We start from the raw sequence: 70,705 nt of genomic DNA on the forward strand, positions 1-70,705 counted from the left end.
CAGTTTCAACAACATTTCATAGAGATTTTATTGATTTTAGCCTCAGTGACAGAAAACATCCACAGGGAAGTTAACGTTTCAGGTTCTGAACGACATGGGGCTAATGAGGAGCAATAATATTTTATTAGAAATGTTCGAAAGACTTCCTGTGACCTCAGATGAACAAATGATTAATTATAAATGAGCCAAACTCTGCAAACAAATCAGTATGTAAATAGTACAATGAGCACAAATAAAGGCGGTGTGGCTTTTCCCAATCAGCTAGCTACATACCTATTTTTTTATTTTTGACTAAATGGTTTAAATATTGTAATTAAGACCCTAGAGGTATGCACATGTTTTCACCTTAAACGACCATTGCTGCACGACCACTTCATTTTATTATTCCAGTGTGCAGCTCATCCTGTACCATCTTCTGCACAAGTTCCACTCATTCTCTTCCCACAAAGGACCCTCACGCTGTTTCTTTATTTTTCTGTTCTTTATGTTTCTTTCTATCTCTGTTCCAGAGATATTTGTAAAGCACTCTTTGTTAAATTTAACCTCGGAGGCTGTGGTAAATTCCAGTTCTTCTACACATCAAGCCCGTTGACAGTTGTGTTCTGCGGGATTCTTTTTAACCTCTTCATCATACGGTACATTCTGTGAGCCCCATATATTACACGTTTCACTCTGTGGCTCTGCGTTTCACTTATTGGTGCTGTCCAACAACATGATGCATCTCCAAAATACTGTGTAGTAGCAACGCTGTTGTTCAAAGAACCATTGGACGAAATGACAAAGAAGAATACAAGACTGTTTTCATAATGCATAAAAATAGGAAAGCCATTGCCTGAAGAAATACATGTCCCTGATGGTATACTCAACATAACCATTGGTTGTATTGTATGTACACAGCTCTGGAAAACTGTGTGAACGTGAATCAGACAAAATAAAGCTCTGAATTACGTTCTGACCCACTTCAGACTTATTCCATCAGGAGTCAATCGGAGAAAAGAAATGAACACACTGAAATTTAGTTTCTTTATGAAGCTGCAAGGCCTGTCTCACCTTAGTAATGCCTCTGGTGTTCAGAAAAACAAAACAAAAAAACATTTCAACTTTGCTGAAATTGGAAGGACAGCGTCTGTTCAGTGGAGATTCGAAACACCAGCTCCACCAGTGTGTGTGTGTGTGATCTTATTCACAACTTTTTGAGGGTTAAAACCTATTTAGACTTAAGGTAAAATTGACGATTAGGTTATGTTTAGGGTTAGGGGCTGGAGGAATGTAAAAAAATAATGAGTAGAGCTAAGTTTGTATGGAAGGGCCTCACAAACACGAGTTTGCGTGTGTTTGTGTGTTTCTCTTCCTGTTCGACAGACAGGTGAGTGAGGTGACACATTCAAAGCTGACATCTATGTCCTCTCTCTCTCTTTCTCTCTCTCTCAGAGTCTCAGAGTGAGTGTGATCATTTGTGTGTTTTCAGCATGTGTGCATGTCCGCGTCTTCGGTTGCGTCAGTGCTGTCAGTTTCTGCGCCAGCAACAGGCTCCTCCCACTGCCACAGGCCCCTCCCCTCCCCTCCAGTGTCAGTATAAAATATGGCATCCCCTCTCTCTCTTTCTCACTCACTCACAGCCTCAACACTGGAGCAAAGCTCAGCATCTTCAGATCATCATCTGGTCGACAACAACAGCTACAGGTAAGAATTAAAAAGAAAAAGTATATACATATGTATTGTAAAGTTTGTGTCCTAATAGTTTTTATTTTTTCAGCCATCTGAATTTTTTTTGAATATGTCTACTCTAGTGAGGTCATTTTTAATTTTCTGTTATTTGTTTGACTTTTTTCCTTTAATATTTTTACAGTATAAATCCATTTTCAATTTTATCTGAAAAGTTTTTGTTTTTTTCTAAAAAAAAAAAGTGTTTTTCAATTGATTTTTTTTTTTGTTCAGTTTTAGTTCAGTGAGTTGTAGATTTAAAGAAAGAAACAAAAGATTTAAAAAAAAAGAAAAAAAGGAGTAGCTCAGTTCACACAATATATTTTACTGTACGGCATGGAAAATATCACATTGTGACAAAAGAGTGTAGTTTTAGCTCTTAACATCCATCTGGACACAAAATCCAAATGTTTTACAAGTTTTTGTTCTGAATATATTACGAAGGTCTGTACTCATAGACAAAAGTAGGACGGGAAATCACAATGAGTGTCTCATAGAGTGGAGCATAGAGGAGTTTAAAAGCATGTCTTGCTCTTATTTTATCATTTAGTTCTCAAGCAGAGAGAAGCTTTCACACACATTACAGTACCACATCATTACCAGCGCGCTGAATAATGAATGAGAGACAATGACCAGCTGCTAACAGGAATTATATTAGCATCAACAGAATGGCTATTTACACCGGCACCGTGTCAGTCTGAACAGATTCATTCAGTTGAACTGATGTGACGAGTTACGGCGATTAAAATGACACTGATGTGAATTCTGCGTTTCATTTGGTTTGTTAAAACGATATCATCCTGATCAATCATCCTGATATATTCTCTACTGTACATTCATATTGATGAAATGATAATGTCATCAAAAGCAGCAATATTGTTCAGACGATTGTTGAAGGATGAACACAATGAGAGAAAGGGAAATTTGTTTAAATACTCACTTCATCAAAGCTTTTCAAAGGAAGCTATTTGAGAAGAAGCAAAAAAGAAGCAGAGGGTAAAAGTGAACAAGTGGATTGACCAAGAGAGGGACTAAGAGACTGAGACAGTGGGGATTTTGAGTTATTGGAGATTGAATGCCTCCGAGCAACTGGCGTTATTGGTTTTATCTAATTGGTTGTTTTCCTCTGGAAGAATGTTCTGGCGTAAAGCTTAATTCGTCACAACTAATGTGCTGCTTTTTTTTTTTTTTCAGACACCAGGACTAATACGGTGTTAGGAAATGAGCAAATCAGTCTGACACATGTAACAGTGCACCAGAAACAACGGCTCTTACATAGAGAAAAAACGTGATGTCAAATCCACAAACGATGTGCTAAGAAGACAAATATACAGTGTTAGAGGATGAAACGAAGTGTTTTTACATATTAGCTTTGAGCAACTTAAAAAAAAATAGAAGAGAAAAGGAAAAATTTGTGTAATTTACTCACTTGGTGCAATAATACTGGCTCCCCTGGGGAATCCTGTTAGAAAAAATTCAGATTCTGAGATAATTGGTGCGTTTCCTCTGGGCTTCTGCTAATGTCAGCGTTCATCACAGCTACGCCACAGTGTGTGTGTGTGTGTGTGTGTAGGAGAGACAAAATGATGTTTGCTGTAGGTTCCAACTAAAACCATCAGAGGTTAATCTCCTCCTTCACCGCTGTGCCTCAGCGAGCGTAAAATGATTTACTGCTGCTTTCTGTAAAACAGTCATTATCTGTGAGATTCTCCCCCTCGACAAGCTGAAAGGAGGCAGTGAAATAGGACAGGGGGAGAAACAGTGAAGAGCAACAGATCTGGGAAATTGCCACAGAAGAGATAAAGTGGATTTAATGTTGTGCTATTTTGTCCTCTTCTCTTTCCAGTCATGAATGTAGGTATCTGTGTGTGTGTTCTCCTGGCTGCTTTGTCCAGCGGTTCCCTGAGTCTGCCTTCACCATCCATGGTAAGACACAGCTTAAAATTGTAAATATTTTTGCATAAAAAGTTACACAAATGTATGATTTAAATAGTGTCTTAAGTTGTAGTAAATAGCTTTTCTAAATCATTCTTCGTTTGCTGCTGTCACAGAAAGCTGAGAGTAAGGCTCTTGTGACAGACAGCCTACCTCCCCCATCACCCATCCGCACACGCCTGGCCCGCTCAGCTCCGGCGTCCCTCTCGGGACAGCTTTCTAACTACAACCAGCCCCTAGAGGACGCTCCAAACAGCCTGAGTCAGCTACTGGCCCGACTCATCTCTAGGAAAGGTAAGTGTTCAGGCTGCCGATGCAGGAGGAAGAAGCGAGATGCATCGAAAGAGAAACTGGACCGAATGTCCACCTTACATCCCTCCCTGGTCTCATTCTGCTCCCCATCTCGTTCTTTCCCTCTTCCCGATGTCCTTCCTTCTGTAGTCTGCTGTCATTCACGCTGTGCTCGAGTCCCACCATCTGGCATTCCCCACCTCCCTCTAGGTTCCTCTCTCCGTCTTTTTCCTCCATCTCTCGTCTCCCTGCCTCCCGACCTCTCTCTCTCTGCTCCCTCTGTCACTGTGTATCTCTGTTTCTAAATCAACACTGTGTGACTGGGAGACGTGCTGAGCTCACTGGTCCCGAAGAACACACAAAGATGGAAATAGAAACAAAACAAGTCATCATGAGTTACTTCAGCACTCTCAGTTGGAAGTTATATAGTATTATTAACAGCGTAGGTAAAAGAGAAAGTGCAGCGCCAAGCTGTCCTCACCACATCCTCTGTGCCGTGACGAATGTTTGTTTTTCTATCACTGTCTCCTTCAGGCTCTCCCTACCAGACCAGATCCTCCCTCACGAGCAGAGCCAGCGGCGTCGCCCCCGGCCACAGGATAAAGGACAGAGATTACCTCGGCTGGATGGACTTTGGAAGACGCAGCGCAGAGGAGTATGAATACTCTTCCTAAAGGCTTGGCTCGACTGCCAAACCCCTGCACCCCCAAAAATCTTAAGCCCTTTTCACACTGCACTTACCGTAACCCAGGGCAAGGTCCTAAAATGATTTTTAGCATCACATCGTAAGCAGGGAGTATAATCCTTTGCCAGAGCACAGATCTGCACATACTGTGAACCCCGAACATCCACGCAGAACTTAAAAGCACTTTCCAAAAAAGTTCCTCACAATATGTCACTAATAATTTTTAAAAACTTGAAAGGAAAAGGGAGACAAGGTCATATTTGTGTATGACTAAACACTGCGCATCTCCAGATATTTCTCTCTTCCCCGGCCAGTCTGTGTCTGTTGGGTTTAAAGATATAAATCATTTAAAAATGGATCATAAAAATATAAAGGCTTTGTGTTTTTCCAAAACACCTGGGCACTGCAGTTTTTGTTTAACTAAATCACCAGAGACTTAAAACCCATATACCCCCATTAGTGCAGGGGGTATGTGGGTTTTATTCAAAATATATATAGATATACAATGAATGGATATAAGTTCAACAGAGTCTTATCATTGGGAGGAGAAGGAACTGACTATAATACGAGACATCGAGCTAGAGAAACTAGACTTAGGCTTCATATTTATGTGATTTAAAGCCTTAAAATTGCTCCCACAGAATTTATTTGGAGTATTTTGTTGAATCTTAACAACCCACTAGAGGTTTGTTTGGCAACGTTGGGAAAAAGCGGAATTTAATCTTGTATCTTTGCTTGGTAGCCCAGAGCCTCAGCTCACTTCAGCAACAAGTGCACCATAAATTCAGTACTTTCACATCACACACACACCTGCATCTAAAGAAATCAATCTTTTTTCTTTTTAATTTCAGTCACAGTATGGAGTCAGAACCACAGAACTTCCCTTAACTCTGGGGCTGAAAAGGCAGCAGCTCTTTCAACCTCAGACTTGTCTGATAAAACGTAACCCTGGGCTAAAACTGTGCAGTGTGAAAAGCACAAAAAAAGAAAATAAAAAATGTCCTGGAGAGCACAAGGTGTCGTCTATATGAGATGCTTGGGAGTCATAATGAAGTTGTGAATGTTAAATCTAAAAGTTAAGACGGCAGAAGATGTTATCTGGGAGGTTATTATATATGTATGTATGTATGTGCTCTGAAAGGTTAAGTTATAAATAAGGATATGTTTTCACCGACTTTCTGTTTTAATAAAAGTCAAAGTAAAACTCTGCTCAGCAGGAAATGCAAATGCATTGTTTTTGGGGATGTTGGGTGATGTTATTAAGTTCTGATGGCGCGGTTGGGGGGCTGATCCCATGCATTTCATGTAGCTACTGCCTGAGTCCAGGACGCAGGAGCGTTATTCAGCTCTGAAGCAGAGAAACTCTGGGCGTCTGTTGTTCCATGAGCATTTGGTGTAATTCACCAGGGCCTCCTTCTGTGAGCAAAACTCTCTCCCCCGGATTAGCAGTGAAACTAATGAGCTGGTTTACTTTAATCCTCATTTATGAAACATATCCTTGCTCATGATTATGGAATTATTAAACAGGATTAATGTGCAACCTCTGTGCTCGGCTTGACTGATTGAAACTAGGAAGCATGCTTGTTTAGTGGACTTGGTATCGACATTTATGGATCTTATCTTGTGCTTATACCGAATGTCTCCTGATGAATTAAATGCTAATGAGAAGTAAAGCGTTCTCTGCCACACTGCTGAACATAAACCTGAATGCTCCCGCTTGTAAATAAGTTATAATAAAATCATGCTTTTACTTTGGAAACGGCCTCTAAATAGATTCTGATTTGATGTAAATTTGTCTGTAAAACTGATATGAAGCAATATAAATGTACCTGTATATGGCTTTTGATGAAAATAACGTGGCGAAAGATCTGAGGCAGGTTTTGATTCGTCAATCTCTCCAGCTGGGAATGAATAAAATACAACATTGACTCACGAATAAAACTCAACTGCCTGCATACACACGCTGAACTAACTGACCACCTGCTGGTATAATCAGACAGGCTTAAAGACAGTGTTTCCACTGCTTTCTCATGCTCCATTACTGTCACATAAACATACGTTGCATGTGCAGATCTGAGAACAGATATTAGTCCGACTACACTGTCGGTTACGTATGGAAATAGGCCACAGGACACAAACCAAGGACATCCCTTTCTCTCATTCTCTCTCCCGCACACAAAAGACTCAATGCACAGCCGACAGAATAAACTCTGTTCAGTTTGCTCCTGTCTGACATAAACAATACTCAGGCAGTACTTGCTGTTCTAGTGCTGTCTGACAGAAAGTAAAGAGGGACCAATCACACGAGACAAATGGGACAAATCAATAAAACACAAATGCAGCAATTTGGTCCAAATGCACATTTACATTGTGTACAGAACATGATGAATAAATAGACGACTCGGTGGCTATAATGAAGAACAGTGAAATATATAGCCGTTAGGTCTTGTTTACATCTTTGCATTTCAATTAACTTGTTTAATCCATTGTCTCGATACATGAAGACTGACTGTCCATGACACAGGACTACTGTGAAATGAAATTAATGACATACTTACTGGTTGGTAGATGATGTAGTGCATAGAGAATATTTTTTCTGTTAATAACCAGAAGGGGTCTTGGGTTAAAAGATACAGTATTAAAGCATGTAGTGGTTTATTGATTTCTATACTTGGCTTTTTACTGCGCCCGTGTGGTCACAGAGAGACATACACGTTCATTGGATGTAAAGTTTTGCAGATGCGTGAAAACAAATTGTTTCTTTAAACACATCCAAGGATGTCATGTATGTGCACAGAGTATATAAAAGCATAGGTAAGACCCTTTAGAACAACTCATGGGTGCAGACAGGTGAAGAATGTGTTTTCAGGTGTTTTCTGAGGGACTCTGAATCAAATATAAAACAATTTTTCAAGAGTTTCAAGAGCAAAAATAATTAAGCTATGTAATATTCTACTATAATTTTAAACATAAAATAAATACTCATAACTAGCAGAGTGACAGTAGAAATGATTTAACACAAATCATAGATCATAAATAAAGATTAAAAACCAACTCTCTGTTTTAACGGATGTTTATTTATTTTATTTTAAATACAGTGATTGCCATAATGCACACTCTCTCGTCTGGTCTGAAAAGTGACATGCACACAATCACAAATCAACACATTCACACGTTTAACTAGCTGAAATAGCCATACCTCCATATGACACACGCACACACACACTGACATGTTAAAAACAAAACAGGAAGACGTGAAAAATCATATCAGTCGTATGAAGTAACAACCTTTAAAATCGAGAACACCCAGATCATAGTGTTAGAAAGTGCTTGAAGCCACAAGTCCTTGCTTGTAGAGCTGTTAAGACAAATATTACTATTCATGTGAGGTTTTTCTGCACTAGAAATAAAAACCTGCCTTGTTACACCTGGAAACCATCACTGCAACAAGCTTTTCTCGTGTACTTGAGTGCAGAACAAAGACAAAGAACACGAGTCTCACTATGAAGGGAATCGGGGAAGGTTTTCCGGTCAGCTCTCAGACCAGGACTGTATGGCAAAGCCCAAAAAGTGCAACAGAAATACCGGGTTGTTTTCATCTCATTGTCTATTGAACGTTTTTGCCACCGAACGAATTCAAACATTGGATTACTCTCCATCCCTCCTTGTTGGCCTTGGAATGGTTTAAAATAGAGACATAATGTTACGTGTACAGACATTCTTACATAATACCCCCCCAAAACACATATTTACACAAAGAGGCCCATAAACCCACAGCAGTACCGTATAAAACCAGACATTAAGTGCATTCAAAGTGAGACAAAAAAAACAACTCATAAACAGAATCCATATGGTGCTATTCTAGTGATGATCAATGAACATTTGGCACTGGTTTCAGCATGGTTACGCTGGACTGTTCTACCTAGCAACACTGATAAATTGTGGATTGATTGGCTGGAACTGGCTAGTTTAGAAAGAGTAATCAATCTCATTTCAGCCTCGCTAACCCGGCTAAAAACAGGACCACTACATATTGTTCATTCCTCCCGTTTGGCTGGCGTGTTTATGAAGGCTAACACCAAAGTTTGGACAATGTTCTTCTGGCAACTAACGTTGATCACTGGAAACTGTAGTGCAGTGTCCAGGTTGGCTATTTAGCTGTAGCAGTGGCAGTGATGTGTAAACATTAATGATGGAAGGAGAGCTTGGCACTGATGTATGAGCAGATTTCAAAAGCGACGGTGAGACTCTCTCTTTACCCTGTTCCGAACAAGCAGGTTCACATGGTAGCTACAGGAGGATTATTATTATTCGTTATCGCCAGTCCTGCTGCTAGAGACTGGTTGTTAAAGTAAAAATGGTTATTGTCTGGTTATTGCTTGCTGACATAATCAACGGCTAAATGATATGGACCACTTAAGACAGCAATGAGACAACAACCATCCTGTTTTCTGTTACTTACATCCTCCATAACTACACTGACTGGATTCTACTCTAGCTCTTGTGCATTTATTCTTATTGGACGTTTCACTTTTTAGTCTTCAACACGGCTCCTTACGTCTAATCATGAGTCTACACGTACGGGATGAAGCCTGGAGCTGACTGAAGTATCCTCGAGTACTATAAAGCGGATTATACTGTAACTATCTTATCTGAAATTCAACTACATTAGCACAAAATGCTGGTATGACCACACAAACATACTGTAGCCAGACACATGAAGTTGTGGTAAAATGTGCAGTACACCCATTTGCACATTTAATATTTGAAGAAACTATATTTATTCTATTTAAAAAAAAAAAAAACTCCTACTTAAGTTCAGTTTTGTTTAACCTCTGCCATTAAAAACGCATGACATATTTCACGGCTAGAGCACAGTATACTTCTGGTATCGTCACACTGACAGAACTCTAAATGCTACAGTCCTCGGTCTCTAAAATATAGTTAAGATTTTACACTTGCTTCAAGTACCATAGTGTTGAAAAGCTAAACAGAGCTAACAGCTAAATATACATGTGCATGAGTGTGAATGTGTATTTTCAGGGTTCATTATTATTGTTTTTAACATTGGTAAATAAACCATTTGGTTTGTCTATGCTTTTTTCCTGTTTTGGTCCCCGTTTTTGGTTTTTAATGAATGTGACAGTGGTGTTATTTGGATAATTATTAAACGGGTGCACATTATCACACACTGTGCTGTATATAATATATTTTCTTTTTCAATTAAAACTCATTAATTTGAGTTTTGCTATTTTTCACCTACTACCACCACTGAATATGGGAAACACTGATATTTGTATGCAGGTCTTTGTGTGTGTGTCAGTGGAAGTGTCCCATGGCCTCTGCAGCCTTCACTCTCACCACAGGGTCTGGGTCTTGGAGCAGCATCACTAAACCTGTGAATGAGCAAACGCACACGTCGGAAGAACGGTTAAAAGCAGGCGACCATCAGAACGGGGTGTGATTTTTGATGGAAAGTTTGCGTCACCTTTAGTGATGGTTGCCATGTTGAGGTGGGAAAAATGCTCCTCTTGAAGATTCCCCAGCAGAAACCCTGAGGATACATCAGTCGTCATTATGATCAGGTTACAGTAGGATTTGTTAAAACTGTTTGTCTATTAAATGAGTATGATAAGTAATCAGGGCCGAACAGTTATTAAATAGAACAATTAGTATCACACAGAGAGGAAAACACTCATTTTGCACTCTCTTCCAGAGCACAGCAACACAGCTTTTTTTTCAATATCCACAGTCATGTCATCGTCGTTCCCTGCCGCTGTAACACCTTAATTTCCCCCGGGGGATAAATAAAGTCCTATCTTATCTTACCTATAAACATGGCTGCTGCTGCTCGGACCTCAGGCCAACTGCTCTTGAAGAACTGGACGACTGAGATGTGGTAGAAGTTCAGCATGCCAGGAAAGTCCTGAATCTGCAACCCACAAAACATGAAACACTGAACATCAAACATGTTTGTCGTGTAGTTAATAAGTATAAACCCTCTCTAACTTCTCTAACAAACCCAACTGCTTCTCAAACAGCTCCGAAGTTTTTGTTTAACTCGAGTTTTTAGCCCACATCAACTTCAAAAAACAACCATCTGCAAACACTCATATTCAACTGCATCTCACCAGGTACTTTGTCAGGTCGTTGATGAACTCTCCATAGTGCAAGCTCTTGTCATCATGGAGGTGGTTCTGAAACATGGCCGTGATCTGCTCTGATCCCACCACAGGAGCGCACACTCGCATCGCATACTTACACGCCTGCACGAATGCAAAAAAAGCGAAACCCGTATTTATAAGAAAACAATGACACTATAAGAAAATCAGCTGTTCTGAAAGTCAATGTTCGATTTCCTGCTGTACCTTGACCACCTGTTGGTTCGGGTCAACCAGATGCAACAGCAGACTGACCAGAACATTGTGGATCTGGTCTTTGAACACCGCCTCTCCTGAGCCAAATTTCGACAGGTTCCCCATTAGATGGATGGAAGCGCAGCGGATCTCATCATTCTCCTGTTTGAGATTCAGAAAGTACTGTTAGCGTAACAGTAAAAAGACGAGGCCTAACAAGTTACTGATTTATCATTATCATCTTGAAGTTTTAAGAGGAAACATACACTCTCCAGGAAGGGTTTGATCTTCATGAAGATGTAGACCACAAGTAAATGGACATTCTTCTTGTCCAGGTAGAGGAGAACTTTAGACAGACCAGACATGGCTTCGAGGGTGATCAGCTTACCTGCAGAAGAGACCAGATATTGTAATATTCATTCATTGTAGGCTAATAAACCATCAGGATGTGGGGAGTGAATGCCGTAACACCCACAAGCAGACCGACAGCTTTACTCTACAATAAATTAGGTGAGCTAGACTAAAGAGCTTAACGTTATCTTACCTGGATCATCTTTCTCCTCCATTCCTGAACTCATGGCTGCCAGCAGCTCTTTGGCGTATTTATTCACCTAATTAGGGAGGAAAGAAGATGAAGAAAGCTAAGCTGGATGGTACGTTAATGTTGTAATTTAGTCTCCAAGAGGTTTCTGTTGTAGTTTTATAATATGTCTTAGGAAAATACTGACATTCCCAACGGCCTCAGAATTCATTAAGTGTTTCCTACATTAAGTTACCCTGCCATTAGCTTACTAAACTGTTGGCCTTTGTGGCTTCTAGACATCAACTGTTGCCTGTGGTGTTCTCATGTTTTACAGCTGATGTTACCTCTTAAAAGCCAATAATTTCATCTGCACCACTTCACACAAAGTGTGTGTTTTTGTGCGTTTCTACCTTTTCAGGTGATCCCGTAGCTATGTTGCCGAGCCCTCGCACAGCCAGCATGCGGACGGTGCAGCAGGGATCCGATATCCTCTCCATCATGTTGTTCATTAGCACGTCTATTAACATCAACTCTGTCACCACATGATGGTTCAGCAGCTGGAAATGAGAGAGAGAGAGAGATGAAAATGTTACACATGATCTTAGAGATTTGATATTAACAGTAACAGTTTGAAGTGCAGGTTAATTTTACAGAGCGTGTTTATCACCTCAGAGAAGAAAGCAGTGACGGTGATTCTCTGGCACTCATAGATGTTATTCAGGCACGGACACAAGCACTCCACGATTGCAGGCAGCCTGGGACCAGAGTGTATAGCCATCGCCCTAGAGACAAGACAAACATATCCAAATTTATAAAGGTATACAAAAGAAAATCCCAGATAGGTTGTGTTTCCAGAGATAAATGTCGGGAGAGGTCGATATCAAGAGGAGAGGAACTATGCAGCTTGCATTAGTACACATGGCATACGACATCAGCAACAACATGGCTCCGCAGATGAAGAGTCTGGGTTTTAAACTAGCCTGTCAGACGTCTAGACCTGTCACCCATTGAAAACATCTGGCGGATTAGGAAACAAAATTCGCCCTAAATTTATTTACATTTTGCTGTAGTGTATACTGACTCTTATAATTATATGGGATATGTTTATTTAGGGATTTTAATATTCAATTAAATAAAAATCTAAACACAGATACGTGTACTGACAATCAGACATTTAGTTTCTGGTGACTTCTAATAGTAATTATTATTTATTTTAACTATTACCAGGGTGCATATTTCTAAAGAGGGTGCTAGCTTAGTATATGTGACTGTACCTTGCTAATAGTGTAACTCCTTTAATGTGAGTACTGGGTTCCTTCATTGCGTCCCAGGCATTGTCTTCATCCAGTCTTTTCGAGACCTCATCTAACTGGGCCCGCGCTAACAAAATTCTCAGCGCATCAGTTGCTACCCTGGAACAGAAAAACAAATTTGTTTTATATAGAATATACAGTGTATACTGTGCATGTGAATACATGCAAACAACACGGATAGCTACCCTGCTACATGGATGGAGGCAGCGTGTTTAGTGTTGTTGTCCTTTGGTGCTGAGACTCCGACGCTAGCTGCCAGTCTGACAACGAGACAGGAGAAGAGCTGAGGGAACAGACCGACTGTCGGCTCCTGACACTGGCCGTTCAATAACAGCTCTTTGAGACCACACGTCATCTGAGGAAAAAAAAAGACACACAAACACATGTGGACACCTGAGAATCATCCTTAAACCATTGCGAATCCTTTCAAAAGAAGATCACTTTATGCACAAGTTACTTTACAACTGTCAGAGGGGATGCATGTTTACATAAAAGTAATGGTGCCTCAGTATCGGTGTAGTGAGTGACAAGTCTTGTGACCAGGTTAATGAATAATTTCCAAGAGGTCTTATTTTGAAGAGCTCAACTTTTGAGAATTAAAAGGACATTACAGGTATAGTGTCTTTCTCAGCAGGGTGCTTTTACATAGCCATCGTACTGACAGCTTGAGAGAAAGATTTATCTCTTAAGATTGATGCTTTGCCTCCTCAGGGTGGAGACACAGACCTGGCCTCAGAGCATTCTCGCTAGCCTGAAGAATGCACATTTGGGTTTACTGTGACTAACCAAGGTTACTTAGCTTTACCCTGAACAGACAATTGCCTCTGAATGAACACAACATGTGCATACGTGAAAGGAATATTCTTCTAAAAACCTGTGTGTGTGTGTGTGTTTGTGACTTACAGCCAGTGGCTGATTGGTGGCCACCTTTGTTGTCCCTCCCCTCAACATCGCCTCCTTCCTGTCTACGTAGGGCGCCATGATGGCGAGTTTCTCCATCACCATCTCCATGATCTGAGTGGCGACGAGGGGGTCTGCTCCCAAAGCCATCCACATCTCACCGGTCCAGCTGCACAAAGACACAAACTTAATGTTTACATGTCTAACTAGAGTTAGACAACAGCAAATGAAAAACAGCAAATGAAATGAGGAGGTAATAACATTAAGTAATTATTTTGTGGTCTTGCTGATGTAGTATATGCCTTTTTATGAACTATATACATACCTGTCATAAGGAAGTGGTTGGTTTACGAGAGCATTGATGACAGTTTGTAGATGCTGAGAAGCGAGGATCAGTACGGTCTGTCCCACTGCCACTCTCACCTGAACAAACACACAATAATGTAATTATAGGTCAAGTGCACATAGATAATACTGCACAATGTTATAAAACAAGTCTCACATTTGCTGTTATAAGTTATTCCGAAAATAATGAAAACAGATCAGTAAGAAAACTATTATATAATAAATGAATGATCTATATGTGACCATATACGTGCGCCCACTCTTACCTGCTCCTCTGTGATGCTCTGCAGACGCACATGTAGCACCTCCAGCATCTCTGGGACCTACCACACACACACCACACAACAAGCACTGTGTTTGATAATCCAAAATAATATTATTATATATAATCAGAGGCTTCAAAAGACGGAACAAAGTGCTGAGGGAGAGAGTAAAATGTGTGTGGGTGAGCTACCAGGTCTTGAAGTCCACCTCCTCTGTTCTTCAGCAAGGTATTTAGGATGACAGATGAGGCTCGGCAGCAGTTCGTCTGACTGTCCACCAGCCCTTCAAACAACATGAACACCAGCGTCGTCAGCTGCTGCTGGGGCAGACGCTTACTCATCACCTGACACACGAAGGAAAAGATGCAGTTACACACGGCAGGACTGATTGCGTGACTAGATCATGGAGGCCGGGGTTAAACCACAATATAGGCAACACAAGATCTTGAACATGCGGGTTAATAAAGTTGAATCTGAGGATGTACCTTCGTGAGGTCTGAGCAGGTCTTGTACAGAACCGAGTGGTCAGGGTTTTCTAAGTGCTCTTTTAGTTGCAGCAAACACTCCGCTCCTTCTTCCTTATAATCTAAGGAAAACCCTGTGGAATCAGAAAGTTTAAGTCAGCTATGGATTATTCTGTTGTTACTTGAATTCCCAAAACTATGCTGCAAAACCACACATAATAAATGCCTTAAAGGTCAAAGCCCCGCGTGTCTGTACCTTCATATCGTAGCTGTATATAAAGCAGAGTGTATATGCAGTCGATAGCCGCGGTGCGTATTGCAGGCTGAGGGTCAGAACAGCGAGGAGACAGTCGACCCAGCAGAGCTCCAAGGTTGTGAAAGGACACCATGTTCTAGAGAGAGTTGCGCACAAAGAAAAAGGTAAGGCTCACTGAAATTTACCTAAAGAGAGAGTAAAGGATTTAATGATTCACAGCAGATGACTGGTTTTTATTGCATGTGTTTGCATGTACAGTATAATTCCTGTATATTATTGTTTATGTGTCTTATTGTGTGTACCTTGACAGTCAGGATGTCCAGGTAGTAAGCCAGTATGTGAGCAGTAGCGGTTACAGCCCTCTCTCTCTCGTGGTCCTGTCCCGAGCTCAGCCATGACTCAATGTGCTGCACAGGACAGTTACACACATCATATCAGACAACACAGACATACTGTATAATGCAGGCCTGTCAGATTTACTTAGTACTGATGTATAGTACTTCATAACAGTCTATTATTACTTTTAATTAGACAGACAAAAATCTGTAAGTTAAAGGAGGGTGGGACAAATAAAAGATAGACAACTTGCCAGTTCATTAGGTACACTAGTGAAAACAAATGCATTATAATATAATAGTTCTTATAGTTTAATTTTTACATATCAGGAAGATTTGGGGGAAAAAATAAAATAAATAAAATCACAGGGTGCTTCAGTGATGATTATGCCGTTAAGTATTTTTGTTTCTCTTCCCTGAAAGCTCACATTGGTGTTTACACTCATTGCATAGGTTTAATGTACAAAAAGTCTGAGATTACTTAACTTTGATTGATTTTGTACATCACAAAACTTAATCATTTAACACAGGTGTTTATACCCAATGTACAAATGAAAAGCAAAGTTTACCTTAAAGACGCTCTGCAAGCCATCAGGTGTGGGATCTCTGGCCAGGACGCTCGTCAGCAGGTCCTTCAGAGCAGCCATCGTGTCTTTGTACAATGCCTGGACAGATTCACAGGGGACATGTTAGTTTGACAACATCACAGCATTTGAGAAACAAGGAGAGGTTTATTATCTAGTCTAAAGTGTGCACATCTCATGCTTTACTTCACCTTCCTCTGCTTGGGATCAAGTATTTCTTCGTCTTTAATTTTCTCTGGAGTGTGTGTTTCAGGCGGAAGAGAAAACACGCTGTTCACGCACACCTTCAGCAAGTCAAAGTTCTCATTTTCAGTCAGTGCAGGGTCCAGTGGCCTGAAGCACTTAAGGTCAAAGAAAAAAAACCTTCGGAAATAACAGAAATGCTTCAAACAGACACAAACTATTTCCTTTTGAGTGTGTGTGATGAACCAGGTCGAAGAGGTGTTGGCTCATACTTGTTTTACCGACATGAAGGATACATAAGGTTGGCACAGGTGGTCATCACCAGATGGCGTACTGGAGTCCTCATTGAATCAGCTGGCTCTGCCTTGATAAAGTCCTGACCAGGAAAGACACAACAACAGGAAGAGACATCACAAAACGACTTGTGAAGTAAATGTCTCCACTTAAACCTTTTTATATTTTGCTGAAACCACAAAACTGGCCTCAATTTGTCTTCATACTACTAACCAGCATAACGTTAATCAGCTCCTGCTTGCGAGCAAAGATGTAGCCTTGTTTCCTCACACACTCAGTGATGGCTCGGCCTATGAGTCCAACACTCTGGATCAAACTGAGTTTCATCGTCAGGTCCTGGATTAGGGCAACACAAATACACAAACGCAGGTGTACGACACAAGAGATAAAAGACAAAGAAAAAAAACAATTCAGGTCAAGTGTCAAGTTTTCAAGAATTAAAGGAACGAGGCACACTGCAGCCCCCATCCCATTAGCAGATGCAACTGTACGGGCAGCTAAAGCAAAAGCACCGACAACCAACATCATTCCAGCAATATTAACGTTATTCAGACCAATCAGGCAATCACTTAATCAATCTAATAATCATATCGTAGATTGATCCTCCATGCCTATGGATGGAGAGAGAGTTTGAAATCAGTGATTAGAGGTGATACAACAGCAAATCATCTGCAGGCTCTGGTCTAAAGAGTGACAAACCAGTTGTTAGTATAAAAAGAATTATAAAAGCCTGTTGACAGTGAGAGTAGTTCTCTGGTGAGTGATTTAAAACCTTTAAGGAAATGTGAATTACTCTTAAAATATACAGTATGAAGACCATTGGTACTGTTTTATTGCCAAAACTGATTACATTACTGTAAAATGTGCCAGCTTAAAACGGCATAAATCAGCTTCACACATAGCAAAATATGAGACCATTAGCAAGCATTAAGCTTTCATTTTAAACACATTTAAAATGACTAAGAGTCTCTTGGTTCACTGTAACCGTTTATTATTTTTTGCAAAATTCTGGGGTATAGTAATGACCCAGGGACGTCACTGAGGCTTTTATTGGATCCCATCTGCTTCATAAATAATGTTAATTTATTTATTAATGCAATCTGTAACCACTACCTTGTGACCATGTCACATTTCAAGCTGACCTCTCCTAATATTGTCCGTATAAATGGAAATTACAAACTCTAAGCTGCCACTTCTCACTTTTCTTTGATGTATAATGTTAAAGATACATTTCACTGTGGTGAGGAAGAGCATTTTCTTTCAACACAATGAGTGCTCTATGTTTTCTCTTTGATATTGTTCCCATAGATACATTTCTGTGAGGAAATAAACCGCATGTGTTTAGAAAATGAACTCCACCCACAACCTTCACTTTCAGTATCCACACGGACTTGATTCACTTTAATTATTAATCATTCACAAATGTCATCTAGGAATACCAAAGTCCGGTGATGCACCACAGTGAAACCTCACACAGATACAGCCGAGGTGATTAAAAAGCTTGAATAAAAAAGCTTCATTGTTCTCAAGCGGCACTTCGTCATCGACTCTCGGGTAAGATTAGATTTAGTGACGGCATCACCACACGTGTGAGGACAGATGAGGACAGAGGAAGTAGGAAATGTTAACTAGCAAGGACAGGAAAACAAAGAAATGCAGAGCTCCTGTTTTCATGTGACGATACCTTTGTCTCTACTTTAATCCCCAGAACCTGTATGAAAAAGAAGTCATAAAGTAAAGAGCTTGCATGCATACAATCCTAAAACCTACAGCTACAGCACACAGTGAGTAGGAGGCTAATGATGCACTGTTAAATGAGGGTCCTTCTGTAGCATAATGTGATATGGTATGAATGTTTCATATCAGCTATATTAGCACTTAACTTCTACGCTCTACGGTGAAATGGATTAGTTGAATTTAGCTGGAATAAACTTCCTGCTCTTCATTCGTGTCTATAGACATTAAAAAAAAACTAATTTAAATGATTCACTGCAAATGATATCAGTGCTGGGCTTGTGCATCTCAAATACATCAACAAACCTTCAACAGTTTGTCACAGCATGTGCAGTCTGATCACTTCAGTGATACAGGTATGTCTAAAATGATGTTGATCCTACAGCCTAGAGAAGGCAACCCAGGTTTCTCAATAACGCCACCATCCCAGTATTCTCCTCTCTATAACACATAAAGGTTATGATTTAACCCTTGTACTGTTCCCTCAGCATTCTCTTTACCTTGGTATTGAAGTGTTTGCTGATGCAGCGGAGGATGTCTTGATCAATGCGGTTCAGCAGCTTTTCAGGTGGTGCGTTCAGAGCCACCTGACCATAGCACAGGATCAACGTGCTTTTCACCTTCTCCACCTCAACGTCGTTACGTTCCTGAGGCGAGACAGATTGAGGCTGAAGCTACTTGTACACTATCAATGACACTTATCAGCTGTATAACACAATGTTTTAACTATCTATAACAGCTGTTCCTACTTTGAGCAGGTTGAAGATGCTCTGCGACTTCTTGAAGGCATCCGACTTGCCGAACTCATCCAGCTTGGCTAGAGTTCCCTCCAAGTGGCTGTTGGCACACAGACCGATGCCCATCGCAACTCCCTGACAGACACAGGTGACGAGTGCACAAGAGTGAAAAAACACATTATAAATGAATGGCAAATGCTTTCTGCGAGAGAAACGGCCACATGGCGGCAGTGGTACCTCTCTTTCGACTGCATCGTGGTGTCGTGCTGTGAGGAGGAGTTCCTGCAGGTGTTTCCTAACCACCTCCTTATTGAAACACTGTTGGAGAGCAACTCCTACACATCGATACAGAAAGCTCTAAAGACAAGGAAAAATAAAACATGATATTATTGTAATTTGTGTTTTACTTTGTAATTTTCACATCCACGCTTCTTGTCATTGTGTTTCCTGTAATTGTGCAGCAAGATCAAGTTGTTTCTGAAAGGTTTAAATTCACTGTTGATAGGGAAACTGAACATTAAGTCTTCAGTGGCACTGTATTTAACGCATTCACCTTTAAGTGTACATGCTCTAGACTGGAGCAAGTCTTTCATAGTGCCTTTAATTGTTTCAAGTTGTTGTTATGTTGAGCAAAAATAAGTGATGTTGCAATGCCACTCACGAGCCAGCTTAGGCCACTGTCGGTGGCGCAAACGCAAACTGACAAAATGTGTGTAGAAGCTGTTACCCTCAGAGAGAAGTACCTCCTGTGGCGGTTATCACTGGCTTTCTTTAAGGAAACCATAGGCACCACTATCAGCCTTTTCACTTTAAATATGACTTGCACGAAGCTCTAAACTAGACTCGGGATACATTACAGCTGTTGCCGGTGATAAAGCACCTACCTTCTCCTCCAGGTCGTTGTTATATGTGGAGAGGTATCTTGTTGCCTCAGCCGTCAACTGACACACCCACTTGTCATCATCGATCGCCGTCAGGGTTTTAGACAAGAACTGGAGACAAATTTTGAATTAAAGCCAAACAATAATAACTACTATCTCTTCATGCATAAATGGGAATATATTTGACATGTTTGGACCACATTTAATGTGAATGAAATAGTATTCACCTTCAGTAGCTTCTCATCCCACTGCTTCTTATCCAGACTCTCTGCCGTCGACTCTGTACAAAACAGCAACACGTGGTCAGATTGCTCTTCTGTAGAGGTGAAAACTAAGAGCATGATAAACCCTGTACCCTGTACAAGCACACTGAAATATCAGTTCTGGTGTCACTACAGGAAGGCGAGTCTTCCTCTAAAGCCATTCCTTAACACAAACAAATGAATTAAAAGATTACGTCCATGTGTTTCCTCACCCTCTATCACTGAAAGCAGAGGAGGTATCTCTTTCTCCCAGACTATCTCCGTATTGGGATGAATGTTGATACTGAGGATTTGGAGGAGAGACAGGGATGGAGCTCCGTGACCTCGGCCATTGAATGGAAATGCTGCATTCACCTACAAAACACACGTAGACAGTCAGATACTTGTCACGGAGGATAGAAAATACCGTCGTATTTATTTCAGAAAAACAGGAATAAATCTGTGCGACTTGAGTAGGAGTATTGTGTTGCCTTTTATTTTTAATGTGTGTATTTCCTTACCAGCAGTCTGATCATTAGTGTTTGACGAGAAGGGAGATTGACTGGAGGAGAGAGAGCGAGAGAGACTATATCTTGAAAATGATCAACACATGACAAGTGACAGCTTTTGTGCCTTAAAAAATAATTTGTAATGACATTTATTCCATCTCTGCATGTCCCATTGTAACATATACAAACTAAAATTGAGTTCAACATACAGTACCCAGGATATATTTTTGTTATCGGACTGCACTGAGCCAAAAGATCATAACCTCACTAAGCAGTGTCACGGTGTTCTTTCCAAAAAATTTACATTTAGCGGGTTAGATTTGCAGCATACAGAAACTTACCGTAGCTACATAGGAACCCGAGTAAGACATGAACAACCTGAAAACCCAGGATTCGACCTAAATATACCTGGATAACCTCAAACCCTGCTTCAATTTTAAATATTCCACATACCTTCCTGTGTAAAGTCTATGTTAAAGCTGGGCTCCTGGTTATTTTTCTTCTTGTTGCCCAGGACTATCAGACTCTTACAGAGAGGAGTGGTAGCGTTGCTGTACTGTGGAGGGGTCAGATAGTACAGGAGCTTGGGCCATAGCACCTTCAAACAACAAAACATACATGTTACAAACAAATTTTCTATACTGATGACAGTTTATTATCAAATGGACACTGCACGTACATCAGCTAGTCGTCCAACAGTAGTGGTCAGGAGGTGAAGGGTGTTGTCACACATCGTCCTCAGGGCCTCATTAGTCACCTCCTCTGGATCTGTGGGCCTCTGGCCTCGCTGGAGACACACAGTCGCACACACTGATTTTAACACATATTCTGGAGAAGCTGTGGCATAGTGGTTAAAGATAATTAAGATGAAAATTAGTGCAAAACGGATATGTACCTGGTATGTGTCATGTAAAGCACAGTGCTGAACTATGAATCTAACCAGTAACTCCCCTCCCTCTAACTCCAGGTAGCCATGATGGGCCATGGCACTGATCACTTGGACCACGCGCTTCTTCACCTAGACAAACAGAAACAAGAGACACAGATCATAACAACGACACAATTAAGCTTGGGCTAAGACTATAGGAGTTTAAAAACCATACTGGATTTTGAAATCAGGCTGCACCACAACCTTAACTTCAAACGTCTTTTAAAACTAAATCGTGGCACACACCAAAATATATAACTTTGATGGGAAGCAGTCTGAAAAGTGACGGTAAAACCCCTACAAGCTGGCTCAAAAACTCTTGCAGCCTGAGCAACTGAAAAACTAGGAAAAAAATAAACAAGAAAAGCCAATTTCCTTCAGAGTAGACCAAAACTAGTCACACAGCCACAGAGTCAGTGTGTTCATGTGTGTTACCTTGTTGCTGTGGTCAGCCATTGGCTGTCGGATGCTGGCCAGAATCAGCAGCTTTTTGCTCTCCATCGTAGAAGCTGTAAAAAAAACACATAAAAATTCAGCTGGACGTCGATGTTATCAGCAAATATAACAGAGAAAATATACGTAAAGGTGGATTTTTATGTAGTTAGCATTAAAGTCCACTTCTATGAATTAGTAAATTAGTAAATTAGTAAAAGTAAAGTGCTTTATTTGTCATTATACAACGAAATTTCATGGTCGGATGGAGGGTTAGTCCTGAGCCGCTGCGACTACGCGCGCCGCCACTGTAGGCCAACCTGACCTGGCGCCTAGCACCTAGCATATTTTGATGATGGGAGGAAACCGGAGCGCCCGGAGAAAACCCATGCAAACACGGGGAGAACATGTAAACTCCACACAGAAAGGCCCTGAGAATCGAAACATCTCTGCCCCGGGGATTCGAACCGAGGACCTTCCTGCTGTGAGGCACCAGTGCTAACCACTATTCCACCGTCGATTCATTTAATGAATTCTGTTTTTTAAATCTCCAATCAATCGCTGAGTAACAGATAAGGGTGTATGTGTGGTGATGTATATCATGCATGCTTCTGTTCATCATATTTGCTCACGGGTGGAGTTGATGAGGTGGCGAAGCACAGCCAAGGAGCCCATCCTGCTTCGCTCATTAGTGTTCTCCAGCTTCTGAAGAACAAACATAACCAGCCGGTCTGGGAAGGAGTTCGCTAGGTGGAGAGGAGTAGAGGAAAAAAAAAAACAATACTGTCAGAGAAATAACTTTAAAGGGTAGAGCAAAAAAGGCCAGAAAGGAAGCAAGAAAAAGGAGAAGGAGAGGGAGAGGGAAGGCCCAGCCATCACAGTTAATATGATTATCTTGTGGTGGAGTCTGGCTCACTAATGCATGATCTCATTACTGCTCTTGTGACTACATAGAACTACAACAGATAGAAAGTCACGGTTGCTGCTGGACATACACTTCAATTGTTCAACACAGACCTTTTCGTATATATTATTTTAGACTTTAGCATAGTTTAGTTTAGAAGTGAGTCAAAACAGAAACAAAAAAAATCAGTACCAAGCAAACTGAAGCAGCGCAGGACCTCATTGTGGTTCTTTACTGTAGGTGGGTTACTGTAATCAATCGGGGCAGACACCTGGAGAGAGACAAATAAAATGTTACATTGGAAATAATATCAAGCAGCATGACATGTTCTCTATAATTAAAGGTTTGTATCCATGGTGTAGTAATTTATATTAATAATAAGAAATGAGGAAACAATAGTATGAATGTTGCGCAGTGGCTATTATTTGTTCTGGGAATCACACAAGCTCACTTTAAATTTCTGAACTGGAAATGAGAATTTGTAAAGCTTTTCCAAAACCACCCTTTGAATTCTGGAAACCGTGTTTGCTTGTATTTACAAATGCGCTTATAAGATGTGGCGCAAGATTACAACTGGAAGGGTGACCATAACTGCAGTGTCAGGTGCTGGTGCTACAAGATTCAGCAGAAATATGATCACTCAGTGCGTGTCGTCGATAAAGTTGTGGTAGAATTGTGTAACCGTCATGGCATCGGGCCAAGTGTCAGCTGAGTCACAAGGTTATGAAAACATCTGACTACGGTGACTGACTGTCATTTGACACATCTGAAACAAAACAATGTAGGTAAACAACCCAGAAAGAGTAATCCAGTCCAGTATTCTGGCTTTTAGCATGAACACTTGTTGAACAACACAAGACAAACCTTTTACTACCACTGATATCTCAATTACACTTTGATGCTGAAGCAGATTTGTCCCAATGTTGTCAAGAATATGTAAGACCATTCCAGCATGTGTCCAACGTGTATACAGTTCATCTGCACCGATCAGGCATAACATTATGACCACCTTCCTAATATTGTGTAGGTGTCTCTTGTGCCTCCAAAACAGTTCTGGCTCATCAGAGAATGGACATGGGCCTTCTGAGGGTGTCCTGTGGTGTCTGGCAACAGAATGTAGTTGGTGAGGGGGCCTTTGGGTCCTATGGGTTGAGGGGAGGGGCCTCTGTGGATCAGGCTTGTTCCAGGACACCCCACAGATACTTGATCATTCTGGGATCTAGTGAATTTGGAGGCCAGGTCAACACCTTGTGCTGTTTTTCATGTTTTTTGAGTTGGTCCTAACCTGTTTTTGTGTGTCAGGCTGCATCCTGCTGGGGATGGCTGCTGTCATCAAGGAGTGTCATTGCTATGGGATGGGGGTGCCTGGTCAAGTCTAGGTGGGTGGTACATGTCTAAGTAACATCTACATGAATGCCAGGTCCAAAAGTTTCTCAGCAGAACATTGTATTGTCACAAGATGTTGTTTACCTGTTATGTCAGTGGTCATAATGTTGTGGCTGATCAGTGTATTTTTCTATCATTTCACTGCGAAACAGAGATAATACTTCATCCTCTATGCAGGCAGGCGTGTGCTGTGTTCGTCACCTTTTTCTAAATAGCTGCATCAGTCATCTGGTTCACTTAAGACTACATGTGCGGCATTTCCTGTGTATTTAAACTGTACCTGTTGATGCAGAGCAAAGAGAAGACCTTCCAGTTGTGTCTCCAGCACCCTGCTGCCCATGTTGACAGAAGCATCAAGAACCAGGCACAGACTCTGGTCAGAATAAAAACATCCAATGTTCAGACTCAGATTAGGTGCTTCTTAGCTGACAGAAACAAGAGGTTCATTCATCACTTCACCCTGTACCCACCTTGCTAATGATGTAGTGCTCGTTGTTTTTCTTGTACAGTGACAGTATGGCAGGAATGAGTTTGGGAATCTGCTCCTCCAGTTTGTCACTGGCCATCAGATGGCACATAGAGCCCACCGCCTCCGCCACTGTCAGCCTCAGCTGGAGTCCAGAGAGACAGAAAGACAGGCAGAAAGTGAGACATGACATAGATTAGGTGAGCTAAATAAATCAAGGGGAATGCAGACACAGCATTTTAAAAATAATATAAGGCACATAATTGCGCTATAACTTGTGGTAACATAAAAGAAAACACTGTAAATCCACTTAGGTTTTCATAGTTTTATGCTTTACACTCTTGAACTGATAAGTGGGCACCACAAAAAAAGAGCAGACGTTATTAAAGTTAATCTTCTTTAACAGTACAGAAATCTTTCTGAGGTAATTTATTTTTGTTTCCAAAACTCCTCACTCTAAACGTTGTTCCAAAGAACCACAATTAACTGTAATGAGTTCCTTGCTTTCTGTAATGCAGCACAAAGACACAGAGGATTCACTGTTGGCCCCAGTAAACACGGACATTTAGTGCAGACTTAGTAAACTCAGTAAACTCCGCACACAAAAAGAAAGAAACTTGTGTGGTTACTACGCTGTTATGGCCCTATAGAGAATATACTTTCACAGACTCTACCAGGTGACAGGGCTGAGATGTAGGTCACGGTGGTTTCCATGTGGTTTTACTCAATTTGGGAACAGAAAATGAGACTAAAAAGCCCCCTCGCGGTGCTTTTTCTTTGATGAAAATCATCTATTACATGACAATTTTCTCACTCAGAAGTGGATAATTTCTAAGGAGACTTGGGGAAACCAGACTAAACAAAAATACCACCTTTGGGATTTCTGTTTTTGGCCTCAAAAACTGAAACATTAGTTCATTTGTGGTAATTTGAAAGTAAGTATTCTGCGTTATCTTGCAGTTTATTCATCGTTAATATCCAAAACTACTGCACACAAGACATGACTTAATGCCAAATGTGGGCAGCCTGTACAGTCCACCAGTATATTTCTAATCAACTCACAGCTTACCTTGGGCTCCCTGCTTTGTAACCAGTTGTTGAAGAGGGTGTCGAAGGCAACACAGATTTCACTGGAGAATGTGTCTTTTCTGACTGTTGGGTCTGGGGCCTTGTCTAGGTTGGCCAAGTACTCCAAGATGCTTTCACTGAAATGACATAGAGCTGCAGGAAAAAGGGGAAAAACATGTGATGATGTAAAAGAAAAAAAAAAGAGGAAGAGGAAATTCATATTTTGTGGTTTATTTTGAGTTGTTTAGGCAACAAAACTATTTACATAAAATACCCACATGTAATGCTTCAGTGTTTCACAGAAGTAAGTTGGGAGGTTCTTACCAGAAGAAAAGACCCACTTCATGTTGTCCTGTTTGGCCATGCTCAACATGGGCAACATGGTGCCGAGAATAGCATTCAGGAAGGGCACCATGCCATAAACTAGAGAAGAACGACCGCAGAGTTAATGGCACATTATTGCTTTCCACTTCCTCTACAAGGCTCGGAGATATACATGTGCATGCTACTCAATATTTTCAGGCTTCTAATATCAGCGTTAATGGTGGAGGACAAAACAATCTGTACTTCAGGCTACATATGGCTGTTAATAATTCATTTGACAACACACTGATCAGCTCAGAGGCTTTTTAAAATGTCTTATACACGTCAGTTTGAGCAAAGAGTTCCATAATTATCAAAGAAAAAACAAACAAAAACAATCCTATTTATGATCCTTTACTAGAGAGGGCTTCTAGACAAACATATTCTGGAGTTGTGCAAAATGCTTGGCATGCCGATGCTGTCCCTGGTCAGGTTTAACGGGTTTGTGCGTTTCCCAACAGCCCCTGATGAACTGCCTTGTGAGGCCAAGCTGGAACTTCCCATAAATGTATGTGGTCTTCTGTGCACATTTTCTCTCTGAGTGTACGTGAGTTAATCGTTTCTTACCATTTGAATCAGAGAGGTTGGCTAGTGTTTGGACCACAAAGAAGTGAGGCAGGATCCCCGGCTGGAACTTGCTCAGTATCTCCTCCATGATCTCATTGATGTACTTGTTACCCACGGCAACCAAGATATTACTGGCGGCCTGCTGCCAGTCAGGAACAACGTCCTGAGCCAAGCAGGAAGAAAAAGTAACAAGGATGTAAGGAAGAGACTCTGTAATGTTTTAACACAGGCAGCAATACTAAATCATGTCATGTCTGCCCTCTTCATTAAAACGAGCGTGTACAATTAAAGTGAAATATTATTACCTTTGATCGGGTCATCTCGTCTGAGGCCAGGGAGATTATACTCTTTATTCTGTTAGAACTGATATCGTCTATTCGGCAGCGGGCTATCAGCTCAATGGTCTGAAGAATCACAACTCTGTGGCTCACTACCAACTATGGAAGGAGGAGGAGGAGGAGATGAAGAGGAAAAGGGAGATGGTAAGTGAAGGAGGGAGGCAGATATAACCACAACCAATTAGATCAATTCATTCATCTGCAACATAGAGATGTAAAATTCCTATTAAGTGAAAGAATTGCTACACAAAAAAGAAAATAAGATTCAGCAACATCTTAGTAAAACTGACTTCCCCTGTGTGACAGACATTTCTTCATCGTCGACTGATAATCACAAGGTTCATTCAGAGCTCTACAGTGAAAACCTCTAAGCTGCCACCGTTATACAACGATAAAATTAATATAATGACATTTTAAGACTGGTGAGCAAATAAAACATGCAATGGGAGAAATGTACAGTTCTGGATATTGTGATAGACAGTTTAAAGGCAATTTTTCACTCTATTAATGAAGGAAATAGTCACCATATTAATTGATAACTATTCATCTTGCTTGATCTGTGGTAAATGTACAAAGAACTAGCAATTGCAGTGTTTAAAATTTGGACGTATGAACCTCCAAGAGGAATGTCGAGTTAAACGATATAACAGGCCGCATGCTAGGAGCTGTGAGAGACGTCTATGTGTTAACAGATTTTTAGGATTAGAGGAAGACTATTTTTAGCTTTTGTTGGTAGAGTCGAGACTTATCTTTATTAAACCCACTTCATATACTACAGGTTCTTCCAACGCTGACACCAATTTGAATGTTTACTGTAAGACAATAAACCACTTAATAACAGCTGCAGTAGAGTCAGGCACTCCTGAGTAGAACCATTAATCTTCGACGGTCAGTCCATTAGATTTATGAGCAGAGATCAACTATCGTTAGATGGATTCATTTTTTTTTTTTAGTATGCTTATCACCCTATGAGCTATTTGCTTTCTGCTTGATAATATGCAGCAGCAATCGTGATAACGGCAGCAGTCATATCTCCCCGCAGAATGATTTTATAAAAAGCTGTGACTTGTGACTGATGCTACATTTAAAATAATGGGGGTGTATTCTGTTTTTGTTTGTTTTTTTTTTTTTACCTTGGGATGTTTCAGCAGGTAGTCTTGACACATGGCTAACACTCGGTCTGGCTGCTGTTTCCCCAGAGTCAACATAGACTTTCTGACCTGCTCCTGGACCTCCGAGTCTTTATCGTTGGCTGCGTCCAGAAGAGCCAGGGTCACCTCTAGAGGGACAACAAATCGCAACAAGGGCACGTCTGAGCAGGATGTTTAAATGTAAAAAAATAAGGAGAGAAGAGTGGAGGAATTGCACATGGCTAGACAAGTGTGATCTGAACAAAAATATGGATGGCTTAGAACTTAGAAGAGAAGAGACTCACGCTCAACATCTGTCTCATCCATGGTGGGCAGAAGTGGGCTGGCTTCTTAGAGCCAGTGGCCAAGGATGGATGGTTCCTCCTGGAGAACAGATCAGCAGGGGCTCTCTGGAGCTGAGGAACGTAATATGATTAATATTTCTGCAAAATACACTGGCTGTGAGACCAGACTCTAAAAACTACTTTTTAAAGTGTTTCTATCTGCATTTCTACATAATTTCACAGTGAGATGCATTTTCTGTTCGTGTCAAATGCATTTTAATAAAAATGTCAAATCAAATACAACAATATAACCAAGCCAGGGGCAAAACAGGTTTGTTATGTTAGTATAAATGAAGCTACAGTAGTTGGTTTGGATTTAACTAAAGAAGTCATAGCTGCTGCTGCTGCTCATTCACTTAAGCTTAAGCTGTACACAAGAGCAGCCACTGACCTCTGCAGAGGCTTCACAAAAACAAACACTGAGACATTACTGATATCCTGACTGAATTATATCCGGAAGCTGTTACAGCCTGATTAAACACACAGACCTGACTGTCACGTCTATTACCTGCACAGTTAATGAGCACCACCACCAGCCAGCTACTATAAAATCACCTCATTAAAGTCAAACACGCTTTGCGAGTGCTGTCTGAGCAAAACAGTCTGATTAAAGTGTTTAGTAGCTGGCGTTTTAATTTAATATTTAGCTTTTTTTTCCTCGGGTGGGGGATGCTGCTACAGCTGCAGCGAGCTAACGCACTGACGCACGTTAGCATGCTAACTAGCCGCCGCTGCTACGGAAGCGTCGCTAGCCTCCTCAATGAAGGGACAACACAGCTTTGTCAATAAAGATAACTCACCAACTCCCCAGAAGCGTCCGCCAAACGACAAACTCTCTCCGCTTGACTAGTTATTGAGTAGGATTTTTAAACCGGGAATCCTCCCTGTCAGTGCTACACTTAAGGTTAGCGGTGTGACTGCAGGTGTAAACCATGTAAACACGCCTGGTCATGTGCTTCAAGTCAGCAGGAACGTATCAGGCAGGGGGCGTGTCCAGGGTCCAGCACTGGGACACATAGAGCTGCTACCGGCACTGTTGTAATGACACCACCCTCACTACCACTTTAATAAATATCTGTCTTTTACAAAAAAAAAAAAAAAAAAAAAAAGGGAAGTACCCAAAATATTTCCAGAGAAAGGATAAAGTTTTTTAAAGTTTGATGTTTTCGTGAGGTGCAAGTCTATAGCAGTGAAGATGAAGAAGATATACAAGACAAGATGTATAAACTGATATTTATTCGTATTTAATCTGGAGATAAAGATGTATTTTACTTCGTGATCATATGATTCGAAAGGCGCAGCTTCAACAGGCAAGACATGCAACTACTGCTTGGGGCCCGAGCCAGAATGGGGGCCCGCGACAAACTTGAAACTATAGCGGTGTGGCAGTGTGCTCAAAGACAGTAGGAGTCACTCCCCGTATTAGTTCAACTAGGAGGAAGAATGAAAGAATGTCAGTCAGATACTTTACATTTTACATTTGCCTATAAGACCCCACTTAAGTCTTGAATTGCCTCCGTGTGTGATGCCGCCACAACATACAACATATGAATAGCAATGTGGGGTTATACTTGACTTGACTTGAAAAAAGTGAAATCCACAGAGGAAGTGTTAGCCTCAGTACAGAATAATGAATACAGGGTTATTACTGGACCAAAATATATAATACTAATGAGAAACTAGAAGGAAAAAAAACATGTTAAATAATAACATGTCATGCGGTCCTGCTTCGGTGTCTTGATTGCCACATCACTTCTCGGTGAGGCTTTATTGAGTGTTCTTCAGTGACTCAGCCGTTCCTTCAAAAACAAACCCTTAACTTCCTGCTGGTAGTCATGTCAGTGCTTGTTATCCTCTTCATGTGTGAAACAACACTGTCACAATGAGAAAGCATCTAACAATGCAGAGACCCCTTGTGTTACGTTTGGAGCTGATCCTCACAGTGGAAAAGATCAGTTTCATGGTTCATTTTTTTTGCAGCCAAGAATTGTTAAATACTCAATCTGTGATGCAGATATAAGTGAGCGGCCCCGCCGTCAACATTTACTGAACACACAGGGCTGATAAACTCTCATCCGTCCGTATTGTTATATAACTCTTAAACCAGAAACAGAGTCTCCGTCTTGGAGCTGTAATATCTCAGACAAACAATGAATCAGTTTCCTTGTTCTGGAAGCATCGGTCCTCAAAATGAACCTGATACATAAAGGTTAAAAAACTTGAAGCATATTGGATAGATTAAAAATGTGGTAAAATATTTCACTTAATAAATTTGAATTTTTTACACATTTTGTTTGAGTTATTCATTCATTCATTCATCTTCTGTAACCGCTTGTCCTGTGAAGGGTCACGGGGGGTGCTGGAGCCTATCCCAGCTGTCATCGGGCGAGAGGCGGGGTACACCCTGGACAGGTCGCCAGTCTATCACAGGGCTTGTTTGAGTTAGTTCACCCTAAACATATTAGAAAATAGTAAAAAAAAACACATGTTCTTTCTCTTGCATATACTGGTATTACGTCATGCACATACATTTGGCTAGGTCCTCCTTGGTTTTGAGACTATCTATCAGATCAATAAACTAACAGACCAAATAACTGATATCCATTTTCAATGCTTAGAGTTGTAAACACTGAACAAATATGTTTATTCAGCTTATGTTTATTGAAAGACAAATATCAATTTAACATCCACCTTTCACTTCAGGTGGTCTTCAGAGACATTTTCTGACTGTGTTCATATAACACATCCATGCACTAGTGTGTCCGCGACCAGCCAGATTCACATCTTGAATTCCTATTTCTGCTATTTGTTTTTTCTTCTTGATGTCAGTTCACCAGTTGCCAACTGTTTACAGGACTTCTTTTATCTCTTTTCTACTGTACAAACATGAAGAGGTCAGCTGAAACCACTGTTTACCCTGTTTATACACAGAGGGAAAGTTCAATTTTGGGACAAAAAAGAGTTTGGTATCAGTTATTTCCTGAGGAAATTCAATGCTTATGCATAGAAAAAAGAAAAAAAAAAATGAATGTGTGTGCCAGGAATGAACAATTGGAGTCTTACTATTGTAGCTTGATGGTTTATATCAAAACATTGCAGCACACACACTGTTTGTGCTGCTAAAAAATATAAATAAATCACAGATTTTAACTGTGTGATATACAAGCAAGAGTTCATTTTACTGGCCCAGATATTTTAGGGTTAGAGGTTAGGGTTACAGTCTTCTTGGTGATATTTAGATTCTCAGTTATGGCCTAAAAATCTTAAAATCACAACTCCACAATATGTCTATTGGGTTTTGATGCTTTTCAAACTCAGCTCAACCAAATGCGTGAATGCACAAGCCTTGAAAGGTAATAAACGACTCAAAACGGTCAAAATAGAGAATAATCTACAAGTCTGTTTCTTTGTTCGTTAAAGCTAAATGTGTATGTTCTTCAGAGAACCTCGAAACCGGTGTAGCGGACTTGGAATGGGCTAACAAACATGATCAGAAATCTTGCTTCTGATTTATCGTCATTCACCTTCATTCTCCTACAGTGTGTCGGCATGTTTGACCTTTCCCATGGCAGCAGTTCATCTCTTGTTGTTTATACAGTAGGTTTCTTCAGTCTCTGGCCTCATGCACTGGCAATGGGCAATTCTCTGTCTGGTTGTATTTTCCTGGGGGAAAGAAGAAATAATTGTCAGTGAGACAAAAACACATAAATACATGGATGGATTTAATGGACGTGTAAATATACGTGTAGATTTGAAGTGTATGTAATGGACATACTCGTGTTTGGTGAGCGGGGCCTTGTCGATAAGCAGGTGACCTCTGTGAGCTGACCCTCCTTGGTGAGTGTCTGGACCCCAGCCTGTTGCATGCTGCCTCTCAGAGTGCTCATACCCTTCAGGTTTACTTCTCTGCAGAAAGGGACACAAGAATTATGACGAGGACAAGGAATGCCTGAAACACAGTGTCTCCTACAGACTTTTCCTAACGCCTACTTACCCCTTAGCGGTCCCGTCTCCTTCTTCAACCATTTTGAGACCTGGAATCTTCTGTCCAAAGAGCTTCCCTGCGATGGTCATGAGCAGACCACAGCGATTTCTGTAGCAGCAGATGGCGTCTACCACCACGAAAACCACCAGGAAGATCACCATGACGATGCCAATCACGCTGCCGTTGGTCATGCTAATGCTCACTTTGATGGGAGGAAGAAGAGAGGAAAGAGTTGTGATGACCTAACTGAAATAATCAGTCAATGATGTCTTTATTCTGGCAAGAAAAAAGGGCTATTCAAACAGTCAGTCTCCAGGTGATACTCTAAGCCAAATTTTCTAGCTGATGGCAGCATATGATGGAGGTTAGGAGGCTCCATACCAGGCTGCGCTGCAATGGTGAAGTTGAATACTGCAGGGATGGAGGACCCATTAGCATTGACCGACGTGACTTGCAGTTGATAGTCTGAGCCAAACGCCAAGTCTTTGAGGAGGACGGAGTCAGCATCGGGCGGCAGCTGCATTCCTTTCCACTCAGTCCCTTCTTTTTCCTGATTGAAGAGAGCAGAGGAAACAAACGTCTTAATCGGGAAAAAATGGATGGACAGAAGCATCTAAAGCGCCTCGGTGAAACATCCCTCACCTGTTTGTACCGAATACTGAAGTGCTGCAGAGGGGTTCCACCAATGTCACCCTGTCTGATAGGGATAGAGAAGGAGTTTCCTTCTACTTTCATCTAATTTGATGACAAAACTGGACTGTCTGGTTCCTCTACAGACGGGAAGAAGGGAGGGAGGACGGAATTTACAACCAGGGCAATGATGATTAATTAATATTGCTGTATTTATCAAGAGATTAAATTAGACGGTATAACTTCTAAACAGCCTTGAGGACTTTACCTTCTGAAGATGGATGACAGTAGATTACATGGTGTCATCAGCAGCATGAGTGAACATCAGGCGGCAGAAGATGATGGCACGAAAATGTTATGATGTTGAGAGCATGAGAGATGAAAAAGAAAGAATAAGTGATGGCAGATGAGGAGGTTAAGCCTTACTTACGTAGCAAATTCAGGCTGCATTATCGTACAGTCCATAGCATGAATGATGGATTTAATGTGTGACGTAGCTTTGTTGGTGTGTGAGGAACTTACGCAGTCCCTGGGTGCGAACGTTGTCTGGATCTGAGAACTCTCCCAGTCCCACTGCATTCATGGCAGCTAAGCGCACAGAGTACAATGTGTACGGCTTGAGGTTGGTGATAGTTAGGGGATCTATACAAACACATGCACAAAAATACTCAGCATGTATGTAATTAAATGATACTGTTTGCACATTTGAGGTATAAATTATGCTAAATGATGCAAAGAGCAGATGTTTCACCTGAAGTCAGGACTGTGACCTCTTTCCACTCTTCTGCTGGATTTTGTCTCCACTGTAGCACATAACTTGTGATTGGCGCTCCGCCACTGATGGGTGGGGTTTTGAGTGAGAAGAGGACAGAGGCTGGGCCAGGAGACACTGTCAGGTAGAGAGGAGGGCCGGGCTGGGCTGTGGGTAGAGAGGAAGGGTGGAGGGAAAAAAAGAGAGAACAGAAATAACTAAATAAACTCCAGGAGACTTTATTTTTTAACCACAATATATAGACAGACACAAACTCTTACTGTATATCGCAACGTCTCTTGATGCATTTCCAAGAGTGCTCACAGCCATGCAGGAATACAATCCACCATCGGTGGGCACTACTTCCTCAATCATCAATCGGCCACTTGCCACACGGACACGACCAGCAGTTTGATCCTGAGGAGAAAAGGGAAAGAGAAGGAGGTTCACTAATTATTATTTTTTTACTAATTAGATTTAAATAGTAAATACAATAGTAATAATACGGTAACCCTTATCATGTAGAAGTCCACCCTACTCTGGCCCATGTAAAAATGTACAAAACACAAAAGTCAAATGTGTAAGTTGCAGTTATCACTGAACTGTTGTTGGTTGAGCTAATAGCTGTAACTGCACATTTAATTAGTTTGCACAGTTGTATTTATGATTGTACAGTAATGTATGTCCATACGCTCTTACCACTGTGCGTCCATTGTGCTTGTTGATCCAGTATAGCTGAGGTGAAGGATGTCCTGACACGTTACAGGACACGGAAACACTCTCGCCAACCAACACATTCAGCTGCTCTTCTGACACAGACATATCTGGAGCCTCTGACATATCCGAACATAGCCTTGATTATTAACCAAGACTTTATAGACGCTCATTTACAGATGCTATAACAGTAAAACATGATAAAGTGACATGAAACCAACCAAAGACATGAAGCGTGATGGTAGCACTGTTCTCAGCTATCTTGTTAGTGGCGGTGCAGGCGTACTCCCCAAGGTCGGCCTTGACGACATGCTGTACAGTCAACTGGCTCCGGTCTGAGTTGAAGAGATGACGGGATGGGTCAAACTGTACCGGCCTTGGAAAAGCAAAACAAAGAGCAATGGAAATATGAGATGATGTGATTCTATGCAGATGTAAGGACAGAGGAAAGAAAGGGGCCAGAAGAGGGAGGCAGAGGGGAAAGCTTGAAGGCGTGAGGCCACAGAACATTAACAAAGCAGATAAAGACATTTCTCTGCAGACGCACACACACGTGTACACAACTGTACTGATCTACATCGCTAATGTGGTTCCTTTTTAACAGGAATATGAAATATTAGTCTTGTGCATTGTCAGTGTCATGCATTAAAACAGTGTCTTACATGGTCCAGGTGATGTTGGGTTTAGGCAGGCCATCCACCAAACAGAACAAAGAGACGTTCATGTCAGGTCCGGCAATCACTTTTTTCTCCTCTTTTTTCAGGATCACAGTGGGAGGAGCTGCAGGACGGGGAAACATTATTAATGTAAATGGTCTGCTTCACATTTAATTCCCCACTCATCATGTAAAATAGGGTCACGCGACTATGTAAGGATATTCCAAACCCTGTTGGCGTGAGGAAAAAACTAACCATGGACGACAACAGACACAGCGAGGTTCTTAGAGATGGGCCTTCCTCTGATCTGTGCCCTACACGTGTATGTCCCAGCATCCTCTTTCGTCACTTTTCCAATGTGGAGCGTGTTATCAGGCAACTGGCGAACACGACCTGAAGTGGCAGAGCAATCCAGAGACAGACACGGGTGAATGAAAGCAGCAAAGGCAAAGTTACCGAAGTTAAGGATTTGCTCGGTAAAATAGATCTGATCTGAGTTGTTCAGTCACTAGCTGCCATTTCATCTTTATATTTCAGTTATTCAGCCATCTGAAGCCTTTTGGGGATTCTTGTTGAGTTAAAGTGATAGTCAAGAGCTTAGCAAGTTTACAAAACTTTTAAAAATCATCTTCATAGCACCACAAGCTCTTACCTTCAGAAGAGAAAGCATTAGTGTCTTTAAACCAGTGAACATCCACTGCTGGCTGTCCTGTCACCAGACATGGCACCGTCCCGTCCGTGCCCACCAGAAACACATGGTAGGTGGCGGTGTTTCCAAACGACGGACCATCTGATGAAAGAGGAAACAATTAGGAGGCCCGTTTTCTACACAGTCAAGCAGCCTCTGCACAGTTGTCGCTTACCATAAACGTGCACTTCCATCCGAGTGCTATCTATATGACCGCTGTCAAAATCACAGTGGCAGACGTAGGTGCCCGCATCCTTCATTGTGGACTTCTTAATGTACAGCTTAGAAGAAGTCTCATCCACCTTTGACACAATCTCTTCATCGTCTATGTCTTCTCCATCCTTCAGCCACGTTATATCTCCGTCCCCTCCAGCTAGGACAGGAGAACAGAAGGTAGTAAAGAGGGACCAGGACGAATAAGCTGATTTGCCAGAGGAGGCTCAAGCTGAATAGTTTCGTTTACACATAGTCTCATCAGCCATTGAATGAACATTTACCTTTACATAACATTAGGATCTCTTCTCCCAGCTGTACGTCTTGCTTACTGGTGATGATTTCCATCTTAGCATCTAAAAGAAAAGACAGGAGGAGACTTTGTTGTTCTTTGGCATTTGATTTTTCTCTTATCAGAAGTTGTTCAACATGACCCTTCACCCGTAACCATTATATGAATTATTAGATCTGTACTCATATTTTGCAGCTTAAAAAACCACCAGTATAAGAAGCTTATTGTTATAATGATTTATGTCTCTTTTCTTTAAGATTGGTCAACATGAACCATGGCTGAAAACGGCTGAATCCAGCTGAAATGTGTTTTTCCTCTTTGTACACACACACACACAGAATCTTTCTATTTGTTCACAGTCTTTGTCTTTTAGAAACGTGAAAAGTCCTATATAATATACAACATAAAATCAGTGAGGATGTTAACAGATCTTACCTGTGCCGTACACCAGCAGCAGGAGCAGCAAGGCCGCTTTCAGGACGAGAGTTGACAGGTTCATCACGTTCACCAGGTTACCGATCCTGTAACTCTGCTGACAGGGCACCATACTCAAGTTTCTAATTTACAATTTAATCTGATTAAATTCCCAAATTGAATTAAAGAGTTTTTCCGCGCATCAAATAAACCTGAAATATTTGCACCTCCGTTTCACTCAGACACCTGCTGTTTCCTATCCCCCTAACACAAATATGAGAGAGACTGGGTCTGTGTCACAGGTTTTATAGGGTCACCAGAGCTGATGTGATGACAGGAAATGAGAGGGGGGTGGGTGAAAGAGAGGAAGAGAAAGCTCTGGTCTCTAAACCTTAGCGTGTACGCTTATCATCATGGGGGCCCTAAGCAAGATGCTATTTGGGGGCCCCTAGTTTATCAAACTACGATGAAGAAATTCCTAACCCTTAAATGGATTCAAGGAGTTTTATTGTCATCACACACATGTTGGTACATGAGGTGGAACGAAATTAGTTACCCTGGTCCCAGTGCAAGCCAAAACAGAAACAGTAAAAGTATTCATTCATTCATTCATTCATCTTCTGTAACCGCTTATTCCTGTTAAGGGTCGCAGGCGTCTGCTGGAGCCTATCCCAGCTGTCATCGGGCGAGAGGCGGGGGTACTCCCTGGACAGGTCGCCAGTCTATCGCAGGGCCGCAGAAACAGTAAGCAACAAGTAAGAGTATAAAAATAGAATAAAATTAGCTAACTAAGTATAAAAAAATAGGCAAGTAAGTAATATAAATATAGAAAGTGACAATTGTGCACTACTGGAGTCTGTGCAAGACGACTGCAAAATGTGCAAAATGTGTCTGTGGTTGGTTGTCTGGGGGGGCGGGGGGTGGCCCCACCATCAACATTTACTGAACACACAGGGCTGATAAACTCTCATCCGTCCGTATTGTTATATAACTCTTAAACCAGAAACAGAGTCTCCGTCTTGGAGCTGTAATATCTTAGACAAACAATGAATCAGTTTCCTCATTCTGGAAGCATCAGTCCTCAAAATGAACCTGATACATAAAGGTTAAAAAACTTCAAGCGTATAAAACAACACATGTTCTCTCTCTTGCATATACTGGCATTAAGCCATGCACATACATTTGGCTAGGTCCTCCTTGGTTTTGATACTATCTGTCTGATCAATAAACTAACAGACCAAATAACTGATTTCCACTTTCAATGCTTAGAGTTGTAAAAATGGAACAAAAATGTTTGTTGAAAGAAAAATATTAGTTTAACATCCACCTTTCACTTCAGGTGGTCTTCAGAGACATTTTCTGACTGTGTTCATATAACACATGCATGCACTAGTGCATCCACGACCAGCCAGATTCGTATCTTGAATTCCTATTTCTGCTATTTGTTTTTTCTTCTTGATGTCAGTTCACCAGTTGCCAACTGTTTACAGGACTTCTTTTATCTCTTTTCTACTGTACAAACATGAAGAGGTCAGCTGAAACCACTGTTTACCCTGTTTATACACAGATGGAAAGTTCAATTTTGGGACAAAAAAGAGTTTGGTATCAGTTATTTCCTGAGGAAATTCAATGTTTATGCATAAAAAAATAAAGTAAAAAAATGAATGTGTGTGCCAGGAATGAACAATTGGAGTCTTACTATTGTAGCTTGATGGTTTATATCAAAACATTGCAGCACACACACTGTCTGTGCTGCTAAAAAATATAAATAAAAAACACAGATTTTAACTGTGTGATATACAAGCAAGAGTTCATTTTACTGGCCCAGATATTTTAGGTTCAGAGGTTAGGATTACAGCCTTCTTGGTGATATTCAGATTCTCAGTTATGGCCGAAGAAGCTTAAAATCACCACTCCACAATTTGTCTACTGGGTTTTGATGCTTTTCAAACTCATCTTAACCAAATGCTTGAATGCACAAGCATTTCAATTCAATTCAATTCAATTTTATTTATATAGCATCAATAACAATACAAATCGTCTCAAGACATTTTACAAAACCCGGCCTGAAACCCCCAGAGCAAGCCTGAAGGCGACGGTGGCAAGGAAGAACTCCCTTATAACAGGAAGAAACCTTGACCAGAACCCTGCTGATATGGAGGGACACATCAGTCTAAGGCCTTGAAAGGTAACAAACAACTCAAAACTGTCAAAATAAGAGGAAGGAAGCCTATTTCTTTGTTTGTTAAAGCTAAATGTGTGTGTTCTTCAGAGAACCTTGAAACCAGTGTAGCAGACTTGGAATGGGCGATTATAACAAATATGATCAGAAGTCTTGCTTCTGATTTATCTTCATTCACCAGCAGTGTGTTTAAACGTCATTTGGTATTTTAATTTCTCTTTATATCTCTGTATATAGTCATTGAAGCGAAAACACATTTTCTTTGTTAACAACTTTACTGGACGTGACGGAGATGCTGCTAAAACAAGACTGAAAAACATTCATTTGGTGAGCAAAAATTAAAATTAAAATAAAAGCATAAAGCTGTTTAACAGTCCAAAGTTTATCAAACACAAAGATGAATAGTGTGTATATACAACCATGTACAGTGCTACAGTATTACAACAATGTCAAACCACTTCAATAATGCATACATTGTATGTCAAAGTCTCTTTTAAACCGAAAAGCAGCAGGAAGAGTTAAATACTTGAAACATTTTCATGTGAACATGCTACTGTTTGCTGTAAATAATAATATGGCTATAAATACAAAATAACTTACATTAATCCATTTTGTTAGGCGTAAATGTATTTTCCTATTATTACAGGTACTTTAAAGAAGAAGTTTGTAATAAACGTAAATTAAAATCTTAAAAAAATTCACAAAAAAAGTGTCTAACAGCAACGCCGGCTACAAAGTCAAATCCAGCTTTGAATTCAAAGCCTCTCATAAAGAACACTCTCACGTGATCACGGTCGACTTAAAAACAATAAATATCCGCACATGTTATTTTACATCAAGGTTAGTTTCAGTTTAAGATATATTGCCCTTTAAATGATTCATAAAGCTGCAGTAACAGGAATATAACAGAAAAAATAATAATAATATACAGTGTTTAGTCAGTGACCAAACTGTTAGTGGAGCTGCCACAATGCAATAATAGTAAGGTGTTACTGGCAATAAAAAGAGCTTTGAAAAAAGACCTTGGGTCTGTGTAACTGTGTCTAGGTAAACATTGGTTGTGTCTTGCAGAAAGGTTATAACATTATCACAACAGTTTTACCCTGTAAAACACAGACAACAAGATTACCCTGTAAGAGGACCTTTGATTAGACTAAACTGTAGCGGACAAAACTCTAAACTTACAGTAAAAACTCCTGCCTGTAGTCTCTGCTAGTCTTCATGTCAGCTTGTGTGAGGACCGTCCTCTCGGGTGTCCTCTTCCTCCAACAGCACAGAGGTCCGGATCGGTCCGGTTTCAGCACACTTTGACAAAATCAGTCAGTTTCCTACAGTGTGTCGGCATGTTTGACCTTTCCCATGGCAGCAGTTCATCTCTTGTTGGTTGTATAGTAGGTTTCTTCAGTTTCTGGCCTCATGCACTGGCAATGGGCAGTTCTCTGTCTGGTTGTATTTTCCTGGGGGAAAGAAGAAATAATTGTCAGTGAGACAAAAAAAACATAAACACATGGATGGATTTAATGGACGTGTAAATATACGTGTAGATTTGAAGTGTATGTAATGGACATACTCGTGTTTGGTGAGCGGAGCCTTGTCGCAGGTGACCTCTGTGAGCTGACCCTCCTTGGTGAGTGTCTGGACCCCAGCCTGTTGCATGCTGCCTCTCAGAGTGCTCATACCCTTCAGGTTTACTTCTCTGCAGAAAGGGACACAAGAATTATGACGAGGACCGGACGAAGGCCAATGCCTGACACACAGTGTCTCCTACAGACTTCTCCTAACGCCTACTTACCCCTTAGCGGTCCCGTCTCCTTCCTCAACCATTTTAAGACCTGGAATCTTCTCTCCAAAGAGCTTCCCTGCGATGGTCATGAGCAAGCCACAGCGATTTCTGTAGCAGCAGGTGGCATCTACCACCAGGAAAACCACCAGGAAGATCACCATGACGATGCCAATCACGCTGCCTTTGGTCATGCTGCGGCTCACTTTGACGGGAGGAAGAAGAGAGGAAAGAGTTGTGATGACCTAACTGAAATAATCAGTCAATGATGTCTTTATACTGGCAAGAAAAATGGATTTGGCAGATCAAATGAAAAATAAAATAGAGGCTATTCAGGGCTATTCATATTATCAGTCTCCAGGTGATACTCTAAGCCGAATTTTCTAGCTAACGGCAGCATATGATGGAGGTTAGGAGGCTCCATACCAGGCTGCGCTGCAATGGTGAAGTTGAATACTGCAGGCATGGAGGACCCATTAGCGTTGACCGACGTGACTTCCAGTTGATAGTCTGAGCCAAACGCCAAGTCTTTGAGTAGGACGGAGTCAGCCTCGGGCGGCAGCTGCATTCCTTTCCACTCAGTCCCTTCTTTTTCCTGATTCCAGAGACCAGAGGAAACAAACGTCTTAATCGGGAAAAAATGGATTGACAGAAGCATCTAAACCGCCTCGGTGAAACATCCCTCACCTGTTTGTACCGAATGCTGAAGTGCTGCAGAGGGGTTCCACCAATGTCACCCAGTCTGATAGGGATAGAGAAGGAGTTTCCTTCTACTTTCATCTCATTGGATGACAAAACTGGACTGTCTGGTTCCTCTACAGACGGGAAGAAGAGAGGGAGGACGGAATTTACAACCAGGGCAATGATGATTAATTAATATTGCTGTATTTATCAAGAGATTAAATTAGACGGTATAACTTCTAAACAGCCTTGAGGACTTTACCTTCTGAAGATGGATGACAGTAGATTACATGGTGTCATCAGCAGCATGAGTGAACATCAGGCGGCAGAAGATGATGGCACGAAAATGTTATGATGTTGAGAGCATGAGAGATGAAAAAGAAAGAATAAGTGATGGCAGATGAGGAGGTTAAGCCTTACTTACGTAGCAAATTCAGGCTGCATTATCGTACAGTCCATAGCATGAATGATGGATTTAATGTGTGACGTAGCTTTGTTGGTGTGTGAGGAACTTACGCAGTCCCTGGGTGCGAACGTTGTCTGGATCTGAGAACTCTCCCAGTCCCACTGCATTCATGGCAGCTAAGCGCACAGAGTATGATGTGTACGGCTTGAGGTTGGTTATAGTTAGGGGATCTATAAAAACACACGCACAAAAATACTCAGCATGTATGTAATTAAATGATACTGTTTGCACATTCAAGTATAAATGATGCTAAATGATGCAAGGAGCAGATGTTTCACCTGAAGTTGGGACTGTGACCTCTTTCCACTCTTCTGCTGGATTTTGTCTCCACTGTAGCACATAACTTGTGATTGGCGCTCCGCCACCGATGGGTGGGGTTTTGAGTGAGAAGAGGACAGAGGCTGGGCCAGGAGACACTGTCAGGTAGAGAGGAGGACCGGGCTGGGCTGTGAGGAGAGAGGAAGGGTGGAGAAAAAAAAAGAGAGAACAGAAATAACTAAATAAACTCCAGGAGACATGTTTCCTTCTATTAACTTTTTATTTTACCACAATATATAGACAGACACAAACTCTTACTGTATATCGCAACGTCTCTTGATGCATTTCCAAGAGTGCTCACAGCCATGCAGGAATACAATCCACCATCGGTGGGCACTACTTCATCAATCACCAATCGGCCACTCGCCACACGGACACGACCAGCAGTTTGATCCTGAGGAGAAAAGGGAAAGAGAAGGAGGTTCAGTAATTATTTTGTTTTAATAATTAGATTTAAATAGTAAATACAATAGTAATAATACAGTAACCCTTATCATGTAGAAGTCCACCCAACTCTGGCCCATGTAAAAATGTACAAAACACAAATGTCAAATGTGTAAGGTGCAGTTATCACTGAACTGTTGTTGGTTGAGCTAATAGCTGTAACTGCACATTTAATTAGTTTGCACAGTTGTATTTAATGTATACATAATGTATGTCCATACGCTCTTACCACTGTGCGTCCATTGTGCTTGTTGATCCAGTGCAGCTGAGGTGAAGGATGTCCTGACACGTTACAGGACACGGAAACACTCTTGCCAACCAACACATTCAGCTGCTCTTCTGACACAGACACCTCTGGAGCCTCTGACATATCCGAACATAGCCTTGATTATTAACCAAGACTTTATAGACGCTCGTTTACAGATGTTATTACAGTAAAACATGATGAAGTGACATGAAACCAACCAAAGACATGAAGCATGATGGTAGCACTGCTCTCAGCTATCTTGTTAGTGGCGGTGCAGACGTACTCCCCAAGGTCGGCCTTGACGACATGCTGTACAGTCAACTGGCTCCGGTCTGAGTTGAAGAGATGACGGGATGGGTCAAACTGTACCGGCCTAGGAAAAGCAAAACAAAGAGCAATGGAAATATGAGACAATGTGATTCTATGCAGATGTTAGGACAGAGGAAAGAAAGGGGCCAGAAGAGGGAGGCAGAGGGGAAAGCCTGAAGGCGTGAGGCCACAGAACATTAACAAAGCAGATAAGGACATTTCTCTGCAGACGCACACACACGTGTACACAACTGTACTGATCTACATCGCTAATGTGGTTCCTTTTTAATAGGAATATGAAATATTAGTCTTGTGCATTGTCAGTGTCATGCATTAAAACGGTTTCTTACATGGTCCAGGTGATGTTGGGTTTAGGCAGGCCATCCACCAAACAGAACAAAGAGACGTTCATGTCAGGTCCGGCAATCACTTTTTTCTCCTCTTTTTTCAGGATCACAGTGGGAGGAGCTGCAGGACGGGGAAACATTATTAATGTAAATGGTCTACTTCACATTTAATTCACCACTCATCATGTAAAATAGGGTCACGCGACTATGTAAGGATATTCCAAACCCTGTTGGCGTGAGGAAAAAACTAACCATTGACGACAACAGACACAGCGAGGTTCTTAGAGATGGGCCTTCCTCTGATCTGTGCCCTACACGTGTATGTCCCAGCATCCTCTTTCGTCACTTTTCCAATGTGGAGCGTGTTATCAGGCAACTGGCGAACACGACCTGAAGTGGCAGAGCAATCCAGAGACAGACACGGGTGAATGAAAGCAGCAAAGGCGAAGTTACCGAAGTTAAGGATTTGCTCGGTAAAATAGATCTGATCTGAGTTGTTCAGTCACTAGCTGCCATTTCATCTTTATATTTCAGTTATTCAGCCATCTGAAGCCTTTTGGGGATTCTTGTTGAGTTAAAGTGATAGTCAAAAGCTTAGCAAGTTTACAAAACTTTTAAAAATCATCTTCATAGCACCACAAGCTCTTACCTTCAGAAGAGAAAGCATTAGTGTCTTTAAACCAGTGAACCTCCACTGCTGGCTGTCCTGTCACCAGACATGGCACCGTCCCGTCCGTGCCCACCAGAAACTCATGGTAGGTGGCGGTGCTTCCAAAGGACGGACCATCTGATGAAAGAGGAAACAATTAGGAGGCCCGTTTTCTACACAGTCAAGCAGCCTCTGCACAGTTGTCGCTTACCATAAACGTGCACTTCCATCCGAGTGCTATCTATATGACCGCTGTCAAAATCACAGTGGCAGACGTAGGTGCCCGCATCCTCCATCTTGGACTTCTTAATGTACAGCTTAGAAGAAGTCTCATCCACCTTTGACACAATCTCTTCATCATCTATGTCTTCTCCATCCTTCACCCACGTTATATCTCCGTCCCCTCCAGCTAGGACAGGAGAACAGAAGGTAGTAAAGAGGGACCAGGACGAGTAAGCTTCAGCTTCTACTCAAGCTGAATAGTTTCGTTCTAGTCTCATCAGCCATTGAATGAACATTTACCTTTACACAACATTAGGATCTCTTCTCCCAGCTGCACATCTTGCTTACTGGTGATGATTTCCATCTTAGCATCTAAAAGAAAAGACAGGAGGAGACTTTGTTTTTCTTTGGCATTTGTTTTTTCTCTTATCAGAAGTCGTTCAACATGACCCTTCACCCGTAACCATTATATGAATTATTAGATCTGTACTCATAATTTGCAGCTTAAAACCCCACCAGTATAAGAAGTTTATTGTTAGAATGATTTCTTTCTCTGTTCTTTAAGATTGGTCAACATGAACCACGGCTGAAAACGGCTGAATCCAGCTGAAACGTGTGTTTTTCCTCTTTGTACACACACACACACAGAATCTTTCTATTTGTTCACAGTCTTTGTCTTTTAGAAATGTGACGAGTCCCATATAATATACAACAATAAATCAGTGAGGATGTTAACAGATCTTACCTGTGCCGTACACCAGCAGCAGGAGCAGCAAGGCCGCTTTCAGGACGAGAGTTGACAGGTTCATCACGTTCACCAGGTTACCGATCCTGTAACTCTGCTGACAGGGCACAACACTCAAGTTTCTAATTTACAATTTAATCTGATTAAACTCCCAAATTTAATTAAAGAGTTTTTCCGTGCATCAAATAAACCTGAAATATTTGCACCTCCGTTTCACTCAGACACCTGCTGTTTCCTATCCCCCTAACACAAATATGAGAGAGACTGGGTCTGTGTCACAGGTTTTATAGGGTCACCAGAGCTGATGTGATGACAGGAAATGAGAGGGGGGTGGGTGAAAGAGAGGGAGAGAAAGCTCTGGTCTCTTAACCCTCCTTAAACCCCAACAGTTATGTCGGTCATTCATGAAGAGGTGATTATTGAATGACGTCCATCTCCCTCTCATTTCTCTCCCAACCCTCTTTCTTTGTGTTCACTCACAGTTGCCCCAGTTTATCTGTTTTTCTGTTATTTGTACTTCTTTTTTTTTTTTTGTTTTTACCTTTTTTTATAAAATTTTTCTTCATGTCTCTCTCTCTCTCTCTCTCTTTCGCTCTCTCTCTTTGTCTCGTGGTCTCCCTCTCTCTCACCTTCTCCACCCAGTTCTCTGCTTCTCCCTCCAGGCCACCGGATGAAAGCAGGGGAGGCAGCCCCCCCGGGGAAAGAGGAGATGGAGAAAGATATTTTTATCGCCCCATCGTTTTTTCCTCTCTAATTTAAAGGGGTCACATTCTTCTCATGCACATCGCCATACTGCTACCGTCCGCGTTCGCTTGAAAACCTACATCCTGCAGGATGCTGAAATCAGCAGACCTCCGCGATGATGCCCACTCTAACTGCAAAGTAAAACATTTTCTTAACTGTGCCAAACACGTCCTGGTACGTGATTGGAAAAGCAAGAGAATTTGAAAGTACTGACTGCTGGCAAAGGAATAATCAAATTCAAACAGAGGCTTTTGTGAAAGCAGTCAAAGACACAAAAAAGTACACTTTTAATCAGTTTAATCAAAGCAAACTTATGCTGATTAAACTCAGTGTATTTTTCTGTTGATGTGTCTTTGACTTGAGGCTGGTGAAAGCATCAAGCTCCAGTCTTGCAGCCTGTTGGAAAGCACACGTGTTTTCACAGTGAAAATGTAACCGTCGCTGTAAAACATGCCACCGAGCAAGCATGTCCCACATTCCTTTCTCTCAGCAGGCTTTTTGACACATCATAAGGGACATGGCAATGTGCATTCTTTTGGGGTTTTTACAAGTGTGCAAGGGAGGCAAGGGAGGAGACGCGTCCTCATTTCTGACTGGAAAGAGAAACACACCAACAACTAAACATTGCAACAGTCTTGGATATCAAGTCTGTAATTGTTGGGAAATGCACAAATATTGGTCCAAAGGGGGTCAGTGGACTGAAAGAGGGGGGCTGTGTTTGCACACTCGATCAAGCCCATAACCAGTGGAAATACAGCTGAATATTAGCATGCATGGTAGGTAAAGGTGTAATTTCATGGAATTATTAAAAAACAAGCCTGCGCACTTGCACACCTTTACATGATTTAATGCCTTGGAGATTAAATGTCATTCAACTACTTCTAAACAGAAAAAAAAATCTTAGTTTTATCTAATTTCCTTCAAACATATGATTCTGCATGAACAATAATGCAGATCAAGGATGCTGAGACGAAGCAGCTAAACGGAAATCAGCCATCATTCGTGTAATTATTTTCCCTAAGATGACAAACAAGATTAGCAAAAACACTTAAACATCCATTTTGAACATAAAGTAATGACTTCATACTTAAAGAGTTAACCAAATGACCTTGCTCGGCTGCCACGCCCAAACACAAACACACATGTAGACACACACAGTTTACGTCACCGGCCTTTCATGTACGTGGTGTTAGCATCCACTGCCAGTCATGTTTTGTTCCTCCGGGTCCTATCACTTCCATTGGCCAACAGCCAGAGTGCCCCTCCCACATTACCCCTGATAGCCTATCAGTGTCCCCACACCAACGTCCAGCAAGCCAATCAAAGGTTAGCGAGTCCAAAGGGGCCACCTATCAGGTTGATTATCAGGAGGTGTTATTATGGCTCATTAGAACGGAGTGTGCTCATAATGAGGGCCATTAACGAGGGTGGGCACGCACTGACAGCTGCTCTGCATCACATTTGTTTAAGCTCTGTTTTCGCTTGATAACTCACTGAATCTATGAAAGTGAAAATCCAGATGTTTTTAACTGATGCTGCTGCAACTGGTGGTCAGCACAGCCCAGCAGCTTTAAATGGGCACCAATCGCACTTTCTTTAATTTGCAGTTTCTTCAATTTAATAAGTAATAATTGTAAATAAATCTTAAAAGTAAAGACAAAATAGTGAGTGAATACTGGACTTTTATTACATCTGTCAAATGGTGAGGAAACTGAATGTTTGGCCCTCAAGTGGCCAAAAGAAGAATAATGCAGCTTTAAATTTTATAACCTGGCTGATGTGTTGTATGCACGTATCCAACAAAGGTTCAAAATGGGCAGCTGGACTTGTTTCACCACTCATCCAAGTGGCTTCTTCAGTTCTAGGGGACTGGTGGCAAGTTTGAGGTTTTAAATAGGAACTCCTCCTGAAAACTTGCTTGCTATGCTAACAACCAGAAATTGGTGGAGCTAATTTCCATTAACAATTGGGTACTTACCTGTTGTTCAGGGGGGACTGTTTTTTAACTGATGCTGATCCCCTAGAACTGAAGAAGCTACTCGGATGAGTGGTGAAACGTTTTCTCAAAAAACTCTACAAGTCCAGTTGCCTTTTTTAAACCTTTGTTGGATATACCATGACCTGGATGACTGAGAACCACAGACATGTTGTATGCATGATGACAGTTTAATAGTCCTAATAAGGATAAGAACTATGATGTCATAATTAACCCGAATCATTCCTTAAATGTTGGGGAATTTTCATTTGATATACTGTAGGGAAAACACTCTTACATGCACTGATGCCTCACAGCAAGAAAGTTCTGGGTTCGAATCCATCGGCTGACTGGTCCTTTCTGTGTGGAGTTTGCATGTTCCTCCTGTATCTGCATGGGTTCTCTCTGGGTACTCCGGATTCCTCCCACCGTCCAAAGACATGCTCATTAGGTTAACTGGTGATTCTAAATTGGCCGTAGGTGTGAGTGGTTGTCAGTCTCTCTGTGATAGACTGGCGATCTGTCCAGGCTATACCCCGCCTCTCACCCAGTTACAGCTTCGATAAGCTCCAGCACCCCCACAACCCTCCAGAGGATAAGCAGCTACAGAAAATGAACGAAAGAATGAATGAATAATTATGATTAAAAACAGCTGAAACAAACATCAGAAGATAATTAAAACACAAGACAAAGCTAGCCAGTTTGTATTTACCTACTCGTCCAACCGCAAGAAGACCATCTCGGTGCTTGTCTTGCTGCTTTTTACCTTTATTAAGTTCTCTGTAATGATCTCTCATTCAGTGTACTATAAAAATGACACGGGTGACAAATGAAACGTGTTTTTTCACATTTGCTCCACAAAGAGTTAACCATCATGTAAGTTCACTTCTCTGTATTTGTCGTCCGGGATGTATTTATTCTTCCAGGACGCCATTCTCGGGTAAGGGCATGACACACACACACACACACACACACACACAAACACACAAATAAATACACACTCAACATTACAACACTGAGGAGTCAGTGTCCCTCTCTTTGTCCTCGTGGCCAATAAATAAACAAAATGAGAACAATTGGCCGTGCTGTCGGTGCCAAAACCTCCGCATTATGTTTATAGTGGTAACTACAAACTTTCTCAGGCACAAACACAAAATGACAGGCCCAGTCCATTTTGGTGATTTACTTTAGTGGTACAAAGAAACAGACTGCTTCCTGCTAAGGCTTATCAGTTTTGGAGATTATTAAAGTGTGAATTGATGATTAGCACTTTTGTTACTGTAGGCTCTGCTGATGTGAGGGGTCAGGTGGAGGGACTCAGGGTTGGTGAATGTGATAGTGCTGAATTTGGTTTTCTTGCAAAAGCTGGTCAACAATTTAACAGAATGAGTTAAATTATGTTTCAAACTTCATGCTGGGAACAAAAGCAAAAATTGGAAGTCTTTTGAAATGGTAAATTCAGCTTCAAATCCCTGCAATATGATTCTGTTGACGCTGTTAAATGTTATCTGGACTCACTGTCAGTATGAACTGAGTTATGAACTGAGCAGACAGTTTCTGAGCTGCTGGGATGTTGATACGAGTAATAGAAACTTGAATTGACTTGCATTAACGCGCATCAACTGTGGAAATCATCAAACTTGCAATTTTACCTCTAACAGCAACAATCAGTGTAGTGTCATGAGTGCTGTAGCAGAACAAAATGCATCACTTACTTCAGTTTATCCGAACTTTAGGCCACAAACATCAATGAAAGAAAAATCTAAGTTCCACTACAAACTGGCACTTTTAACCAACATGCAACAGAAGTCATGGTTTGAAGTTGTAGCGCCACTCCAGATGTTCTCTTTCCATCATCTAGCGAGTGGCTAAACTTCTGGTGAATTAGGTGGATTTTGATGATGATACAAGACACAGCCAGGCAGTCTGGATTACTAACTACTCGTCCAGAAGTCCAGCTCTGAGTTTGTCTTTCAACATTTCACTTTGTTCTCTGTCTTTGCTCTCAGTCATTCAATGTATTATGAAAATGGTGCTCTTGACAGATTAAGCATTTTCTTTCCCCATTAATCCACTTTTATCTGACATGTTTTTTTGCATGTGATGTCAATAAACCCACTGGGTCAAATTCCAAAATCTTTGCCAACTCTCTGACTGACAAGTTCTGACTTGGAGGGGTCGTACATGTGATTTTTCCTCTAACTGTGACAAACCATGACAGAAAACTTATCTCAATGTCACTGAGAACAGCCGCAACATGTTGACTTTGCAATAAAACGTCTCAAACAGTTGTTGTTCTAACTCTTCATGTGGAGGAAAGTGTAAAAAGAAAACAAAGCTAAGCAGATGACTCAGCTGACAAAACATTTTGTTAAATTAACCAAGTAGCTCAGCTAATTTCACAATTTAATGACTGTGCAGTTAAATTGTGCTTCAGCTTACATTTTGTGTCCGGCTCGAAAAAATATACACAAACACGTAGCACGGAGACAGACACAAACAGTAATGTGACAGCTGAAGACGTGAGGACGAGACAGACAGGAAGGAGTGAGAGACAGAGACTGACTCTCGTGACTGTACAAGACACACCCTCTCTCTCCCCTTTGTGCGAACAAAACTGTGTGTGTGTGTGTGTGTGTGTGTGTGTGTGTGTGTGTGTGTGTGTGCCTGTCCTCAAGTATCTTTACTATACCGATAAGCTCATGGTTTATTTAGCTGGATCCGGAATAAACACAGTTGTACATCACTATTTTGTGAGGAAGCCAAACGTTATATCTTGGTAGTATACTTTACATTATATATTTTTTTCCTCATTGCTTCTTGAAAACTAAGTACATCCGCATCTGGATGTTACAGTAAAACATGACGGTGTATAGTGGGGACGATGGCAGGGAGTGAGGACAGATGTCCCCTGAAAAACAAGTTCTCCACATTTGGAAATTGGAAAATCCTGGAAGGATTTAGCTGACATATAAGATTGTACGGATGTCATGACAAAATCAAGATCATTTGTGAAATCATAAGTTTAGAACCAAATCTATAGTTTTGGACTCAACCCAGACAAAGATGAGTAGATCTCGGAAAAATGAATACGCGACCGATGAACTACTCCAGTTCATAACAACTCAAACAAAACTTCTTCTCTGCAGGACTTCTAAGTCCAGTCTAAGTTAAAGTCTGAAACATTAATGAAAAGGAATTAAAAATGAGGAGGACTCATGTCCCCAGTATACGCTATCATGTTTTGCTGTAACATCCAGATGCATTCAGTTTGTAGCATGTTCCCCAGATAAGTGACTCATAGACACCCGGCCTTACGTATGACCGAGCCACCTGGTCCAGTTCTGATGCGTCATGTGCCACTGTGGGCGCTTTCAACATTGGAAAAGGGGTCAGCACAGACTCCCTGACCGGTCTGCAGCTAAATCGTCCATCGCAAAACTAACTAACTGTGGTGCTCTGTGTGTTCGGAAATCCTTCCATCAGAGCCAGCATTGACTTTTGCATTTCAGCAACTTGAAATGCAACCTCTGCCTTCACTCCCAACATGCATCAGTGAGCCCTGGCCCTGCCGTGACCTTGTCTCTGGTTCACCTCTTCTCCTTCCGTGGACCACTATTGATAAATGCTGACCACTGGAAATCAGTGAACGCTCCACAAGAGGTGCAGATCAGGAGACGCCCAGTCCTCTAATAATCACAATTTGTTAAAAGACGCAAAAATCCTTCCACTTTTACTGTTTCTGACACATCAGCTTTGAGGATAAAATGTTCACTCTCTGCCTAATATACACAACCCACTGACTGGTACCATGATAACACTTATTAAAAGTAACTGTAGTGTGTGATTATCACACAATATGACATAGCTTATTGTTTTTGTAGATAATTATAGTTCTGGTTTTTATCAGTATTTTCATGTAAATCTTAGCACAATATCATGATATTTATTATTGTTTTATATTCAGTCAAATTTCAGCAGTACATTGTGATGACATATGCCATTGAAAAAATAATTGAAACCATTTAAAAATCAAAAAGAGAAGACCCCAAATCCAGTTTAGAGCAGGAAACAAATCTTCACATCTGTGCCAAGTGAATAATAATAATAATCCTTATTTACTTAAGTGAACAATATCTCTCTGTTAAAAGGTAAATGTATTGATTAAATTCATCTGTGTAATTTTTTTGTTATCCTGTTTTATTTCATTATTTATCTTTTATTAAATACTCTTTTTACTCTTGATATTTTTTCTGCCCTTTCTGTATTCTGTTGCAAACTGCAATTTCCCCATTGCAGGACAAATAAAGGTTTTTCTTATTCTTATTCTTACCCTGGATAAAGTATTTTTTTCAATGAAGTGACAATATTTTATTTTAGTTTATAATGATGTAGCCTCTCTTTCTTACTCTTCTCACTTCAGACAAAATAAACTAATTAACATTCTTGGAAAATGTGGCTTTTAAGTTTCTGCATTGTTTATTGTAAGTATCTTGTACCCTGTATTGAACGGCAGGTCCCTCCCCATCGTAGTAAGCGTAGCTCTGCTTATTCTTTGCACGCAGAGCCATGGTTTGAGCTCACGTCTGTAATCGCTGTTACAAGAATAACGTCAGAGCGGATCCAAAACAAAAGGAATATTTCCATTCTCCTCTACTCTCTCTATTGTTATCAATGTGAAAGTGACAACGATGCAGTTTCTTGCTATATTTATCCACCTTGTATGTATTCCCAGAAAAGACAGTAGGAGAGACGCCCCGGGGTCAACGAACCCTGTTTACGCCAGCCATTGTTGTCACTTAAATAACTAATAAACAAACACTGCGGTGTGTCGTCCCCGTGTGCAACACGTTTGCGTGCATTGTGTGTTACTGTTCTGGCCCGGCATTTTTCCCTGACCCGTGCACCTCTATATTCCTCCAGTAAATAATGGGAGTGACCCAGACTACTTCCTGCTCAGTGCTCCACTCTTCCTGAACTCCTGTGCCATACAGGAAACTCATAGTGGATTATCAGAGGACACAGACAGGTGATAGACGCGGCCTTCTAATATCTGTTTGTTTACATGTTTTACTCTGAGCATCTGTGATTTCCTGTCAGTTGTATGACAAATCTATTCAAACCCTAAGGTCATGCAACGGCAAAGATATTTCAAGGGCCGCATCGTAACGATCAGCAGGATTTTCTCTTAAAAGCTCAGATTGGTCCAACTAAAAGAGATGATTTCTTTCAGCCATGTCCTTCATCAAACAGCTGCCCAGTCTAAACAATCCTGAATGTCGCCATCAAGTCTCTCACCAGATCTTTCATCTGAACATCGAGAACGTCCAAATGCGCTCTCACAGATCCAGCTGCAGATGAGTCGTGATTAAAACACCGCCTGCAACATCAGAGGGTGAGAACGGAGCAGTGCAAAGCAAAGCACACTGCTGGCATTACATCATTTCACGTCAAGTAGAATGGGCAGATGGGTGACCTCATAGTAGATGATCTGGGGGAAATGGCACTGGGCTGATAGAAATGACTCCTGGTCATCTGAAGTGCAAACTGCTAAAATTCTGCTAAAAATTTCCTCACCAGAAACTTTTTGTTTTCAGATTTCTGCACTCCAGACCTGCTTTCAGATTAAAAAGTTCTGAAATTAATGAAGATTTATTACTCTCCCTCATTGTCTAAGTTCAACAATGTGTCTTCAGACGCCACTTCTGCGTAATTTCCATTAGACTATACAGACGCTTGGCCTGTCACTGTTACTGTATGTCATTGAAATTCAAAATACAATCAGCGGCAACAATAGAAGGAAGACAGATGGACGCTGCTGTTCAGCCGGCTCATCTAAAATTAAGCATCTTTGAATGTGTGCTTACACTAATCAGCTATTTTTATCATCAAGCAGAAGAACGTAGCAAACCTCGGAGCTGCTTCTGCATCTCTGCACTCAAATACTGGATATTTACAGTAATCCAATGAAACAATAAATAAACTTTTTAAATATGTTCTTTCCCTACATGCAGCTCAGACAAATTTAGACGCATACATTTCTGTTGACGTAATTCAAATTTAACTTCCATATGGAATCATAAATAACAAACTTCTGTTAAAATGGGACACTTCAGTTACAGTTTCTACTGACATGTTGAACTCTAGAGGAAGTTGTTGACCCCATTCCGGTAAAACTATACAAATAAAATACAGAATGGAGCCTTGTTTGTTTGAATTCTGGTTTATTTTGCATGCCATCACATGAGTGAATGAATTCATATCCAAACACTGGAAGAGGCGCTTAGCCAGCCTGCTAATGTTTCACTAGAGGATGTTTTCTTCAAAATTTAGATCTGATGTAGAAAGATTGCGGAAGAAACAAGTACTTCTTGTTTTTTCTCAAGTAATAATCTCAGTAAATACTGTATATCTGAGGGATTTTACTTATTTATCATGTACTTTCTGTGCAACATGTGTTTTCTTAAGAGTTGTCCTATTTATGATTTCATGGTGTCCATAGCATAGATTCAGCCTTTACTGCTTCTACATTTATTTTTTACTGACTTAGTTAGTATCTCCTATTGTATTTTCTAACTTGTATTTTTATGTAACACCTACATATATATTTCCCCTTAGGGATCAATAAAGACGAAGAATTGTATCTTATCTTTAATTTTCTTTATCTACTGGGAAACTTACACCTTAACCTGTACTTAGTACAGGGATCACTTATGAGCTTTTGGTTGTTCATCTTTTTTAAACAGGTGCAATACAAACATATGCAGTAAATTTCCCATTCAGAAATTGGTCCTCGTACAGAAAAGTCTCAGTGACACAGTTTTGGAAACTGGCACGTAACCACTCGGTATAACTGTAAGTGTAAGTTGTTTGTTGGTGTATTTGTCTTATCTCCTCTGTGGACCGAGGCCTTTTCTGTTGTTGAACTGCTGCCTCAGGGAGATGATGACAGGAAAAGAGAAGAGTTCCCTCATAAACATGTACGGTAAACTCATTTTCTTTATTACACTCCCCCGCAAACAACAAACCTACTCAATGAATAACTGTGAAAAACAACATAGTGCACTCAACGCTGCAGATTTGCATCTACAAAAGAAGCTCACTTTCCATGACATGGCAGAACAGGGATTCACATACCACCTCAGATTTAAAGGATGTTTTACATCACAATTTGCAGAACCTTAAAACAAGATTTGCACCTGGATGTTGCATAAAAAATCATTATTGGTCACTGCAATGTCATGAGTTGAAAAAAAAAGAGAAGCTGCACTTCAGCAATGATATACTTTATGTCACGTTTAACCAAAAAAAGTTCATTCTAAAAAATGTTGCCCATCTGAAGTTTCCAAATCAACAAAATACTCACATTTATTTAGGTTTACATCTCACACTCATTTTATCACTGAGCCTTTCCCCGAGTGTTGACCTGTGATGTGAGCCTGAATAAATAAGTGAAACGTGAGTGATGTGACTCAGTAGGTAGAGCAGGTTGTCCACGAGCCAGAGGGTTAGCGGTTCTATCCCCGTACTGTCCCACACGTGTGAATGTGTGTGTGATTGTGTGAGCGAATGGGTGGATGCGTCTGTGACTGTAAAGCGCTTTGAATACCAACAGGCAGAAAAGAGCTATATAAAAACAAGGCCATTTCGTCTGGACATTTGAGATGTGCTGGCTGTGAAAGTGAATCTGAAGCACTTTGACTTTAGCTTGACAATATTTAGGCATTTGAACACCGGCATGTTAAAAATGTGGAACTGATGAAGTAGTCAAAAATAAAACATCTTGCTCATTTAGATCCCAATTGTTGCTCAATGATGCAATTAGACATGCTAAACTATTGATGCTTCATCAACTCGTCATTATTTACAAAACCATCTTTTTACTTTTCAGCATGTAGTCATTTACAATCAGCGCCACTCCTGCACAGTCCCATCACTAGTTTTGTACTCGGTCTTTGAAGACGGCTGGCAAGTTGTCTAACAACAACCCTGCAGGATGTTGATGTACGTAAATGCTGGATAAATACAATCGCCTCGAATTCTGCCAGCTCCGTGCGCCTGCCAGTCTGACGATGTGACCTGGAGCTGGTAAAACCTACGTGACTGTTGTTGTGTCTGAACCTCATTCAGGGATTGCTGCTGTTTATTTTGTTAGGTCTTTTTTTGGGCCTCCCTGACCACATCCTCTTACGCTTTTCAGCGCATACTTCTACCGTCATCCCTGTCCCCAGAAACACACCCACCCACTCCTAGGCATGTGTATGGTGTCATGCATACAGGAAGAGAGACGTGCTGCTCGAACAATGGAGAGACATCGCGGCTGCAGCCAGGAGACGCGCAGCAGACGAAGCAGTGGCACATGTATGGGATGTTGTGTCATTTTTGTTGAAAAAAACAAAATCAAGTATATTTTTAGACAATATCTGAATAAATTTGAGGAGTCACTTGTGCTGGCTTTATGTTTCATTAGCGTATTAAATGTTTATTTGAATCCCTGTTTTCCGCGAGTCTTATTTTTAAGATGGAGCGCAGCAGGTGAATAAAATAAATATCCTCTCAGGGCATTTGCTTGAAGGCTTTCTGACTGGTCCTCCTCCTCCTCCTCCTCCTCCCTCTCCCTTCCAGGCTCCCTGTCTGACAGTCTGTGTCTCTACGTGACCAGTCCAGGGTCCGTCAGTGCCAGTGGAGGCCGCCGTGGCAGCAGATAACACTAACTAGCTTCCTGCCATTACTGCTAATTGCCCCAAGGCCCGGAACTGTGCAGACACCCTGGGTGGGGCGTGACTGAGGAGTGTGTGTGTCTGTGTGTGTGTCTAAGAAATGTAAGTAATTCACATATCTGCAAATGTTACCTGCCCAATTTATGGGGTCAGTATTTGACACTGAATATATCTGGCCTAAAGGAAGATGTGCTGTTTGAGTAGTTTCAGTGCATTCATGGAAAACACAAGAGGAAGTGAACAGTAAATAGATAATAGTAGAGGGACAGCAGAGATACTATGTACCCAGACAGAAAGTACTTAATCATAAGTACTTAACATACAGAAATATTGTTGTTCCATGGGTGTGTTCAGTCTAAAACCCACAAATACATCATATGGATATTCTGCAACACTGTCATCACTGTACTCGATAAAAAATACGGAGACACACAGACTCAGTGCGGTTCACAGTAACGTCATATACTGTACACAACAAGAGGGCATACGGCAGTGATGGTTCATTGGCCCTCCTGATGGCTTTCCTGTGTCATACAGAAAGGGAGGAGAGGATGTTTAGATGTCGCCGCTGTATGTTATCGCCAGTGGATCTGCAGATGTCTACAGTGGGCTATATGACCCTGGGGAGGGCTGGCAGCAGACTGAATGTGTCCTATAAGGACACCAGCTGGGATAATTAGGTTAGGTTGCGGTAGTTTGTCTCAGGAAATGCGGGTTTGGCAAAGACGACACTGTGTAGTTCCTAGTTGAAATGTCTACGGCTCAGTATTTAGGCCTCCAAGGTGCTATACGCATTCCTGCTGTATGAAAACTCAAGAGAAAGCAAAGGGTTAGCTGAGAACATAAATGTGACACATTGGCAACGTACAGACTATTTTGCGTGTAATAATAATGTAATAATAAATGCAGTCTTTGCCATTTGAGCTGTTTGCTTAACCTAGCCAGGAGGAAACAGTTAGTACAGTACACAGCTTCAGCTATACAGTTCTTTCAGAAACCTCTTACAAGCTATAACCGGTACGAGCACTGTTACAGTTTTTAAATCTGTGCAAAAACTGCTTTGTTAAAACATCAATGTGAATTTTTACAAGGTGTTATGTGCCCAACAGTATTTCTTGTCATTAAACATTCAACATTAAAATCTCTGACAAGAGAAGTAAATAACATTGACCATCTTGTGACAATACAATGTTCTCCTGGGAAACTTTTGGACCTTACATTCGTGTGGATGTTACTTAGACATGTAGCACCCACCTAGACCCTATAGCAATGACACTCCTTGATGGCAGCAGACATCCCCAGCAGGATGCAGCCTGACACAGGCCCACACACAAAAACTGTTTAGGAACAACTAAAAAAACATGAAAAACAGCACAAGGTGTTGACCTGGCCTCCTAATTCACTAGATCCCAAACTGATGGTGGAACAAGCCTGATCCACAGAGGCCCCTCCCCTCAACCCGTAGGACCACAGGACACCCTCAGAAGTCCATTCTCTGATGAGTCACAACTGTTTTGGAGGCACGAGGCAGACCTACGGTATATTAGGCAGGTGGTCATAATGTTATGCTGTGTTCTGCTTTCAGTGGTGAGCTATGAGCCGCAAAACCCCAAGTCCACAGTTGGCTGTTGATCAGTGTTGGGCAACTGAGCATGTTGAATCAGCAATGGGGCCTGTGAGCAGAGATCACAGTGATTTGCCACTGACAGACAGTTTGGCTTGTCCGGACATTTCAGTAACTGTTGCCGTAGCACCCCATTTACTAGACAGACATAGGAGTGGTGTTGAGCTTCTTTTTACTGTATCTCCCGACATGCCACATTATTTCTTTAAAGCAAGGGCTGAAAACAGAATACTGGAGCACATATTCATACCTGTCCCACCCTCTGTTTCTCGCAAGTTTCTCCAAACAAGGTACAACAATTTCTTAACCCTTGGGCAAAACCTCATGTTGTAGCTGATTAAAAGCACTTTGTTGGATAAATGTTAGCATCGCTCCGGGCGATGGAAGTCAACAGTCTTAAGAAGACTTGGCTGACTGAATTTTAAAAACTTTAAAAAGATTACTGGATCTTTTGAGGACGTATGGGCTATCTTGTGTGTGTGTGTGTGCCTATGTTGATGAGAAGGGGGCATCAAAGCAGGCTACCATATCCTGTGGGCAGCCCAGGGCAGGACCAGTGGGCACAAGGCGGCAGCGAGGTGGGTGTCCGGGAGAACATCGTCTGCCTTCACAGATACACACACACCCAAACCCTCCCCCCAGGCACAAAAGGCCACCATGTAATTGAGTAGTGTCAGATCTCAGGGGAAAGGGACACACTCACACACACACACACACACACAGAGAGAGAGAGAGAGAGAGAGGGAGTAGCTGTCCCACTTTTATTTGGAAGTTAATGTCAGATGTACAGTATTGTTAACAATTTTAAGCTTGTGTTAAGGTAAGAAAATAAATATATTAGAATTAAAGAGAGTGCACTGACATTAAAAGTTTTAACAGTCACCAAAATTCTTTCAGAATTTGAAACTTTTTAATATCCATTAAAATAAAGTACAATTAGGACAGGCAAAGCTAAAATAATTCGAGGTCCCCAGTTGGTTATTTTTTGCCATATTTTGAAATGACAACCCCTTCAAACCCACGACGGCCCTACAATGCATCGCCAGTGCTCCATGACCCATTAAGGAGCCGCTCTTCTATGTATCTTACCCACAGCCTCACAGAACCTAAGATCGTCTCAGGACAGGTGATTGTCACTACCGAGAATCATTCAGATGGTATTAAATAAACCCATATTCATCATTTAACTGTGGTTAAATCGTGTTTAATTGTCTCTGCTGGTGGAGCTGATCAACTGAAACTAAATCAAGTGTTTGCTCCTTTTGACGATGCAGAGCAAGAATCATTGTGATGCTTTATGCCAGCAATAAACAAAGAGGATCCAAAAACCAAAGAATACGAACACTCGCAACATGTTAAAAACTATTTAGATTAAATAGTCACAATCATTTGTCCCCATTATTTTGTTAAGTTGATGTGTTCTGTCGACGTAGAAATGACAGAAAGTGAAGTGATCAAGGAAAGAGAATCCAAATTATATTTTGCATTTAGAGGATCACAGAATAAAATTTAACACAAATTTAGGCCTTAATGATTTATAATGTAGCAAAGTTTCTTATCTGGTCTGGTTTGACTATGATTGTAAAGTCAATCTTTTCTTACCAGTTACAAACGATAGAAAATTTGTTGGTTAAATACAGTTTTATTTTACAAAACTTGCATTCAGGTGCAAAGATAAAACTGAAGAACAAAAGGAAGGAAGCAACAAGAGCTCTTGAAGCCTCATTCATCTATTTGCTTTCCCATATTTGAGTAAAATAACAGAGCTTTTAAAGGTTTGTGAGAACTGCAATTAATGTAACACAATGTTCAAGTCAGCATGTAGACGAACTAGTCACGCTGGTTAAACTTGATGAAATGTTTTGATTGCAGACAGTGGCTTGCATTTCTTATTGGGCTACAAGGAAGAAGAGTGTCGTGATTTTCCAATTTCAGAGCAGATTTAAAGATAATTTATTTATGATTTAATATTAATTTTCAAATAAAACAGAAAAAAATGAAAAGAAAATGCTCAATACACAGGTAGATTTGACTCAATATGTTTCTGTGAATCTACAAAAAAAAATAAAAAGTCTTTGTAAAGTAATTAGAATACTGAAAACCTTTTTTTTGTTTGTTTTTGAAAAAATAAGTTTTTATTTTTAAGATATCATATAACTGATGGAGACATGCAGAGGACAAATTTGGTCTAGGCCTGCCAGCCCGTCGTTGCTATCATCTATTTATCTGACTGTGTTTGTAGTATTTTGTGTGGAACTTGTTACTATGAATGACCAGAATGAAGAAGTATGGCTGCCATCTATTGGTTGAATCAAATAAAGAAATTCATTTGAGGGTTGAGAAATACTTAAATATTTCTTTGTTTTTTCAGCTGCTGAGCGGGCTGTACAAGCCGGCAGCATTTATTTAGTTCATATTTCATAACCCATTGACTGTGGGTTTGAAATGACATGCTGCATACTGCATGGGTATCTGATATCTAATTGTTGGTTGGTAACTGGCCAGCTGGCTGCTAGCCTGCTGTGCCGGTCGTTTTTTTTCCAGTTGGAAAAAATGTGTTTTGCCCGTGATCTTGGCACAAGGGATCATAACATCTTATCCTGCGTATTAACAAATGAATCAAATGAAGAAACAAGTAAATAAAGGATCTGCATCAACGACCTTTGAACTGCTTTCTACATTTTACAATAGACGCCTATTAATACTAATTACAGGAAAATCTGACTGATCCTGCCAAACGCCTGTCATTTTAATGCATGTTCCTGAATGCTGTGTGTATGTGTGTTTGTCTCCAGTCGCTGGGTTGTCATGGAGGAGAAAAGCCTGCGGGCGTATTCCTAGAGATTCTTAGAGCAAAGAGTTGCTCCTAGTGGACAGATTCTAAGAAATCTCTTAAGAGAGCTCATAAGGTGAGATCTATTGAGAGCAGGGAGGAGGACTTTTAAGAGGCTTAGGAGTTTCTTAAGCAGAGGAGAAAATAACAGAAAGGAGGCATTTATCTGCTGTGCCATATTTTCCATGCCTGCTTCTTGGCTTGTAGCGTGACATTGGGTCCAAATCTACGTCTCAAAACACTTTTATTCTCACTGACTAATTGAGCCAGAAGCAAACACTGTTACTCTGTCCAGTTGGGTTTCCTACTTCCTTTCTTCTCCATTGCTGTTCGGTTTGTGGAAGATTTGAATGCCAACCAACACTGCTTCTTATAGGCCGGTTAGCAATCACAGAAATTGATGACAGCTGAGTCATTTTAACCCTCGTTAATGGATGAAGTGCAAAAAGTACCAGCATGGTAAATAAATATAACTACCAGCATGTGAATACTGTGCAAGTGGGCTTGAGTTTAATCACACATTTTGTAGGATCATTTTAAAGTAGAGCTTACTATTTATTTAACAGAGATTTTCTTTTTATGTATAATTTGTTTATAGTTGCAGTCTTCATCAGAGATTAGATTCTACGATTAAGTCTATTGAGTTGACGGTCCATTCTACGCCCAATATCACCAAAAGTGTATTTTTATCTAGCTTTTAGGATCAACTAATCACACCTTTTGAAATGACTCATACCTAACAACGGAGTCAACCACGCCTCCTCACTAAGATAAGAGTTTCTGTCCATTCCTTGCTCAGAGTTCTCTGAGAATCATCAGGAATCACTCCTAAGATAAAACTCTCTGAGAGGATTCTCGCAGTCTTCAGGAATACAGGCCCTGACCTCTGTCGTTGTCTGCTGGGCGCATCCAGGAGCGTGTTTGGACACGTTTGCCTTCAGGCTCAAAGATATGGTGCCAACAAGCACACCAAGACATGACGTCAGTGTTCCGCGTCTGTATTTCCAGTGGAGGAAAACCTAACAAACAAAACTCACGAGCTGCTTTTCTGCTTTACTTGCAATGTCCGTTCTCAAAACCTGCTGCAATTGTTGCTTACTTTGTGTTATTAAAGTTTAGAGTAAATGTGTCTCACCTGGCTGTGTTTCATTTATTTCTTACATGTAGTCAGGATAGTGGCATGCACATTGACTTGTCTGAAAGTTTAGCAACCCGACATCAGTTCAATGCCTCCACATGCCAAAAAATTGAGCAAGACAGATGCAGTTGCGCACCAGGCGTGACAGCTCCACTGACGATGCTTTGTGATTGTGAATCATAAGCACTTTTAGTACCTCTAAGGCATTTAAAGGCATTACACTTGGTCATTTGTCAAAATATGTTTGAGTCACATAATTAATACAGGCTTAAATTGTATTAGTCTGAGCTTTAATTTGAGGGTATTCACATAGTAAAGGTTTAGGAATTACAATCATTTTTCTACACAATCCCCTATTATCAGGCCTGGCTCAAACGTGACTGGACAGTTGATTCAAAAGGTAGGTCTGGGATTTATTTTTTTTTTTTTGAAATTTCTTAATCGGTTAAGCAGGTAACAGTTCTGGGGTTGTTCCCAAGTGTGGGATTTGCATTTGGAAGCGGTTGCAGTAAACTTGAAATGTGTCGCAAGGAGCTTACGACACAAGTGAGACAAGTCATCGTAAGCAAAGATAATTGCATGGTTCACAGCACAGATGGAAACCAACCCAAAACAAACTGTGAAAGCAGCCCAGGACATTTTTTTTTTTTCAGTCAACCTGACTGAGCTGCATTTCGATTGCTGAAGGCAAAACCAAAGGAAGGAAGAAATAAAGAACAATTGAAGACAACTGCAAATTGAAGCCTCAACATCGTTTTTGAATCCTTTGCAAACTTCAGACGCTGCGACGAATGAAACGTTCCCGATTTCAGTCGATGACTCGAAACTGATTTTCATTCACTGGTCTCTTGTGTGCAGGCGGCTGTGAGAAAACTGGAATATAGATCATCGCGATGCTTTCAATGAAGATGCTATTTACACCCAAGAGTCTGTACCCAACAGTTCTATTATTATTATTATTATTGCGTGATGAGGTGATTACAAAATAAGACAAATACAAACATACAAAGTAGGACAAAGACAGATGAGAACAAAGATTTCAAACAGTCTCAGATTTGTCAAAAGAAATCTGATGACTTGAATTTCTTTGTCATTTGCTTTTTCTTCATGTGACTTTATGTAAATAACATATACTGAAGAATCAAGGTTCATAGTTGCACCAATAAAAATTTGATGTTGTATAAAAAAGATAATAAAAAGACACTTATGAGGCAGTTATGCAGACATTAGAGCAAAACGGTGTTACAATCATGTCAAGCGGTTGAAAAAAAGACCAAACTGGTCTGGTGCTGCAGCATAAACGTGCAACAAGCTCGCTTACAGCCGCCATACAGTTGTGAGGGTTTCAGATGATGTGTCTGTGTTGTAGCAGCATTTTCGTGTTGGCAGTTTGACACATGATGAAAATCAAACAAAGATGTTCTTTGTTTAAACTGAGATGTTTAAACTGAACATTTACACGCCTAAGGTACGAGGTGTGGAATGCTGGTACAACTTCAATAAAACCCTCCGTCTCTCTCTCTCCGTCTTTGCTTCTGCTGTTGGTCAATCCAGACTCCACTGGAGAGAGGAGATCTCGTCCCCCATCTCTTTGTGAATGACTGAACTGAATCGGGCCAGTTGCTCTGTGCTGAAATGGTTTTTCCAGTCCCCAGCAATACCTGACACAAAAACACACACCAGGTTAGAGTCACTGAACACATTTGTTTCAAAAGTTGACGTATCATCTTCGGTTGGTGACTTTTCAACCCAGCCAGCCTCACCTTTCCTGAGGAAAGGACACTTGTCGTTGTCCATGTACTTCTTAGGGACCAGGCTGAAGTTGGACATGGTGTTGACCTTCATGGTCTTGAATGAGCAATGCTCTGCTATCTGCTTGATGGCTTCATCACTCAGGTTACGGCCCAGGAAATCTGAAATACGCCGGAGAGCTGCAGGCAGGTCCTAGAAGAGGGACACATCATACAGTGTAGATATTGTCAAAATAGTCAAAAACAACAGAGCAAACCAGCAACTCTGGCCTTTTACCTCAACCATTTCTTCATATGTGATGTACATTATTCGGTCTCCCAGCTCCGTGTGTCTCCAGCTCTTTATATGGTCTGTCCATTTTCCCCACATCACTGTAGACAACACAGATGTTGTAAACGTTCACATTATATACAGCAAACATTTCATTAATCTCCGTTTATGCCTCCACTGAGAGAGAGAGAATTCACTTCTCTGACCTCTGCCCTCCAGGAATTTATCAATGAATTCATCAAAGGTTCCTGGATCATCAAGGAAGGTGGCCATCTGGTGGAAGTAGTATGAAGACACAATGATGTCCTTTGGATTCCTCATGACGTAGATCACCTGAGACGCAAATACAAGCGACACAATGCAATTACATAAAGGACGTAATGTGTTTTATGTTAAGAAGTGTACGTGGGTAAATCACACAGACCCTCCAACCATTTTACCTTGGCCTTAGCGGTGTAGAAGGAAGGGGGCATGAGGTTGTAGGGAAAATGTGAGACCAACGCCCGCGGCGATGCCATCTGATCCAAAATGACTGCCAATCTTTTCTCCTCCAGCCACGGGACCCGGTCCCAGTTAGGAATGGTGTGGACTGGGGTCAGATCTCCGCCATTCAGCACCAGCGGGAGGATCTCCTGCATCCAGATTGTACCTGCAGGAATTAAGATGAGCAAAAACTAGTACAGAGCTACAGAAAGTACTGAGCACCATGATATAAATGATACAATTGAAATTCACACTGCAATTGTGGGGTGTATCAGGGATGGACAAGAGCAGGAGTACAAGAATCTGGTGAACAGCTTCGTCGCAAGGTGTGGAGCAAACCGCCTTCTGATCAATACAGCTAAAACTAAGGGGATGGTGGTGGATTTACGGAGGTCCAGGCCCCACCTGCAGCTCGTAACCATCAACGGGAAGTGAGGAGAGGTAGTTCAGACCTATAAGTACCTGGGTCTACAGCTACGCCTGGATCACAAACTGGACTGGTCGGCTAACATAGACTCAGGAGGCTAAGGTCGTTTAATATCTGCCGGAAGCTGCTGGACATCTTCTATAAGGACTATCGTTGCCAGTGCCCTCTTTCCATGCTGTGGTGTGCTGGGGAGGTGGCACTGAGAAGAAGAGCACCTCGCGGCTGGACAAATTGATACAGTGGGCGGACTGTGTGGTAGGGGCCAGAGCTGGAGTCCCTGACATCAGTGGCAGATGCCAAGACACTGAACAAAATCCGGTCCATCATGAGCAATGTCCACTGCCCTCTACACGACATCATAGTCAAGCAGAGAAGCTTGTTCAGTGGCTGCTGTCTCTAGATAAGAAGTATAAAACAGATCTACGCTGTCTATACTTTGCTCATTTGCCGCTCTCAATGCTTGATGCTTTGTCTGTGCTGTGAGCCCATCTGCAGATGTTGGATTAAACACCAAAGAAAGACCAGAGTGTTTTCTCATTTCTTATTTCCCAACACAAATGTCCATCCGGCAATAGAATCACACAGCCACGTGAGCATCCTCTGTAATGAAAAAGCATCTAGTGAGATCATCCTTTGAGGGATTTCATTGCAACACAGTCACGTTACAGTCTTCGTGATACAGAGGCCAGATGGAGAAACCACATACAAGTCACAACTCTCTTATCTGAGCTGACGGCTATGAGGCACATTTCTTGTCTCTAAACAACATTTTGAGGAAGGTTACACAACAGTTCTCTGCCGCCTGAGTGACAAGAGTATTTACCAAAGTCTGGAATTTTCCTGCACAACAGGTAATTGTAGAAGGAGCCCTTGCTCACACAACAGGAGGCAGATCTCTCATCTCGTCTCTCCAAAGAGTCATATTCGGGGTCCAGGACCACAGACAGCAGATCATATAAGTGCAATGTTGGTTTGAGCAGCAGCAACCCAAGTGGCACACTGTAGTATTCAATTGGGTGAACATAAATCTGGTCCCAGGGACACAATGAAGTGGCTTGCATGTGCCTAAAAACACCTAAAAACAAAGTCTGGGTCGCAAGATAAAAGCTGGGCTATGTTCTAGCTGTGGAAAGGCAGGAAACACCTTTCTCTGCCTGTTTGTGAAAGGAATAAGTTGCACACAGTTGGAAGCTGATCAGCTACCAGCTGTGAAAATATTAATGGGGCCAACACTCACTGATGCAATGGCTTGTAACGCTAACAGACTGCAACAGTAGGATGGGAACCCAGACACTGATGATGACAGTGAAGTCCAAGGTAATAATCGTCAGACAAATATTTATAATCAGGTTTGTACCATCTTGAACTGCATCTAATTCCGCATAAGTTGGAGCACATAAGTAATTAATTTCCTTTTCTCCTACAATAATTTAAGAACTAAGTAAAAACTCAAATGAAAGGGAAGTGTCAGCACAGCTTAGAGACCTCAGTGACCTCAGTCTGTGCGAACAGATGCCAAAACAATAGATATAGTCATAGAAGAAGAGCCCGTCACCATGTACCATGTCAAATTTTGCTGATGTCGAGTTAACCAGTTTGGAATTTGACCACATGTCTGAAAGCACTGGTTAGGCTTCGCATGCAGAGGGAATTGGTCAGCGGCATGACTAATTTCAATGAGAAGGCAGTTGATCGTTTTGTTGATTTAAGCAAAGTGAGTAATGCACTTTAAATAAAGGGGCGTGATTGCACTTAGTGTATAATAACAAGTGCATAGCAAGAATAGTAAATGTTTGAATGAACTGCACATTATCAATCCAATGCCACTTCTCTTTATTCTGGCTTTGCTGCGCCTAAACTGAAATATACACCAATGAGCCACAATATTAAAACCACTGACAGGAGAAGTAAATATCATGGACTATATTGTGACAATACAATGTTCTGCTGGGAAATGTTTGGACCTGGCATTCATGTGGATGTTACTTAGACATGTACCACCCACCTAGACCAGACCAGGCACCCTCACCCCATAGCAATGACACTCCTTGATGGCAGCAGCCATCCCCAGCAGGATGCAGACTCACAAAAACAGCTTAGGAACAACTTAAAAAAAACAAAAAAAAACAAAAAAAAAAAACATGAAAAACAGCACAAGGTGTTGACCTGGCCTCCAAATTCACTACATCCCAAACTGATCAAGTATCTGCGAGATCCTGATCCACAGAGGCCCCTCCCCTCAACACAGAGGACCCAAAGCCTCCCCACTAAAACATTTTGTTGCCAGACACCACAGGACACCCTCAGAAGGACCATGTCCATTCTCCGATGAGTCACAACTGTTTTGGAGGCACAAGGGAGACCTACACAATGATGATGATGATGATGGATTTATTTGTCCTATGCGGAAAATTGTTCTGTGCCATACAGTACATCTGATACATTTATACAAAGACAATAAGACAGACAAGACGAAATACAAGACAGAATATACAACAGAATTTCCCTCACCCCAACCACCCCCACCCTACCATACCCCCACACATTCACAACATCTGGACAGAAGACACAGACCCCACTACACATAAACAGGATAATAAAGTGCAGTTGTGCATACTGTGACAGTCCAGCTGGAAAGAAAGTGCATGGTGCTATTTAAAACAATGTCTAACAATGTTAGGAAGGTGGTCATAATGTCCCTCCCGGGATCTGCACCCATGGCTGGTTACAGAGATGATCCAGCCGTCCACATATACTGTGCAGTTTGAACGGAGCCATCTTTGTGCATTGTCGCCATCTAGTGTCATTTCTATGTTCAGAGCAGGAAAACTTCATGTAGGCTAAAGTACAACCGGACAGAGAAGCAAGAACCAGGGACACTTAAATTTAGTTAAAATAAATGTCTTGCACAATTAGACAGAGTTTTCAAGAGGCTACATATGCTGTGGAAAAACAAACTCAATAAATCTTAGGAACTCTGACCTGACTTCGGGTATGTGGCAGCCACAACATCATCGTCTTTAAACTTGAACTCCTCCGCAAACTTCAAACTTCCCAATGAGTGAGTCTCTTTAGGAACCAGATGTCCACGGTACACCGTATAAAGTTCATCGGAGGACGACATGATGCCAGATTTAAGAAATGTACTGCCACTGAGTTAAGCACCAAACAAGGGAGGGTTTATGATGCATTCATAGGTAACTGGGAAAAAACAGTTTTAAGCAAACATTAAGGACTGACAAACTGAACCTTTGCGACTCACAGTCTATGGTTGGTCCTTATACGTTTTCATTATTATTATTATTATTATTATTATTATATTATTACGTGAGGAATTATATGAAAACAATATCCGACCAAAACTAACCGGGTACACAATTACTACTGATAATCAAATAAATACTTTCCGAGGGCTACCTGAAAGCAGCACAGGTCCTCCGGAACTTGCGCTAAGTCTTCTCGTCAAAGATGAGAACATGAACGTTTCCTTTTGCATTATAAACTCAGACACACCATTTTATTTCCACAAACAGAAAGCCAACAGACTAACTTTCTTAACTACCTTCTGCTCCATCTTTCCCTGAGCTCTCCACTTTCTGCATCAGGACGAAATGCCTGGTCCTCCCATTTCCACACAGGTTCAACAAAGAAGTGCTGACTTGATATAGAGTCAAACATCTGACATGTGTTCAATAAATGCAAACACACTGCTTCAAAACTGGCCCCAGGTACAAACAGATCAACAGCAACAACAAAACTCCAGAAAGCCTTTTACTTGCAAAAGTGCAAATGTAAAATAATCTGACAGAAATCCATAAATCCATAAAGTTTAGTGCCAAAATATCCAGATGAACATTTCTTTATGTTACATACATTTCTTTTCTGTATGTTTTTGGTGCCCTGAAAAAAACAAAACAGGTTTGTTGATGACCATGTAATCTGATAGCATCCATTTCTTTACATCCAGGTATAAATGTACCACTATGCTTGAAAAGGTGAGATATCTTAATAAGATAGGTAAACCCGCAACACTCACCAGCGACTATTGGTACATCTAATACCAACAACAGATGCGCAATGCAAACAAAAGCACTATACCTGACTTTGGATAAGTAATCGCAAACACATCGGTGTCTTCCACAGAGAAATTTTTTGCAAACTCCAAGCTCTCCACGGTGTGGGCCTCAGGCGGCAGAAGGAGGCCATGGTAGTGAATGTACTCGATGGATGACATGAAGACTGGGAATCGGTATCCTATTCGTCTGCTCTTACCTCCGTCTATTTGAGGTAGTCCTTCTCCTGTTACATTCGGTCTTACCCAGAGTTCCTCTTGATTTGTCAAGCTAGCTGGCAGGGCTGAACACTTTTTTCCCTCTTTGTATATTTCTGTGAATGGCAACTCCGTGCTGCAAATCATCAGCTATATTGTGATCTGAGACCTGATAGGTAGATTTAGATGACTTATCTTTGCACAAATTCACCCAGGCTTAAAAAAAAAAACCTGTTTATTCCTAAAAAGATGTGTTGCTCTGGAGCCAGTAAAATTGGCAATGCTTTCCATCAAAAAGAGAACACCATTAAAAAATAATAATAATAATAATAATTAGTATAGGTCTAAAACATTGTGGGATCTACATCCTCAAAAATGTCCTCTGTGTGTTTCTGTACCAGAACCATATCTGTATGTTGCTGCGATTTCATGTTAATACTTTTCTAAACAACAACGGTCCAAAGTCAGCTCAGCTCGGTTTGACCACAGTTTTAATCTTGTAAAGTCTGGACTGACGTGCTTGAATCAGAGTCATTAAAACCCTGATCCTAGAGTCACAATCTAATTCTCGCAGGAATCCACAACGTCACACTAAAGTCTGTGTGTCCCTGCAGCAAGTAGTGGCATTCCAGCAAACGCATGCAAGCAGCAACAATGCAAGAGCTTTACAAAGAAAGCAGTATGTGTGTGTGTGTGTGTGTGTATTATGTACCAGCACAGTCCATTGTCACATTTCAATAATGAGAACTTTGTTGGCCTCCAGAGGCCCCAGCAGAAAGAGAGACAAAGAGAGACGAAGAGAGGAGGAGGGAAAATGCAGCCAGGGTGAGATGAACAGTCAAAAATGTATTTATTTAAACATGATGGCTGTTACTATAGAGAAAATCTGTTGTGTGAAGAGATAGTGGAATAAATCAGCATGCAAACACACAAAAATACACTTTTCACCTTTGTCTTTCTATGTTCTCCTTTATCCGACAGAAAAAAAAAAACATCCTGTGTGATAAAAGCAAATCTCATGTACTTGTCTTTCCGTTATGAAAGCGCTTCTTCTGTAAATGAAACTGCTGCAGCGATGCATTACCTTTCTGAAAGTGGTTCTGTGTTTGGTGCTGTCTAGAGTCTAACTTCTTTTACTCATTACGCATGACTTTTTTTAATTTTTTTTATTTTATTTTTTAGAAATAACAACTTTAGCAGCATTCCAGCCTCTTGACAATTTAATTCTTCCTAATCTAATAATTGTAATCATCGGCTCTAGTGAACGTATTTTGGA

The 70,705-nt window shown here is 41.2% G+C and overlaps 4 protein-coding genes and 1 pseudogene across 6 annotated transcripts; 1 reads left to right on the forward strand and 4 right to left on the reverse strand.

Annotated features, from left to right (window-relative positions):
- The first annotated feature begins 2,978 nt into the window (after window positions 1-2,978).
- ccka (cholecystokinin a) lies at window positions 2,979-4,823 on the forward strand. Its single transcript, XM_084557137.1, has 3 exons — window positions 2,979-3,630; window positions 3,756-3,933; window positions 4,465-4,823. The coding sequence occupies exons 1-3, from the start codon at window positions 3,553-3,555 to the stop codon at window positions 4,602-4,604; spliced, it is 396 nt and encodes a 131-aa protein (XP_084413263.1). The 5' UTR covers window positions 2,979-3,552; the 3' UTR covers window positions 4,605-4,823.
- Window positions 4,824-7,672: 2,849 nt separating this feature from the next.
- mroh1 (maestro heat-like repeat family member 1) lies at window positions 7,673-29,395 on the reverse strand. 2 transcript variants are annotated; one of them, XM_084557103.1, is made up of 45 exons: window positions 29,261-29,395; window positions 28,422-28,532; window positions 28,120-28,265; window positions 26,954-27,085; window positions 26,649-26,811; window positions 26,043-26,141; window positions 25,720-25,871; window positions 24,655-24,795; window positions 24,465-24,557; window positions 22,991-23,069; window positions 22,527-22,640; window positions 21,898-21,971; window positions 21,430-21,552; window positions 21,214-21,321; window positions 20,988-21,132; window positions 20,547-20,587; window positions 20,259-20,400; window positions 20,011-20,063; window positions 19,787-19,894; window positions 19,140-19,259; window positions 18,915-19,037; window positions 18,666-18,812; window positions 18,116-18,142; window positions 16,645-16,767; window positions 16,434-16,513; window positions 16,146-16,287; window positions 15,940-16,035; window positions 15,338-15,442; window positions 15,036-15,171; window positions 14,801-14,913; window positions 14,507-14,659; window positions 14,319-14,375; window positions 14,033-14,130; window positions 13,711-13,876; window positions 12,993-13,162; window positions 12,769-12,906; window positions 12,162-12,276; window positions 11,905-12,051; window positions 11,516-11,582; window positions 11,238-11,359; window positions 10,984-11,133; window positions 10,747-10,881; window positions 10,445-10,547; window positions 10,104-10,169; window positions 7,673-10,011 (listed from the first exon to the last, which is right to left on the reverse strand). In XM_084557103.1, the coding sequence occupies exons 2-45, from the start codon at window positions 28,441-28,443 to the stop codon at window positions 9,935-9,937; spliced, it is 4,911 nt and encodes a 1,636-aa protein (XP_084413229.1). In that variant the 5' UTR covers window positions 28,444-28,532; window positions 29,261-29,395; the 3' UTR covers window positions 7,673-9,934. The 2 variants fall into 2 exon arrangements, with proteins under 2 accessions (XP_084413229.1, XP_084413230.1); XM_084557104.1 differs by lacking the exon at window positions 18,116-18,142.
- A 2,303-nt stretch (window positions 29,396-31,698) lies between these two features.
- LOC311496536 (neural cell adhesion molecule 1-like) lies at window positions 31,699-36,888 on the reverse strand (annotated as a pseudogene). Its single transcript has 16 exons — window positions 36,825-36,888; window positions 36,382-36,453; window positions 36,060-36,257; window positions 35,849-35,986; window positions 35,452-35,688; window positions 35,203-35,320; window positions 34,762-34,916; window positions 34,526-34,659; window positions 34,108-34,243; window positions 33,827-33,994; window positions 33,598-33,717; window positions 33,088-33,215; window positions 32,827-32,995; window positions 32,455-32,647; window positions 32,236-32,366; window positions 31,699-32,123 (listed from the first exon to the last, which is right to left on the reverse strand). The product of its transcript is annotated as a neural cell adhesion molecule 1-like (transcript).
- A 1,841-nt stretch (window positions 36,889-38,729) lies between these two features.
- On the reverse strand, window positions 38,730-48,588 carry LOC311497039 (neural cell adhesion molecule 1-like). Its single transcript, XM_084557139.1, has 17 exons — window positions 48,211-48,588; window positions 45,194-45,287; window positions 44,749-44,820; window positions 44,438-44,635; window positions 44,227-44,364; window positions 43,830-43,967; window positions 43,581-43,698; window positions 43,140-43,294; window positions 42,904-43,037; window positions 42,489-42,624; window positions 42,191-42,358; window positions 41,963-42,082; window positions 41,453-41,580; window positions 41,192-41,360; window positions 40,778-40,970; window positions 40,556-40,681; window positions 38,730-40,442 (listed from the first exon to the last, which is right to left on the reverse strand). The coding sequence occupies exons 1-17, from the start codon at window positions 48,358-48,360 to the stop codon at window positions 40,400-40,402; spliced, it is 2,280 nt and encodes a 759-aa protein (XP_084413265.1). The 5' UTR covers window positions 48,361-48,588; the 3' UTR covers window positions 38,730-40,399.
- A 13,858-nt stretch (window positions 48,589-62,446) lies between these two features.
- sult2st3 (sulfotransferase family 2, cytosolic sulfotransferase 3) lies at window positions 62,447-68,351 on the reverse strand. Its single transcript, XM_084557122.1, has 6 exons — window positions 68,142-68,351; window positions 64,690-64,898; window positions 64,456-64,582; window positions 64,256-64,350; window positions 63,991-64,171; window positions 62,447-63,888 (listed from the first exon to the last, which is right to left on the reverse strand). The coding sequence occupies exons 1-6, from the start codon at window positions 68,281-68,283 to the stop codon at window positions 63,773-63,775; spliced, it is 870 nt and encodes a 289-aa protein (XP_084413248.1). The 5' UTR covers window positions 68,284-68,351; the 3' UTR covers window positions 62,447-63,772.
- Window positions 68,352-70,705: the final 2,354 nt, after the last annotated feature.

Source organism: Chelon labrosus (assembly GCF_963514085.1).
Source record: "Chelon labrosus genome assembly, chromosome: 12".
In the NCBI taxonomy this organism is placed as follows: domain Eukaryota; kingdom Metazoa; phylum Chordata; class Actinopteri; order Mugiliformes; family Mugilidae; genus Chelon; species Chelon labrosus.

Excerpts from the sequence above, each read along its gene's own strand:
- ccka (XM_084557137.1), top strand. The coding sequence starts at position 3,553 with ATGAATGTAGGTATCTGTGTGTGTGTTCTCCTGGCTGCTTTGTCCAGC. Across the intron at positions 3,631-3,755 it reads GTCTGCCTTCACCATCCATG|AAAGCTGAGAGTAAGGCTCT; the intron begins GTAAGACACAGC and ends CTGCTGTCACAG. Across the intron at positions 3,934-4,464 it reads CCGACTCATCTCTAGGAAAG|GCTCTCCCTACCAGACCAGA; the intron begins GTAAGTGTTCAG and ends TGTCTCCTTCAG.
- mroh1 (XM_084557103.1), bottom strand. The coding sequence starts at position 28,443 with ATGGATGAGACAGATGTTGAGC. Across the intron at positions 20,588-20,987 it reads CATAGACTTTACACAGGAAG|TCAATCTCCCTTCTCGTCAA; the intron begins GTATGTGGAATA and ends TCTCTCCTCCAG. Across the intron at positions 15,172-15,337 it reads TGGACATCCTGACTGTCAAG|AACATGGTGTCCTTTCACAA; the intron begins GTACACACAATA and ends AACTCTCTCTAG.
- LOC311497039 (XM_084557139.1), bottom strand. The coding sequence starts at position 48,360 with ATGAGCATGTCTTTGGACGGTGGGAGGAATCCGGAGTACCCAGAGAGA. Across the intron at positions 43,699-43,829 it reads TGTGTCTGTTGTCGTCAATG|CTCCTCCCACTGTGATCCTG; the intron begins GTTAGTTTTTTC and ends CCCGTCCTGCAG. Across the intron at positions 42,625-42,903 it reads AGCACAATGGACGCACAGTG|GATCAAACTGCTGGTCGTGT; the intron begins GTAAGAGCGTAT and ends TTTTCTCCTCAG.
- sult2st3 (XM_084557122.1), bottom strand. The coding sequence starts at position 68,283 with ATGTCGTCCTCCGATGAACTTTATACGGTGTACCGTGGACATCTGGTT. Across the intron at positions 64,899-68,141 it reads TGCCACATACCCGAAGTCAG|GTACAATCTGGATGCAGGAG; the intron begins GTCAGAGTTCCT and ends TAATTCCTGCAG. Across the intron at positions 63,889-63,990 it reads GTGTCCTTTCCTCAGGAAAG|GTATTGCTGGGGACTGGAAA; the intron begins GTGAGGCTGGCT and ends TTTTTGTGTCAG.